The sequence below is a fragment of the Amblyomma mixtum genome, chromosome 5, assembly GCF_055824585.1.
Source record: "Amblyomma mixtum isolate Tamu chromosome 5, ASM5582458v1, whole genome shotgun sequence".
NCBI classification, from domain to species: Eukaryota; Metazoa; Arthropoda; class Arachnida; order Ixodida; family Ixodidae; genus Amblyomma; species Amblyomma mixtum.
Window position 1 is genome coordinate 80767402 of NC_143016.1, and position 59895 is coordinate 80827296.

General features: G+C 49.3%; 1 protein-coding gene and 1 non-coding gene across 2 annotated transcripts; one reads left to right on the forward strand and one right to left on the reverse strand.

Annotated features, from left to right (window-relative positions):
• Positions 1–2103: 2103 nt before the first annotated feature.
• LOC149342791 (high affinity cAMP-specific and IBMX-insensitive 3',5'-cyclic phosphodiesterase 8B-like) lies at positions 2104–47035 on the reverse strand. The gene is made up of 17 exons (XM_089545250.1): positions 46044–47035; positions 37688–37744; positions 32717–32907; positions 31652–31711; positions 30945–31002; positions 29430–29597; positions 28447–28679; positions 28314–28384; positions 26881–26948; positions 25329–25502; positions 10487–10710; positions 9223–9418; positions 7849–7979; positions 6956–7181; positions 4650–4811; positions 3540–3669; positions 2104–2515 (listed from the first exon to the last, which is right to left on the reverse strand). Exons 1-17 carry the CDS (start codon positions 46122–46124, stop codon positions 2433–2435), a joined length of 2313 nt encoding a protein of 770 aa, XP_089401376.1. The 5' UTR covers positions 46125–47035; the 3' UTR covers positions 2104–2432.
• TRNAD-GUC (transfer RNA aspartic acid (anticodon GUC)) lies at positions 34927–34998 on the forward strand. Its single transcript has one exon. It is a non-coding gene; the product is annotated as a tRNA-Asp (tRNA).
• Positions 47036–59895: the final 12860 nt, after the last annotated feature.

Sequence of the window (59895 nt, forward strand, 5' to 3'; positions counted from 1 at the left end):
CTGGACACTATTTTCAAGTTCACGTTCCCCACCATTCCCACATCACACCCTCTCCCTCACACCGGGCCTTTCTCAATAATGAACATTTTGCCCAGACGAAGACAAGTTGTCGAAACGTTGGCAAGCACACTGAGACTTTCCCCTCCCTTGTTTACTTTGTGTGTGTCAAAAAACCTGCCAGGGACTTCAATATAGTTTTTTTTTTTATACACGTAAATCATTTAACCTCTTCCCTGGGTGTGTATTACATTTTTGTAGCGAAAACTACACTGGCCAAGAACTTGCGATTTCGCTGTGGCGATGCTCCGAGGAGGCACAGACAGCGACCTTGAGCAGTTGCCTAGCAACCGCCGCAGCTGACGGACGCCGCGCCATCTGGCATGACGTCACACCGCGCGCCTCGCCGCCGATTGGTATGACGTCACACCGCTCGCCTCGTCGTTGTGCTCCCCTCCGCTCTCTTCGCCAGCTGTGTCGCATGCCTGATAGCATGTCGGAGGATTGACCAAACTATGCCTTAGCTGCCGCTACTTGTATCCTGGCATAGCCGAATTAAGCGTTAAGCCACTGCCATTTTTTTAGGTGGGATATCGAGATGCTCTGAGCCAAAACGACAGTCTGAAAAAAAAAAATGGCAGCCTGCTTGCACAGTTACACCCAAATACGAATATGTGCGCTAGCAGGGTGTGTTTCCCATTTTTTTCTTCATTAAACATTGCAAAGGTGCTTGTCGTGGTGTCTTTATAAAGGTTAGCCACCTGCCTCCTAGGTCAAGTGACCTAGGGAGTTCCCTAGCTGCCTGTATTTGTGGCCTGATATTGAGGAATGCACTGAGCAAGCGGAGTAGAGAAGTGCAGATTACGGCCCTCAGTTTGTGGCTGCATGCTTACATCATAAGTATTTTTCTGTGATTCCTGTGTTCCGAAAGAGCAGCGATGCTGCAGCGCTTGCTCGCGTAATTAACACTCTGCGTAGGTAAAATGTTCAGAAATAAATTGAAGCCGTAAAAAAAATAGAAAAAGCTGGCCGGTAGATTAAATACTTAATCCGCTAAGACAACACAAAACGCACTCTTAGCAAAGTTGCCGTGCTCGAGAGCATAGCTAACATGTTTATTTAAAACCTGCGTGGTTGATTCTCGTAGGGCAGCCTATATGCTGCCCTAAGAGCACATGTCTGTTGTGTATTGTTCTCTTGTTTTTGCGTTTAATTTACTCTAATGGAAAACACAACTTTCCCAACTTCATGTACTTACGAAGCACGACTAGAATTTGCTCTAGCACAACTCAAAACTTTCAGCACGAAGCCCAACCGCAACAAGTGCATAGTTTTCTGGTTCAAAAAAGGCAGCCTGCTATCTTTCGTTATCAACAGCAGACTACGCGCAAAAAACCAAAAGTGCGCTTAATAAGCGAAATGGAAAAATTTACTTTTTGAGAGCCAAAATTTTCGATGTGCTCATTATGCGAGCGCGTTCATTACTCTTTTAAATATGGTATTTTCTACGCGCTGCTCTATTTGTCGCGTTGAACATCGGCTTAGATTCCTACGAGCTCTAGCTTGCAGTTTAATTTACTGAAGAGCCCATTTTTCTCCACGCCAGTGAGTTACAGGGTTCGATTCCAAGTGTCACCAGGTAACCAATGCCTTTCATATGGGTACAAGCTTCCCCTTGGTCATCATTGGGCTTAACTGGGGTGATATGCTTGGAAAATATAATTGGGTATTTGAATCGCGTTTCGTGGAGACAAAAGCACGTGCGGCTTGGAGCTGTTAAAATCAAATCTTTCTCCGTGCTTAGATTCCATATATCCAGTAATCTAATGCGCAAAACGTGCACAGGTATATTATATAACGGCAGCGGTCAATAATCCGTGACGTCCTACCGGCGTGGTACTTGCACACCAAATTAAAACCTAGCATAGCCACCATTAATGACCTTCCACATTGAAGGCGCAAGCGACAGTGATGAAAACGCGATTATCACCACCAGGTACAATTTGCAAGGTTTCACGCTACCGGTGGGAAAAATGAAAGCTTCACTGACAATATAATGCGGGCATTACGCAAATAGACAAACAATCGAACGAAGAGAAAAACATTCATGGAACCAGCTCCGCTTTCTTTTGCAAGACGCGCTTCACGTGTCACGAGCGGTGTGTGTCACTTGCTCGGCGATTAGTTGTTCTTCACTGCCTCTGCTCGAAACCACCGTGGCTTGCTAGTGCCGGGTCCTGCTGACCACGTGACCTCTTCGCCGTGCTTCGTTCTGTCCGCACAGCTTCACGCGGGAGGATTGTCGACTGAGCACAAGCTACAAAGTTGCCGTTCGACAGATCGCAGCTAATAGTTTTCGTCGCGCCAAAGCATTTGGTCTTGATGTTTCCCCCTCTGAGACTCGAGCGAACAGGTCACGAATAGCGACTCCTTCGTTAGGCCGACACAGGCTCCTTGTCCTTCCAGTAAATGAAGTTCTTCTCGATGTAGTCGTTGAGCTCGGGGAACTCGCCGAAATCTGCGAGTGTGGAGCGAAAAGACGAAAGTGTGAGAAAACCATCCGCTCCGTAGAGTCTAGATTCAACGTTGAAGGAGTATAGACGCCAGTTTTTGCTTGCGTATTTTTTTCTTTCAGATGACGCATTAGACGACCTCTAAATAATGTATAACTGAATTTCTTCTTGATTCTATTTCGGTTTCGTTTTCATCAGCCGAACGATAGCTGTGATGTGTAATTGGCGTTTAAGTTACGTGAAGCATGAAAAAAAATTGCTGATAGGTCGTTTTATGTCATTCAAGGCATTGAAAGAGGCTGGCTGAAGTGTTGTAGTGAATTAAAAACTACGTATCATCGATTATAATTTAGTTTTTTCGTTGCTCAAGTGACCTAAACACCAACTACACTACACGGTCATCGTTCGGTTGATGAAATCTAAACCGAAAACAACACATAGAAGGAATTCCAATTATAAAATATGTAATGGTCATAGGCACTAACACGTGCTGAACCATGTATGTTAATGGCTAAAGCATCATTTGAAAAGATTGGTTTGGTTTATTGGGTTTTAACTTCTCAAAGCGACTCAGGCTACGAGGGTCGCCGTAGTGAAGGGCTCCAGAAATTTCGACCATGTGGGGTTATTTAACGTGCACTGACATCGCACAGTACACGGGCCTCTAGAATTTCGCCTCCATCGAAAGTCAGCCGCCGCGGCCGGGATCGAACCCGCGTCTTTCGGGTCAGCAGCCGAGCGCCGTAACCACTGAGCCACCGCGGCGGGGCCATTTCAAAAGAAGAAAACATGCAAGTAAAATTAGCGTTTATGGTCATTTAACAAAAGTTTTAGCCGGCACGAATATGAACAGGTATTAACGCATCTTATCGCGTGTCGGTACGAAAAATACATATACATTTTTAAACTGGGGTTATTTTAAGCTGCGCCCCATTATAATGGAAAAGGATGAACTAAGCAAAATATATTCTACAGTATAGCTGGCTGTAATCAAAACATTCGAAACGTTTCAACGGAAGTGATACTTGCCTGACCACGCCCTGAACATGTCCCGCACAAAGTAACCGATGAAGCCCGTCTGAGACTTGGCGATGTTGCAGATGGCGCGGTCGAATGCCGGCATCACCACGGGAAGGCAACGCCGTTTCTCTTCATCGGTCTACATATTTCGGGCGAAGAAAAATCAGAGTTAAGAGGAGATAAAGTGGCGGCCGCATTCCCAACATACACTCGTACTTGGTGGCAGCCATTATGGTAACGCCTCTTCACAGCCTACCGGTCAATATCGAACCTTTCAGATCATGCGATTCGAACCAATACCAATATCACCGCTACTACCACAAAACTGACGCTTGCAACGCTACAGAAGGCATTCCTGTGGCTTTATGTAAGAGGTCATGCTTATAAACACAGAAATATGCTCTTTCGATATACGTTGCAATGCGCGTAAAGGATAAATAATTTTGCGTGTTCTTTTGAGAGCACTCTTCGTGCGCGGAGCTCCGAACAAAATAGGGCGCATTGCAGCCTCCAAGTCGTCTTATATAGAACCAAGTGTGACTAAACGGTCATCCCTTGCGTGAAGGAAGTGCAAGTAATTATCAGAAAAGTTAATCTGAAAGACAAAAAAATGGTGCACAAATTTAAAAAAACTGCTAAGCAGCTTCTAAAACTCGTTTTTTTGTATCACACACACACACGCATCCCAACAACTGTTTTTCACAAAAATGAGCCTACAGGTTTGATTAGATTTTTTGACATTTCGTCTTGGTAGATGACACCTTTAGCATACAGTGTACTGTGTTACCGTTACCGGAGTACCAGGAGCCCGTCTACCGCAGGTGAGCACGCGTTGATTGGTCTCGATGCTGCATGCACGCGCGTAGCTGGCGGGTACGTGGCGCCACCTGGAGAGTCTAGGAGATTTGCGCATGCTCATTGGCTGCGCGCGGGCTCCCGGTATTCCGGTAACGGAAACACGGTACACGGTATGCTAAAGGTGTCTAATGTCTAACACTACTACCCTGCACTCACATTCAGCAAGGGCGCTCTCGTGCATAGAACACTCCACTATGACCACTATGTGCGTTATGTGCACTACAACCAAGACGTGTGTAGTATACACCAAGCGGGACGCACCTGGCCGCAGTACTCCTCGGCTATTCGCTGTGCCCACTGGCTGCACAGCTCAATGGGCCTCGCCGGGTTGGAGACGTCAGCACACTTGATGAGCATCCGCTTGATGAGCAGGATGCTCTCCTGTGAGCGCAGCGAGAAGGTCTCCCCGCGTTCGGGCGCCGGCTGCGTGTCCAAATAATGCGACCAGGTGAACAACGCTGCATCGAGGGCAGCTTTGAGCCGCTGTCAACGCGTTGAAAAAAAAAATCTACAGCTGGTGGTCGATATAGACTGAGAGAAGGGTCGAGAAAAGATGAGCGCTTGTGATGGTTGTACACCTATACAGTGGCCGAGGATTTAACACATTAGATAAACTGGGTGTAGCGCCGAAACAGTGGAGTATACTGTCAGCTCACAATAACTCTTTGCAAGAAACCAATCGTCTGCGTAAACTAATATGCAGGAGTACTGGAGCAACTACTCTGCCCTTGGGCATTCCTGCATACAGAAGCGATACTCCACATGGATCTCTGGGTTTTTTTTTTTCTTTTGCGCCAATAGACACTTTACCGCGTGCACTAAGTAGTACTGTGCTTCAGTTGGAGACAAGAAGCGTGTATACGAGTACCGCAGGTGGATGAAAACGTCAAACCTCGATATAACGAAACTGTTTATAACGAAATAATCAATATAACGAAGGAATTGCGATTCCCCTTGGAAGCTCGGCCAACACGGGTTGTAACTAAGCTACGGCTATAAAGAAGTAATCTCTGGGCCCCTTCAACTTCCTTATAACGTGGTTCGAATAATAGCTTCCTTGACTAAAATTTACTTAGTCTTGGGGGACTGTCCTGGATATATCGTGCGTTTCAAATTATTCAATACATTGTTTCTTTGAAAAGCCATGAGAGATACGACAATGCGATTTGTGCACGTGAATTCTGCGGCATGGCAGACATCATGTACTAACAGGGCTCTATCAATAAATAACCAGTTACCTAAATTTAATTTATCAACACTTTTATTTATTTTAGGGGGCAAGAAAGAAGTTCGAAATTAAAGGCCGCCAACATCGAAGGTGAGCCCAGTTACCAAACGTCAAAAATACGCATTTGAAGGCCCATTGAGTTGGCTCTCCCGCGTTGCGCATTTATAAAATGGCGTCGCTCACATTTTTAATGCAGCAAATACAGACGCCGTTGGTGTATCTTCTGACATAGAAGCAGTTAAAATGATTTCCACAAAGATACTACGCATAGTTAAACCGTTTTATACAGGTGCAATGGAAAAAAGCAAGCCTGCTCAACTACCTTTCAAAATTGGCGATTAAGAACGTTTAAAAACTTTGCAATTTACTTGCTCGTTTAATTATAGCTTATCAGGTATGTACATAATGTCCATCATGCTCTAGAACCCACACTCACAAACCGCATACCGTATCTCTCATGGCTTTAAAAAAAATCTGTACTGAATACTTTTAAAGGCCCGACGTATTGACATGACGTCGTTCCCTCCTCGAGTTGATTAATTCGGCTAGCTGCTAGCCGTCCTGTTTAGCTGAGTTGCTAGAGCGACTTCCCCTGAATGGTGGTAGTGCCGAGCCATGGACTAGGACACATTTTTTCACCGTGAACACTATCAGACAGCTCTTCTGGCGCGAAAGCACTCATAGAGCCGCACTCACCGGTTTTTAGCGGTGTGTGCCTGTGTATGTGTGTGAAGCCTCTGAGTAGCCAGTGTAACTGGCTAGCTCACTGGGTCAGTGGACACCTCAATCGCGCTGTGACTAAAGCGGTGGCGTCCACCTAAAATTGAGGTAGTTATGCACTTTTCTTTTTCTGAAAACCCAGTGGAAGGTTTGAATCCGTTAATTTTGAGAAAATGAAAGGCGCATAACTGGCGCCCTGGCTCAGTCGACAACACAATAGCGCTTGCAGATGCGTGGCGGTGGTTTCCGCCTGCAAAAAAAAAGTGCTTTCTCACAATATTTCATCCTTGGCAATGCTAAACCACCAGCCATATTTTTCTTTTTTTGTCCGTACGGCTGCGCTCAGATGGATGCAAATGACCAATCTTTCTTGAGCGAAGTCTACTTCACCTCTTTACAGCTTGGAAGACTGATCACGTGTAAACTATACTCTTCTCCTTGTATCCTTCCTTGTCCGTTTACCGTTGCTTCCATTCCTTCATTTTATACCGCTAAAAACGTGATTTGTTCGAACTTGTGCGTTGGTTAGATTTGCTTAGGGCGTGACGCTGGAAACTACAGTGCATTCAAGATGGCGTCAAGGATTCCGGTGAACTTCCGGTTATGCTTATTCACTCGCCTCCTGATCGTAGGCTTCAGCTTCCTGCATGGGCTTCTGGAAGGTATTGAGGAACTTGGAGAGGTGTTCGAAGTGCTTGGTCATCTCAGTGGCCAACACCATGTCGATGATGGACGTTCGCACCGACCGATACACGTCACGCTCCAAATTGGCGAAGATGTTGACCCTCTCGTCGGACAACGTCAGCTTGAAGCCCAGCGCCGCATGGTGGCTCTCCAGGACAGTACTGCGCGGAGAATAGTCACCGTTCGCGAGATCCTGCTCTATATACCCGCAGAATATCCACAACGCTCAAACAGTGAAGGTTAACGTACTTCGGTTGTCGGTTGTGTTCTCTATATGCACAGACTCGAGCATGTTTGTGCATGCACTGAAGAGGTGCACCGCGGAAGGCCAGGAAGGAAACGAAACCTAAAGGTAGCTGCTGAAGACACTGCTCGTGGTTAGGGGCAGACCAACAAATGCACACAGGACACACTGACATACATGCTTTCTAAGAGTGCACATGTCTTCCCTTGCGCACCACACCTCACAGGCGGTCGTGCCTGGTTAGGAAAGCACATGCGGAGCACAAACAAAAAATTTCTGAGTTACTGGGCCGTTAGTACGACAGAGCTACACGTATGAACAACGTGGCATCCGAGCCAGAGTTAAGGAGCTACAGATGAGCCCGCGAAACGATACATTGTAGGTAATCTTGAAGTAAGATCGCAGGCATGCGGCGACGGACGATGCTTCGTGCTGTAATTTGTTCCTTTATTTACGAGAATCCCTAGCTGTAGAGAAAAATTAGCGTCCCATGCACTGTCTCCCGATTTCGCCAACACGCAAAGAAAGTTCTATTTCACTGTACGATACTGCAGCAGAAATTGCAGAGGAAAACATGTACACACCGATCGTTGTAGAGTATGGCCAACTCGTGGTCAGAGTTGCAGAGGAACGGGCTCGACTTTCCGGGGTGGTCGACGTCGTGGATCACAGCCGATACGAGACAAATGGCCTCGTCCAATGGATCGAATATGTCCTGCGGCAAGGAGGAACACAAAGCATTAGAAAGTCATGGTTCTTTTGCTCAGAGCTACGCGGCAAAGCTTCGACGCTCAGAAACCATGCAGCTCGCTCATGCTAAACCGGGAGCGTCACAAGTACCGATACACTGTAAGCACCTACTCTAAACACGGAAGTAAAAATGAAGAAAGCTGTTCTCGGAGTACTAAATGCACGGAATGCTTACTCTTGGCAACGGAGGCATATTCTCACTGCAAAAGCACAGTAACATGATGCAGTTAGTGATTGGATGGGGCTTTTAAACGCGCCACAGGAGGTATTGAGGTTAGCGAATAGATGAGATTGAAACCGATCGGTTAAAATCGTCGTAATTGCCAAACTTCGCACGTTTTGAAGAGTGAATTTGTTTTTATTGCCAGCCGTAAGTATCCCGTATTTTTAGTGATGGATATCTACCCCAGGGCTTGGGCAGCACATTCTTCCCCTTAAGGGAGTGCTCCAGAGGCCAGCTTACTCCCTCTTTACTCCTATATAGGTTAATTCGTGTTTAGAGAGTCTACTTCCATGGCTATCAAAACAACACGCAACCCGCACCAATTCGCAGTCTCTAGAGGATATCAGTCAAAACCTTGGGGCACGCATATAAGCAATTCTGGATAAAAGCATTTTTCTACGGGCTAAAGAGTTTATGAACGCATTTTTTTTTTCATGTACTGTAAGATTTCACTATAACAATCAATATATCCGCATACCTCGCGTCGACAGGCTTACATTTTTTTTGCTATTAGTGCTGTCATCCAAAACGTTCCCTATTGGTTTTCTATGGTAGTCAACTGCTCGATGCGTGCAATGAAAAACATTTAGTAATGAAAAACTTAGAAGAAAGATTTCGCTGCGTATCGGAAAAGTGGTCCTTTACCTTCACTTTGCAAAATTTCAACATTAAAAATTTTTGTTCAAGAATGCCGGAGATGGTAGTCTCTGTCAAAAGTAACCAGGCTCCATGGCTTGCTTCTCATTCGTATAACGGAGCCCTCACGGCTTCTCTAAAGATCAAAACGTTTTTTGAAGCTGAGAACAGGGGTTCTTATCATACAGAGATTTAGAGCTTGATGTCTGGCATAATAGCTTTAATATACGACGCAGAAGAAAAACGTGCAGCCTGGTTACTTTTGACAAAGACTGTACATGCCAAGCTCGCTGGTGTTTCGTTCTGAGTGCCGCACCCTGCTTCGACATAAGCATATGCCTGCGCTCACCTTCTTCCTCAGCTTGAGCAGGAAGTAGGCGGTAGCCTGCATGACGTCGGCCGCGTGCGTCGAGTTGTGGTACGGGTTGTCCTGGTAGTTGGCCTCGATCAGCTGCAGCCAGTTGCGTATGGTGGCGTCGTCGCACTCCAGGCTGGTGTGCACGTTCAACTTGGCGAAGATCGACAGACCCAGCCAGATGAGAGGCCTGCACAGAAGGAGTGGATGCACAGTTGCAGGCGCCCTTCACTCCTCTTGCCATCGCGCTAGGGGAAGAGCATGCCATGCAAATTCGCATTGTTTCGCTGTATATTTGTCCCTTCTCACAGGGTGCTAATGACAACAGCAAACAGCGAGAAAAGAAGTCAACAAATCAAGGCCGTTAACAGGTTCCATCCTTAAGATATTTATATATATGAGCCAAAAACTCATGGGTGCAGATATCAAACGTAAACGCAGTTCTTACCCCTTGTTTTGCATATTTATGCTCAAAAGGTGTTCCCGTTGGACTGCAATGTTTAATTAGTACACCAAAGTATCGCGCTTCCTTTTGCCGATGTATTGTTTCCTGCCCTCCACCACTATTACCTGTGACGGCAGTGCAGACAACAAGCAAACAAAGTCAATCACCAGGCTCGGTACTGAAGGCAGTACCGACAGATTCCAGGCAGGCCACCACACAGCATGAAACTCGCCACAAATAATTTATTTGTATATAGTGTAAATTGCCGCCCTACCCCTATCCTTTCTATCCCTCTAGGGTGGAAATTAGGGCAAGTCGGTATTGATCCATAACATAACACAGGCGCTGTGTTGTTGGTGTGTGTTCTCTCCCCTTTTGTCCGTCTTCCTGGTTTTGCGCTACTCTTACGTTATGCTTTCTATCCCTCTCCCGGTTCTTTTATTCCGCTAGCCGCAGCTCAGGTGCTTCAGGTTTCGATGGCAGATGCCGCGGCTAGCGACATCTTTTCCTTCCTTTGTTAAGAGCCACTAAAATTAATAATGATACTACAGTCAGGATGCGGGTTACCGCCCTTATAAAAAAATTTTTAGACAGTCTATAGACTTCAGTCTATAAAGTCTATAGGCAATATAAATGCCATAGACAGTCTATAAGCAATGAATAAACAAAACTAAATATCGATAGGAAAGCAACAGAGCCTATAAGAAGTCTATAGACGGTCTATTAGACTATTTTTATGAGGGCGAACTCTTTCTACGGCCATAGCCGTTGGAGTTCTTGACCCGTTAGGTCGACGCCAGTGCCTCCACGCACCTGCGTCCCGTGAGGGTCTCCAGTTCGATGATGTCGAACTCCCACTTGACGTCGTTCTCGAGCAGGTCCTTGATCCTTGAGGGCGCCGCGGCCAGACTGGGCAGCGCGGGCGTGGTCACCACCGGCATCTTGACCGCGTTCACTGCGTCCGCCAGGCCGACCGCCCGCCACGCGCATAAGGACTTCGCCCGGCCGCGCGGACTTCGATGGACGGCGGACTCGTCCTATATGGGCGCAGCACAATACCTTTTATCAGCGCCGTCTCGTGAGACAGCCGCCGGACGCCCGTCGGTTTCTGGCATGTCTGCGAGCGAGAAGCAGCCAAGCGTCGTCGTGCTCTGCACGTGCTAGTGCGCACTCTCACAACCGACGCCGTGGCTCAGTCTAGGCTATGGAGTACCGCTCCTGAATGCGACATCGCAGAATAGGATATGCGTCCCAAGTATAAACGAGACAGTCGCTCGTCTATAATTCTGTGTGTTCATGTCGGAATACGGCGCTACGCGATGGCTACCCAACACGTGTTTGAGTGGGTCGCTAATGGTGTCTTCGACTGGTCGCTTTTCAAAAAGACCTCGCATTCGGCTGATAGGATTCGGGTGTGAGCTAGTTGGTTCATGCTTTAAGCCAGGGGTTCTCAAACTGGGTTCCGCGGGCTGTCTTCTTGTGTTCCGCGAGAACCCTCACCGGCCCTGACCCGGCAGCTGATATGAGACTGGCTGAGTGCTACTGAGCCACGCTTTGACTTGCTCTTAAAAGGGAAGCAGTACCACCCATCACATTAGTATTCGTATTAATCTGTGCAATAAACATTTAACCTTTGCAACTCTCTCTTTGCAAAAATGCACTCGACAACATTGCTGGTAAGTGAAAGGGGGGCGGGGGGGGGGGGGGGGGGGGGGGGGGGGGGGTTCCCTGGAACTTATTGAAGGCTTTTGGGGTTCCTCCAAGCAAAAAAGTTTGAGAATCCCTGCTTTAAGCAATAGATTCATACAGCGCAACGGGACAAGAAAGAACACAGCACAGGCGCTGACTGCCAACTCTTTATTGCTTCATAAAAACCAGCACAGATTTATACTGTTTTTCTGGACCGCATGATACAATGTCAGCCAGTGGACATAGCGAAGGAACGCCTCCCACGCTTGGCGAGTCATTACACAGCTCAATTGAACTCATGAACAGTGCATGCACTAACAAACACGTTTCATGTTCCTTCTTGTCCTTGTTCCGTGGCGCTGTATGAATCTGTTTTTTAAAGCAATCGATTGCATCGATATCATGGCGCTGTATTTGAAACGGGCTGGTTAATTCTTTCGAAGTATCGGATGTGTCCGAGAAAGAAGACTCCGGTCGCTCTAGGTCACGTGGGTACTGCCCTCCAATCTTAGCGCTGCGCCAGCTCACCAACCATGCACAATGGCGAGAAGTGGCTGTGTGGGACTGTTTTTAGTGCGATAGCACTTATAGTGGGACATTCCCCGCATTTAGCCATTTTGTGTCTGTATGTCTGAAGACTGCTTCGTGGCAGGCTGCCCTCCACTTATCTCTGCAGGGACAGCACACCATCTCGAGCTGGGAGGTCCTGCTCACGTCTGCAAACCCGACATCGCAGCTTGCTGCGGTGTCTCGGGCTGCCGACGTCATGTCGTGACATAACCAATCTGATTCTGTCTCCACTTATCTTTACACACCTTAAAAGGCTGTATTAAATCCCTCCGTATTGAAACCTCGCCGATTTATTGTTCATGTCAGCCAGTTCTGTGACATTTTCGCGCACACTTGTGCTTGCCTCGCTCGGAGGCAGACGATCAGGCTCGATCGCCCAGATAGCCTTGTACGCCAAGCCAGTCTTGATCGGTACCTGCGTTGGTGCGCCTGTAGTGCGCGCAAAGCCTGCACTAATCCTGCGTCATATGTATAGCGCTTCATTTTTTCATACAAATGGCGGAGCACCGGGGTCCCCATGTTGCACGACTGAAGCGAATGACCAAGTACAAACGCAGCAACTCCGCGCAGTTGCGCCCATTTATAATGAACACCGGCCTAGTACAAGAAAGGTCAACGCAGCATTTGAAATGCTCATTGCAACTATAGTACTAAGTACTGGATAAAACAAACGTTCGCGGGAGAGGCGCTGGCACCAAAAGCCAGCATGAGGGTTTCATTGCGAACGTACGTAAGTTGAAAAACTTTTCCGCGCACAGCGTGAAAATGATGGGCGTTACATGTGTGCAAAATGAAGGAAAAAATCCTCCACGTGACTCCAAAGCATGCCGAGTGAAGCGAGGCTAATGCATTGTCAACGCTTCCTCTCCTTCCCTTCCCCCCCCCCCCCCCCCCCCCCCTTCCAGAAGGATGTCCAGAGGTCGCACTGTGTGCGCGGCACTGAACGCAGGAACACACACACACTCTCAATTCGAGTGAAGTTTCCAGGAAGTCCATTGTCCGTGGCAGGTGGCGCCTGGGTCAACACACGTTTTCGTGACCTGAAAGATGCTTGCTTCGGTAAGGAAGGAGCTGTGTCAGACAAAGGAATTCGGACCCAGGAATGTGGGTGTGGTTGGACGGTCTAGTTGTCCGGAAGCGCTATGACTCATTACGAGGGGGCTGCTATCTAACCGGTCTACAAGCGTGGAGTAAGGTTGGGCCCTGTCGATGACGTCACCGCTAATTTTACCGAGAAATGGCGCGTTTGACATCTTTACTACAGGCATGTGTATGCCTGGCCAAAGGTGTGATGAGGGGTGGAGGAAAGAAACGAGGCAATGTGCCAGGTTGTAGTACCCTGCGCCTTTGTGCCCTCCGTTCTTAACCTCACTTCTTAACTGCTCAATCTCGTTCGCCCACCTAAACTGTCCAGAGAGAGAATCCAAAAGAAACGAAACTGTAAAAAGTAAAGAAGCAGTTAAGACTGTGAAATTACTTGCCAAAAAAATGCAATAAAAGAAAATAGAAATAAAAAACAGATTACTGTGTTGTGAAGCTGCTGTACTACAGCGGCTCATGACAAAGTAGCGGGAATAGCACGTTTTGTGTACTAAGTTATTATTTTATTTATTAATTTATTCTTTAGTAGGCAGCTGAGTTTCCTAATGTTCGCACTAAGTCCCAAGGCAGTTTCTTTGAATGTTAGATGAGATACGACTCTCGCACTTCTGTGTCGTGGTGTGTGCGGAAGTTTGATTCCAGGATGGCTATTCTCAGGTTACTGAATTCGTGACCAGCATGTTAACACGTCCCGATAAGGGGAGACTGGGAAGAGATTTAGCTTGTGCACGATGATTATTTAACCGTACTCAGAAGCGGATTTCTGTTTGGCCGACGTACTGGGGCTGACACGTTGAATTCTCAAGAAGGTATACCAAGTTCGAGCTATCACAATTGAAGTTTTTCTTTGATTTTGGTGGAAAAGTCGGAGGCTTTGCTGAAGGCGGTGGCTGATGCGGTCATTTGGGCGCAGTCCCGACAATGAGGCTTATTGCAGGCTGCGCAGCACGCGGTCAGAGGATTGCTATCTTTGGACGAAGTTAAAATATCGTGAAGATGTGTGTTTCGTCGGTACAAAGACCCGCGGTGGCTCCGTAAGCGCAGATATGCAGCGTTCACTTAGGGTGAATATGTTATTGCGTCTTGTTAGAATGCACGAGACATATGGAACAAAAGGAGTGTGTGTTAGAACTAGATTTGAGTGGCTAGATTTATTAGTAGTATTGGAGCTCCGGAGAATCTCTTCACGGTTCAGTCTAGCCGCTTCGTCTATTTTCGCGGGGTATATTGCTTTCGCAACAGTGCGCCTTTTAGTTTTGTACAGTCATCCTTCCTTCAAAAGAGGTGTGATTGGCTGTAAGGGGTGGCCGTTTTACAGTACCTCGTGTGCATGCTCTGAAAATGCAAACACAGCTGAGGATTCCTTGGTTTCCGGCACGACTTGGTAACGAGCCGGTTTTGAGAAATCGTGACTGCGACGCGAAATTCACTGTTGAGCGCGAGTAGTGGTGCGAAAATGTTATGAACGGGACAGCACTGTCAAATGCGCCAATAAAATTTGAACGGGCTGTTTCACCGTGTGGCCAAATTAAGCAAATATTGTGAATGAGACGTTTATAGTCAAGTGGTTTGTGATCAAAATCTGCAAGTAAGTCCTCTTCTAAGATAGCCACGAAAATATTGGCACAATTGGGGCCTACTCTTGTTCCCATAGATGTGGCGCTAACTTGAATGTAATGAACGTCGTCGAATTCGAAATTGCTAAGTGTTAGAATGAGTGAGTAAAGACAGTGTGCAGTTTTCAATCAATTTTTCCTGTAATGACTGGTTGTAAGCCTGAAGTACTGCCTGAACTCCGACATTACGTAGCATGTCTGTGTAGTTACAAGAAAGGATTCTTTAGATATAAGGAGATCTGAAATTCCTGAGAGGAAGTGGTTGGTGTCCTTGATATCTGACGAAAATTTAAGTGGTCAATTTTGCTTATGATGCTGTCCAGGTATTGAAAAAGGTTTCCAATGGCGGTTAGTACGCCGGAATCGATCGGGCGGCCCGGGGTTGCCTTTCTTGTGGATTTTAGGTACTAAATAGAACTTTCCGGCGACCGAATTGAGTGGAAAAAGGGAATGGACTGTGCGCTCATCGATTTTCTTCTTTGTGAATCCAGTCGAGGGTTTCTATGATCGGGTTGTCGTTCCCTCGTTTGTAGAATGCCTTTCCGGGCAACTGCCTTCGGCTTCCTCTATGCAATCGCTCCTATTCATGATGACAATAGCGCCGCCTTTATCAGTTTAATATGTCCTGGCGCCTAGATAAACCTTCTAGAGCTTTACTTTCGCTTAGCGAGAGTTTACACGTCCTCTAACACGTCCCAATATACAGTCATGGACAACAAGTTTGCGGGATTCAGATTCGCGGGAAAAAAAAATGGATTCGCGAAAAAAAAAGATGGACGGAACTTAAGAACCCAGCGTCTTTTCCCGGTCAAAGGACCCCCTCCCAGACAATGGCGTCGGCCGATTTTCATAGCTCTGCTAGTGTGACTAAGCAGGGAGTGGTAGATGTAAGGGGATAACCCCTTCCCTCTATGGTCTGGGATAGACTGCTCTCTCCATTGTGGCGCCGCTCCCTGCACTGCCACACTAGCAGGGTCAAGAGGAGACGTCAGAGGATCGGCTGACGCTACTGGCTAGAAGGGGGTCCTTAGCAGGAATCGAGATCTCTTTGTTCTCTTTGTTCGGCGGGACCAGCAGTTTCCTGGGATTTGGTACTTGTGTCCCCTCTCCCATCGCGCATCAGTGACGAACGCTGAGCCCGGATGTGCCAGCGGGATACCATTGGTCGAACCTGGGAGACACCGATCTCCGAACCCTATTTAAACAAACGAACTGTCTCTACTTTCCGACCACTTCTGAGCGCACGCTGACTTGGACGCTTCAGACGAGACGTGCTGTTGTAGAGTTTCTGCAAGGCCTATGCGTTGTTTGTGGCACACCTTTCGCTGACTTCTCATGACACCGCCTCTTAACCCTGTGGCATCGTCTTCCAAGTCTTTTTGCGCTGCCGACTGATCTCCACAGCTTCGTTGTGCATTCATGTTCTGTGAGCCGCTTTCAAGGTCTGGACTTCGTTCATAACTCTTGTCGGCCTATTGCGGCGTTTCGATACCGCCCCGGAGTTCGGCGACTGCATCGTAGTTTCTGTGTCTGCAGTCAAGTCGCCCATCGTCTTGTTCGAACGGGTTCATCATGCCTGCCAGAGTAGGGCAAGCCACGTGTCCGACCGCACTGAAGCGTACAGCAAGTTGTCGTGAAAGGCCAGCGGCTGGCAGCGCAGCAGATGTCAGCCGCATCCAGGCTGGTCCGCAAAACAAAACCCGTCGCAAGAAGACGTCAAAGGAAGAGTATCTGCCGGCTTCCAAGATCTGCGGCCGCAATCCGCAGAGCGACAGCACTTTGTCATCGCGTTCCTTGGGAAGCTCTTCTGGAAACGCAATCTCGGCTAACCAGGGAACCTGTCACAAGCAGACGTCACAGGTAGCATCCTTGCCTGCTTCCAAGATCTGTGGCCTCATTCCGCAGAGCGACAGCACTACTTCGTCATCGCCTTCCTGGGGGCGCCCCTCTGGAAGCGGAATCCAGTCTACCCGGCGAAAATCTCGTCGCAAGAAGACGTCAAAGGTAGCATCCCTGCCAGCTTCCAAGATCTGTGGCCGCAATCCGCAGAGCGACAGCACTTTGTCATCGCCTTCCTTGGGAAGCTCTTCTGGAAACGCAATCCCGGTTAACCAGGGAACCTGTCACAAGAAGACATCAAAGGTAGCATCCCTGCCTGCTTCCGTGATATGTGGCCGCATTCCGCAGAGCGACAGCACTTCGTCATCGCCTTCCTTGGAAAGCTCTTCTGGAAGCGAAATCCCGGCTAACCAGGAAACCTGTCGCAAGAAGACGCCAGCGGTAGGATCCCTGCCTGCCTCCAAGATCTGTGGCCGCATTCCGCAGAGCGACAGCACTTCGTCATCGCGATCCTGGGAGTGCTCCTCTAGAAGCGGAATCCAGCCTACACGGCAAAAATCTCGTCGCAAGAAGACGTCAAAGGTAGCATCCCTGCCTGCTTCCATGATATGTGGCCCCATTCCGCAGAGCGACAGCACTTCGTCATCGCCTTCCTTGGGAAGCTCTTCTGGAAGCGAAATCCCGGCTAACCAGGGAACCTGTCCCAAGAAGACCTCAAAGGGGGCATCCCTGCCTGCTTCCATGATATGTGGCCGCATTTTGCAGAGCGACAGCACTTCGTCCTCGCCCTCTTTGGGACGCTCCTGTGAAAGCAGAATCCAGGCTACCCCGCAAAAAGAAGCGCGTCGCAAGACGGCAAAGGTAGCGTCCCTGCCGGCTTCCAAGATCTGCGGCCGCAGTTTGCAGAGCGACAGCACTTCGTCATCGCGCTGCTTGGGACGCTTCTCTGGAAGCGGAATCCAGGCTACCCAGCAAAACAAAGCCCGTCACAAGAAGACTCCAAAGGTAGCATCCCTGCCTGCTTTCGTGATGAGTGGCCGCATTTTGCAGAGCGACAGCACTTTGTCATCGCCGCCTTTGGGACGTCCCTCTGTAAACGGCAAATACGCTGGGGCAAAGTTCTGCGAGTCCCCATTGCCAAGCGCTCTGCCCCAGCCACCAGCCCATTGGTTGTGTCCCGGCGTCCAGCAAGCCGTCCCGTCTGAGGTGTGCCTCGAAATCGTCAACAAGCCCGAGCTGTTAATCAAAGTGAACGCTTGAGATGGAAGACTCGGCTGCCGCGACAGCGGGAACTTTTTGGAGTGCTGGCAGATTGTCAGTTAAGAGCCTTGGCGCTGCCACCTTTTGTGTTTCAGTGTGTGGTTCTCCAGTAACTGGCGCATATATTCCTGCGCAAACTCGCCGGTGGACTTTGCTGGCAGGTCGTATTACTAAGCATGGGTCAAGAGGAGCGTAGTGCTTCACAGAATGAGCATATGCTTGCGTCCGACAAGGTTATTTTTGTTTACGCTCGCCTGTCATGCGCATAATTTACCGGGTGATGTGATATTTTTTGTTCTTGCCACTTGGTCACTCGGAGAAGTTCGAATGCCAAATTGTACAGGTGGATGGAGTGAATAAATGTTTATTGACAGAAATTTTATGCTGACCTTGTTTCTTCTGCATGCCCAGCGGAATGGAGTAAGCGTTCACTTCGCACGTGTTCTACGAACGGCATTCTCGCTGTCAACGACGCGAAGGTCTGCAGGGGAATATGTAGCGCGCAGATGCACACGTGGTCTCCGTACGCACCGGCCTCAGGAGAGAACACGCGGACTGGTTCTCGAGCGTCCTTGAGCTGACGATTAAGTGCCAAGCTTCAGGACGAAATTTAACAGCCCCTCATGCTTCCTTAAGCAGTAAGTCGGGTTCATAGTAATTGCCAAAAAATTGGCGGGGGCTTAGCTTTGGTTCAGCCTGGTAGGTTGCAAAAGCGCAGCGCCTCTAACTGAAGGAACGCAGTGCGCCGCGTCTACAGGTCACGCGTGGCGACCGGCCGCGGCTGCGCGACGACTCAAAGCGTCTTCGGTAATTTTTTTAATATTTTTTTTAGAGGCGAAAGCCTTTAATGCCTCATCGTTGTAAGCAGCAGTTGTCGACAGAAAATGTCACGCTTTTCAATTGGTCGAAACGGCCGTGACGTCACAGTGCGCGAATTTCAAACGGGCCCAATTGTACTTAGCCTAGTACTTCTGAAGGAACCAGCGCACAAAACACAACGGACAAGAAAAAGGTGGAACACGACGGACAGGAGCGCTGAACTTACAACTTTATTTCGGAAGTAAAGATGCAACGTATATATACAGCCATGTCAGGGAGGCGTGTAAAGTTGTAAGTTCAGCGCTCCTGTCCGTCGTGTTCCACCTTTTTCTTGTCCGTTGTGTTTTGTGCGCTGGTTCCTTCAGAAGTATGTATTACCAACTAGCCCAACAACAAGTGTTAGCCTAGTAACCATGCAACCAATTGAAGGGATCGTATAGTGATGCTCTAAGTAAGTGGGACTGAGCTTAGTTAATTGCTTAATTACCCAAATAGCCTAATTAACTTTTCTAGTCATGCCATATAAATAAATAAAACCGAGTAGGAAATTGGTCGAGCTCGGGAATCGAACCCCGGTCTTCGGCGTGCGAGACGAGCATGCTATCCACTCCGCCATGCCAGCTCGATGGTTTGGAATGAACAAGGCGCGTCTAGTGAATACGGTGTCTTCGCTCACTCCCATCCTCCTCCCTTTCCTTCCGGAGAGGTTTAGGTGTCCACCGAGATATGAGAGACAGATACATTTCCTTTCCTCAAAAACCAACTTGCCGACGAGCGAGGCGTATAACCGAATGGGAAATGGCGTTCTATGGACTCACTGGCAGCGTTGCAAGGTGCTGTCGCGTTCCACTCTTAGAGGCGAAGCTTAACATCTTAACCACACATCAGTGACCACACTTTAGGTAAAAAAAGTGCCCCCCTGAATTTTGACGGGTGTTCACCGAGATATGTGAGACAGTTACTGCGTAATTTCCTTTCCTCAAATACAATTTTCATTTCCTTCATTACGGGCCCTCTTTGTCTTCTTTCACTCCCACTTCCTCCCTTCCTGTACGGTGCGGTTCAGGTGTCCACCGAGATGACAGAGAATTACTGCGCCATTTCCTTTCCTCAAAAAGCGTAGCGCTACAACACGCTCTCGCGTTCCACTCCTAAACGCGAAGCTTAAGCGTCATTAATTAGCAGTTAATTAGTATTCAGGCATTAATCTGTAATAAAACCATTAATTAGTGATTTGTCATCACTTAGTAATTAGTACTCAATTATATATGACGCCACCAGTGCCACCGAAGCAGCGAAAGTGGTTCGGAAAACGCTTTCTCCTCTACGCACTTTAGACAGTCAAAGTGTCCCCTGAATTTTTTTGATGTTGTTGCGACTGAAAGAAAGAAAACAATCTACAGCTGGTATGACGTCACAGCGACAGTAGCGCCACAGGTGCGCAGCGCAGCAAACACACCGTAACTGCAGCAGGGCTCTCTGAAGGAGCGAGTTGGTCGCCCATAATCTACAGCTGGTATGACGTCACAGCGGTTGTGGCGCCACAGGTGCGCGGCGTAACTGCAGCCGGGCCACTGTAGCCGGGCTATCTGAAGGAGCGAGTTAGTCACCCACTCCGCTAAAGGTCAAACGAAGTCGAGTCGTCACGCAGCGGCGGCCAGTAGCCACGCGTGACCTGTAGACGCGGCGCACTGCGTTCCTTCTTTGGACGCGGCGCGCCACATTCCTTCCGTTAGAGGCGCTGCGCTCGCTTTCGCAACCTACCAGGCTTAACCAAAGCTAAGCCCCCGCCAATTTTTTATGCGAAGCATATTACTAGAGGTACACTACAGCCCTTCGCCGTGGTTACGCGCCGTGCACACCACGTGGTACAGTGACGTCACACCACGTGACATACCACGTGACACATGACGTCACGACAGATCGCCGTCACGCGCTGGGAGAGGGAGAACGATGCCATCGCACAGACACCGGAATGTCCTCGAGCGGCATTCCCGCGCATTTCGAACGCGCGTTCACACTCGGTGTAGGTGAAACGCTCGCTCCACCGGGCAGGCGGACGCGGCTTCCGTGGCAATCCAGGCGCCCACCCAACGCGCGTCTCGGGGTTAGTCGGCGTTCCGCTGTAGCCATGCCATTGTCTTCCCCCACGACGAAGGCTTCTAGTGGTTGTATTAAAATGACCAAGTATTCAACCAAGGAAAGCCATGTATTACCAAGCCTAGCCATCAATATGCTTCGCATCTGACCAGGGTTAACCAAGTTAAGCCTCAGCCAATTTTTTATTGTCTTTGATGACTACGGTCTATTTTGATTGCAATGTTTTAGAGCGAGCTCTGTGACGTCCGTTTCACGGCGTCGCCGTTGTCCGTTCGGCGTTCATTGGCGTTGACGTTTTACACTCCGATCATTTGAAGGAAATGAAGCGCTCATAACTGGCTCCCTGGGTCAGTGGACGCCTGAATCACGCTTTTGTGTTGTTGTTCCGGCTGCAAGAGCCGTTGCCTAGCAACCATCGCGGTGGACACCCGAACCGCCCCTGACAGGAAGGGAGGCAGTGGGAGTGAAAGAAGGAACAGAAAGAGGGCTTGTAGTGAAGAAAATGAATTAGAGGAAAGGAAAATACGGAGGAGGTTGCGCCGCTGCGCGGAGGAGAGGCTACAGTTGGCACGATTCCAGCGCAAGGACGGACACCGCGAGCATGGACGGACGCCGCGAGCATGAGCCATTAAAGGCTTTCGCCTTAAAACGACGGGACAAGAAAATGAACAAAGACGCACACACAAAGCGCAGATGCAAGGAAGCTTTAAAGGGTCAGTCTACTCACCGAGATGAGTGTATAAATAATGGCATATTCTGGTAGTTGGCACCCTATAACATCAATAACGAGGGGTCCGCGCCCGGTTTAGGCAAGGAATTTATATTTTATTTCGGCGTTAAAAGTCGCGTAAAAAAGCATGGTGGCGACCCCAAACGTTCATTTTGTTCAAGAAAGTGGTAGTCTTTTTTTTTTGTAGAAGCATAAGTGAATATACTACGTACCATTTGTATGCCCCAATGTCAGAGAAACGCACGTTTTGTTCTAGTAAACTGTAGAAGGCGTACCGCTCGCTTTTTCTGTAAATCACATGAATATTTATAGTTACACGTATGCAAAACGCAGGCACATTCCCACTCAGCGTATGCTAGCAGAGACGCAAAAATAAACTCAGCCTATAGTGGCGCCATCTGGTCGTCAGGACGGGAACCATTGCTGTAAACAAACCGACCCTCCACTTAAGCCTAGGAGCGGCAGAATCGCCACTCTAATTATTCAAATAAAGCAAATTTATCTCATATGTTTTCTTATAGGCGAGATGAGACGAAGCGAAAGACAGGCGCCCCATTTATGGCCAGTGAACGCACTGAAAAAGGCAGCAACAACGAGAATTCAGTCCGAAGCGAGAGGTCCGGCTTCGACGGGCGCCGCCATGTTTGTCGCCGCGCGGCGGAAATCCAGATGGTTGCCAGATGAGACTACCATCTCATACAGATGTGTTTCCACATTAATAAATTCTATTTTAAAATGTTCTACCGCACCCCTTGGCACCACAGCTGGCGAAACGGTAATTTGAGTAAAGAGCTATCGGTTGCCGCAAAGAAAATATGGTCGATAAAATTCAGTAGACTGACCCTTTACCGTATTTTGGAACCGACCTTAGCTATTCATGAGTAAGGAGGCACTCAAAAGCGACAAGGAGCCGCTTGTAGAAATGTGTGTCTAAACTGAAAAAAAAAAGCAAATACACATCTATAGATGACGCCACCGATGCCGCCGGAGATGCCCTGCAGCTCAAGCGCAGAGCAAGTTGTGTGCAGTGAAGCTGCGCTGACAACATATATCGATGACTGAAACCATTTATTCTTCAGAGGTCGTACTCTGTGGTCGACGCCGGTAGCGTGCACAAAGGCTGCGGATAATGTACTGGGCTCGTGTCTCCAGATTGCTCACGCAAACCGGGTCTGGCTAGACGAAGCCACGACTGCTCCTAACTATTCCTTAAAAATATTTGGAGGACGCTTAAGCTTAAAGAATGGGACGCTAAGCTTAAAGAATGGGACGCGTTGCAGCGTTGCCAAGGGTTCCACAGAACGCCATCGCCCGTTCGGCGCGACGCCTTGCCCGAAGGGAAGGAAACGAAGCCTGCCTCTCATATCTCGGTGGACACCCGAACGGCGCCGTAAGGGGAGGAAAATGAAACGAAAATTGGTTTTAAGGAAAGGAAACGACGCCTGTCTCTCTCATATCTCGGTGGACACCCGAACCGCGCCGTAAGGGGAGGAAAATAAAAGGAAAATTGGTTTTAAGAAAAGGAAATACGCCTGTCTCTCATATGTTGGTGTACACCCGGAAGGAATGGACACCACAGTACATCTCTCTCAAGCACCCTTCTAAGACAACACCCGTATTCACTAGACGCGCCTTTGATCATTTCAAACCATCGAGCTGGAGTGTCGGAGCCCCCTCCAAAGAGCGTTTAAAAAATGCAGGTGCCGCCAGGAGCAAAAACCTTTAGCTGCACACCGAAACTTTACCGGTTAAAAAATTTTTAGGAGGAAATGAATTATTTTTACCCTTGGGATCTCACTGTTTAATTTGCAGAAAGCCGTAACAATAGACCACGTTTTTTTTTTACACTATTGGGAAGGGGGTTATTTTTGGAATGTATTGCAGCGAACTTTCGACAAAGAATTACCCCGAGACCCGTATGGCCCCGGTACTTTTGTGTAGAAAATGAGGATAAGGTACCGTTTGACTTAATAATGCTGATAAGAGCCAGAATGGCAGGCTACCACTGTGACAAAGACGCAAGACTTGCCGGAACGTACTTCCGGGAAAGCATGGACTGGTTTCTGGCCATCCAGAAAGCCGCTGCGGAGCCTCCGGAGTGGCTCTCGAGACTAGGGCCGCTGTACAATTTGCGTGAATTTTAATCTGACGAAGCCAGATTCATGCTGGCTGACCACGACCGTGCCGTATGTACTATCAGCGTCAAATGAAATGCGAACAAAACACCTTAAACGCGAGCACAAAAAATCAAGCATAAGAGGCTGGAGGTGAAATACAGGCGTGGGCTATTAAGGCGAAAGCCTTTAATGTCTCATCGTTGTAAGCAGCAGTTGTCGACAGAGAATGTCACGCTTTTCAGTTGGTCGAAACGATCGTGACGTCACAGTGCGCCAATTTCAAACGGGGCCAATTGTACTTTGGCTAGTAACCATGCAACCAATTGAAGGGACCATATAGTGATGCTCCAAGTAAGTGGGACTGAGCTTAGTTAATTGCTTAATTACCCAATTAGCCTAATTAACTTCTCTAGTCAGGCCATATAAATAAATAAAACCTAGTAAGAAATTGGTCGAGCTCGGGAATCGAACCCGGGTCTTCGGAGTGCGAGACGAGCATGCTATCCACTCCGCAATGCCAGCTCGATGGTTTGGAATCAACAAAGGCACGTCTAGTGAATACGGTGTCTTCGCTCACTGCCATCCTCCTCCCTTCCCTTCCGGCGAGGTTTAGGTGTCCACCGACAAATGAGAGACAGATACATTTCCTTTCCTCAAAAACCAATTTACTGACGAGCGAGGCGTAGCACCAAATGGGCGATGGCGTTCTATAGACTTCTTGGCAGCGTTGCAAGACGCTGTCGCGTTCCACTCTTCGGGGCATCAGTGACCACACTTTAGGTCAAAAAAGTGCCCCCCTGAATTTTGTGAGACAGTTACTGCGTAATTTCCTTTCCTCAAATACAATTTTCATTTTCTTCATTACGGCTCCTCTTTACCTATCTTCTTTCACTCCCACTTCCTCCCTTCCTCTACGGTGCGGTTCAGGTGTCCACCGAGATGACAGAGATTTACTGCGCTATTTCCTTTCCTCAAAAACCGTTGCGTTGAAACGGCAAGGCATCGCGCTGAACGGGTGGTGGCGTTCCGTGGACTCCCTGGCAGCGCTACAACACGCTGTCGCGTTCCACTCCTAAAGGCGAAGCTTAAGCTTAATTAGCAGTTAATTAGTATTCAGGCATTAATCAGTAATTAATCATTAATTAGTGATTTGTCATCACTTAGTAATTAGTACACAATTACATGTGACGCCACCAGTGCCACAGAAGCACTGAAAGTGGTGCGGAAAACGCTTTCGCCTCTACGCACTTTAGACAGTCAAAGTGCCCCCTGAATTTTTAACATTTCAGAAGAGCGGTCTTTTCGGCTTCGATGGGAAAATCAACTGCTCATGTATTTTGCCTCCCTAGTATAAAAATTCAGGGGGCACTTTGACTGTCTGAATCCGCGTTTTAGGCCTAGTGGAACCAAGTAAATCGGAAACCGCATCTTCCCGACATTCCTGCTCTTCTCCATGGTGAATCGCACTGCCACTTTTCCCCTATATTCGGATACAACTCAAGAAATAAGCGGCAGATGCCCCTCAAAGAAGGCCCTCTATCCGTGTCGACCTATCTTCATGACGCCGCGGTTAATCCCCCTGCGATTTCACGCTGACAGGCCCAAGGGGGTCGGTCAAACGGGAAGGGAGAATCGGTCAACGCCATTGGCTTGAGGGGTTACTCTGAGGGGTATTTGGCGCTTCATTCTTGAGTTGTACCCGACTATAAGCAATATTGAGAAACTATGCCGCAAACCCTGGAGAACCTTTTCAACGCAGACGCCGCAGGAAAAGCCGGACGAGAGTGAGAAAGAGGAACGGGAAAAGGACATACGCCGGTGAGTCCTGCAACGAGGTCCGAGGTCATCTGGTCCTCGGCCTTGTCCTGTCCGGCGCCAAGCTGCGGGTTGTAGAGTTCGGTGCAGCGTAGGATGTCGAGGACTGTGTCCAGGGACTGCGACACTGCTTGCGAGCAGTTCTCTTGCGTCGCGAGCAGCATGTTGACGACCTGCGCGCGGTAAGGGCACATGCGGGGGAGGAAGAGCCGCGCTTACGTCTTCGTAACGTGCGCGCTTGGACGCGGTAGGAAGAAAAGAGAAATCTAACCGCGGTGCACTACGATTATTTTTATAACTCAAGTTTGGTTGTAACCCAACTTAGTTAACTGTAGCCAAATACTCAATAATAACATCGTCGAAAAACAGCATTCAAGGAAAATTAGCAACGTATTTTATTATAATGCATATTTTGGCATAAAAATATCACGATTTTACGGACAGATTCTCTGCTCCCCCCCCCCCCCCCCCCCCTCCGTGTGTGTGTACGCGCCGACGTATGCAAGCTATGCGGTGGAACTCGTGCTAAACAGTATAAACAAGGAGGAGGAGTCAGGTGCGTTAACTTCAAAATATTCTGATAATTTTAATATCTCGCCAACGCTTACAGATACTCCAACCTTATTTTTCAAAGACGATCGCGTAGCTATCAACAACTAAAAATTGCCCCTCACCTGCTTTCTGTGATGCTGCGATTGCATTGCCACCCGCGATTCGTGAGGCCAAACAAATGCAACCGGCTGACAGCTGCCACCTATCAGCAGTGACGTGGCAGCAGGGGATATGGCGTCATAACAGACATAGAAAAGGGCCACGATTTGAAAAGGGGCAGTAAATGGAAATGCTTTCGGAGCAAATTGTAGGTCTTCCACTGTGCCCTGAGCGGCTGTATGTTGCTCAGCTGTCCATCATCAAAGTGGACACCATTTCAGAGGATCTACAAAACGTGTCCGAAAAGTTTGAGGGCACTTAAGATTTTGTCGAATCAAATATTTGATTCTACAAAATCTTAAGTGAACCTGGTATAACGCTATAACGTTAAGTTGAACCTCGTTATAACGAAGTTGAAGGGGTCCGGCGATTACTTCGTTATAGCCGTAGCTTCGTTATTGGCCGTATTGACAGAGATTCCAAGAGGAATCGTCATAACTTCACTACATCCATTCTTTCGTTATAAACCGTTTCTTTATAACGAGGTTCGACTATTATGTTCCAAATGGTCGTCATAAGGCATGTGCTAAAATTCAACACGTGAACATGCTTTTTAACAATCCAATGGTGCACCTTGATGCAGAAACATGGCAGGAAAGAACGTTCCTTTGAAAACGGAGTGCTCACGTATACGTATTTGTAAGCACGCGTACGTGCTTTCTTCACATATAAATCGTGCCACACACCGCTTACCCGAGCCAACATGATGACCAGCCAGCCATTGTTGGATCTTTAAGAACATTAGTACCGAGCTTGCTTTTTAGTATATCTTGCCAGTATGTCAGGGTGCACAGCACGCGAGCAATTCTTTCGCCGTCATCGGAAGCTTCGTCGACTCACCTTCGTGATGGGGGCTTCAAGCGCCATAGCGTGGTACTTCGTGAACGCCTGTTTTCTGCTCATCACCACTGCAAGCAAAAGAGAAGAGTTTCAGTGCACCCTGATGTGTCGTCCTTTTCCCCAGCGATGCTTCTATATGCAGGGACTGTGTGCGAATGCTGTCCAAATGTTGGCGGTTCCGCTCATGCTTTCAGAGACCTATAGTAATTAACGTAAGGCCACAAATCGAGAAATTAACCGACGAATGATAAGGCAACAAATTGGGCTAGATGGTTCTAAGTCATTTTTCACTACTGCTCCATATTCAACCAGACGATCTGAATAATGTGCAGGACACGGACGAAGCGCCACTGTCGGAGTCCTGTGTGTTGTCTTCGCGAACAAAACTGAAAATTTACCTACGCATAATTCGTTAGCTGCTTGTAGCGGGTGTTAATTATTTAGCAGTCTACGCAAAATACCCAAAAATGATTGGCAACCATCTACAATATTTTCGCTACTTTCCAAGACACTCGGTTGTTAATAGACGTTTCAGAACTCGATTTTATGCTCATGAATATAGGCCCACTAGCAGCAAGCTCGTGTTAGAGGCTGGCTACCAGTCTTCCTCCATCTCCATCGACCACCTTTATGTATAATGAACGTTTTCTTCCCCAAACCACCGTAATTTATTTTATTAGGCGATTCCCGCTCTCTGACCCCTCTCTCTATACAACGGGGGTGAGAAAAGGAGTGCGTTTATTGAACTTTTTTAGTCGGAATAGATGGGCACGAACAAGCCAATTTACTGCGCTCTCTGCCCCGTCTAAAGACACCTCCCCTGCACAAATACGGTGAATCTCGTAACTTTAGTCCCGCTAGGATCAGAAACATGTGAGTGAAAGACTGCATCTGCCCCTTCCAGAATGGTCATATAAGCCAGCAATAGCGTGAATACAAGGGAGCCCCATTAAACTTCACTTAATCGAAGAAATCGATTGCTTTGCCTACTATACAGTGTCTTTGACGCCGCCCCTGCAACTGAGGAACACTGGAAGACATTTCAGATGACGCGTATGCTACTTCAAGAAGAATTGGCAGTGGTTTAGCTCTGGTTAAACCTGGAGGATTGCGAAAGCAACGAGGAGAGAGAGAGAGAGAGGCGATGGAGAGCGCGCGGCAGCGGCGGCGGCCCCGGCACGCTAGCTATGCGCCGCTACTGCGCATGCGCAACTGGCGAGCCCGGCGGTGGCACCTCTGAGTCGCCCGCGCAGCGACAGCGGCGGCGCGCCAGCTGTGCGCCGTGTGACGTCACTGCTCCTCGCGCATGCGCAGTTTGACCTTTCGTCGGCTCCGCGAAATGGCTCGGCGAATCGCGTAATGTTGCTTTCGAAACAAAAAGTGACACATGAGAGCTTCGCCGCAGAGCAAACCTGTCTAGAACGCAAGCTCACCGGCATCGGGAGAGAAGGGCTTTTCCAGGAGGAAGGGGCTCTCTTTGATGTACACCACGTAGTCCAGCTTCCTGCGAGCACACACGCCGCACAATAAAGCGAGCAGTTCAGCCAAGGAACGCGTGCACCATACCCTGGGCCAGCCATGTCGACGGGCGCCACCTTGCTCCAGACGGGCACGCACTCTCCGGTCTTGCGCCGGTGGAAGAGGGTGCCCACCCACTCGTGGCTGTTCTCCAGCTGCGTCTTGATGCAGCGCGCAACGTCCGGCTTCAGAAATTCCGTGCGGTGCAGCTCCTGGGCGTTCTCGCCGAGCATCTCCTCCGCCGAGAAGCCGGCCAGTTTCTCCGCGGCACGGTTCATGAACTGGACGAGCATGGTTCGGGTGCAAAAATAAAAAAAAGTTTGGTTGCGCCCGCAATTCCCCGAACTTGGTCGACGAACACGCACTCAGTGCGGAAGTCAAGTCACGATTGAAATATCTCGCATTCTCGCGAGCGCAAATACAAGAGAAATATGCGCAGTACGCTCTTGGTTAAGTTGAAAATCAAGGAAGCCTGGCGTTGCAATTCGCTATAGCTTCCTGATCAGACCAGCCGGTGTAGCGACTTCTGCAGATGGCGGGAAGGTAGTGCACGCACACTGTAAGCACGAATACACCCTTATGGGAGTGAAAAGGGAGTATTGTCTCCTAGCTCACTCCCTTTAGAGGACCGCTTACTCTCTTTTCCCCCCTCCGTTTACCCTTTTCGATAGAGTGCACAAGCCATAAAAATTACCACCTCTATTTGAAGCACGGACTGTCACGCCCAGGAGCAGAAAGCGAACTGTTATCCATGAGAACGCTATAATAACATGTATCTGACGCAAAGCAAACTAGAACATTAACTTCTGGGAAACCCTATACAGGCATTCCAATACTCCGGCAGCTTCCAGACTAACGAGCTGAGCTGCTGTCCTCGATGATGCCAAACATGGCAAGAATGTTAAAAAAGTGAAGTTCCACGTTCCTGCAGAAATATGCAAACAGTCGCTGGCCAATTCACCGCACCCTTTCTCCCGCGACCATTCTCGACCATGCAGTGATCCCGTCCAGGAAATGCAGAGGGGAATTACCTGTATTTCGTGTGATGGTCCGGTGACGATGACGCCGTCCCGAGCGTAGTGCAGCGCCGAGAAGAGTGCTTCGGAGGCCATCAGCTTGCTCAGATGGATGAGGTCGTTGTGCTCAATCTGGACCATCTCGTTCAGGCACACCATGGGGGAGCTCGTCTCCAGAAGCCACTGCATACATCCGGCGACCGCAGCAACCGGCATAAACACCACTGCGCCCTTGTCGTCACAACGTTCGGATTTTAAAAGCCACTGGTCGTTACACAGTTCAGCAAGCGCATGCTCACTGAGATCCTATTGATCTAAGGAAAACGCCGAGGGCCACTACGGTGGACTTTAAAGCCGCGCTGTGGTGAAATAGGCTGGCGAATATGAGTTGCAAGCTTTCTACGAGACTAGAAACTCGACAGAAATTCGTATAAAGCTTTTCGCGCAGTCAGTGGGACCGAGGCAGAAGATAACTACAACGACTGTGGCTTTGGTCATGACGGTTTCAGCTGGCGCACATCGTAGTGCGGGCGCCGCCGTGCGCACATGGTCGTGCGACCCAGCTGTTCTCGAAACAGCTGCCTGAGCAAGTTAGGTCAGTCTTGTTACCTCTTTCCGTGGTTACCAGTGGCCGGCGAGCTATCGCGGATATTTTTCTACTATGTTAGTTCCCTGGGGATCATCGCTCGACGTTCCAAGGCGAGCTTGCTGGGGTACATTGAGCCGACGGTTTGGTCGACGTCCGCCCTCGCGCTGAGTACATAGTCGCCTGCCCCTCCAACCCCGCTATTCCCCCCATCCCCAACCCAACCCGGGAGGACTGGGAGGCGACCCTGCTCGGCTGCCACGACTTACAGGCCCAACAAGCCTTAGTCGGGCGCGCCCGGGCGGCGGCAACCGCCACTGGGGTCCCATACTAGGGACCTCCACCTAGTGTTTGTGAGGATCGGTCCCTTACGGGCTGATCCAAACATACCTCCTGTTCATTCGTAATAAATGTTTTCACCACCACCACCACCACCATCGTTTATTGATACATTCACGAGCGTACGCGGATTTTGGTGATGTTCGTGCGGCAAATGCACGCGCCGTCTTAGATATAGGCCCGCTTTGGAGTATTTTTGTAATCTGTTTATTGGGGTTTAACGTCCCGAAGCGACTCAGGCTATGAGGGATTTTGTAATCTGTCATTTCAACATTACAGCCCGGGAGAAAAACTGGAATGTGGGTTATTCGGCAATTTTTCCCCCCTTTTTTTCCCCACACACCAGATCAACCTGTATATTGAATACATGTTCACCCGGTCAACGATAGCCCAAGATTCGTCAGTTGTTTTTATTTTTTCTTTCAAGACTTGAGGTGTCACTATGTTTGATGATTCCGTCATTAGAGTTAAGCACTGAAACCGTTATGCAGAGGGGCAAAAATATGCCCAATACATTTGCTATGGTACAACGCGACATGAATGACATTCGTTGGCTGCTATACAAAAAACTGCAAAAAGTAGGTTGCAGCAAACGCGAGAATTACCCTGTTGTAGCCAGCTCTGAGCAGCGGGATGATGGCCGATTCCTCTCGCTCAGCCAGGCTGCAACGGAAAAAAGAAAAGAAGGGAGAGAAATCACCCGCGAAATGTTCTTCGCAAACGCCACCACACCACTCACACGACCGGAGAAACAAATCAAGAAACTGTTTCACGCACAACGCAGACAGTCACACGCGGCGAGCGAGCGTGAGAAAGTTTCACATCAAACGCAGAGAGTTGTATGGTGAGCGAGGCATGTATTTTAATTGGGGACAACACCTGGAGCTGAAAATTACATCATATTTTACTGACGTCATTGCCAAGCAGATAAACACTGCCAAAAATGGTTTTTGCGTCAAGTGTACTTTTTATATCACACATATGTTCTTCAAAATAAGCTATGGCCGCTGGGCAGGACTTCCCTTTCATTTTTGCAGTTGAATCATACGGTTATACTATTGAGTTGCAATCGCAAGGCTGATATTATATGCAAGAACAGTTTCCACGGAGGCAGGAGAAGCAAACAAATCAACGAAATTATTTTAAATTTGAGGCCCTTCTATAAAAGTTAACTTTGAAAACTTGCCGGCAGTCATTTATCGCCTCAAATTTATTTAGTACACATCTGCAACCGAACAGACATGCGAAATCGTGGAACAAAAAGTACTGCAATGGCCGCTAAAGTAGTCTGCCATATCGCTCCCTTACTCACCCTTTCTTCACAACAGCGACGATGCAAGAATACTGGCTCCATTTGTACCCTCCAAGCGTCCTGCGAAGGCGAAAAGAAAGCCATTCAGGATGCTCTTAGTCGAAACCTAAAATATCAGCCTGCCTTCGCCTCATGCGCACTCATTGAACTCATTTCTTGCTTGACTGAGGTGAATTGCCGAGTTCCAGCTGCATCAAACAATTTGTACAAGAATTTTCGTGGTTTTTGAAACGCGCAGCTTTATGAAATAATTTGAATAAGCACTTCCAAGGTTCTTGAAAACTCGAAGTCAAAATAAAACCAAGGGTTTGTGTGTTCTCTGTCGTTTGCAGCCAGTTCGATATTGTCAATTAATTACGTATTGCCAACTTCGTGTCTTTTTACTGCTACTCTGCGTTACACATTCTCAATTGGGCAGCTTTTCAGAAATCGCGCAACCATTCCAAGCGTTTCACCCGGGGGTGAGCGCTGGCTTGAAAGACAGTCCTGGAGTGTCGACGTGGTATGCAAGTCCTTTGCAGTGGAAGCGGATCGATCAACGACGTGTAGAAGTTCATGCTCGAGACGCGGCGCGCAAGCGAGAGGCATGAGCGCGGAAACGTCAGCAAGCCGAGAATGGTGGTGGCACCTTCGCAATTAACACATTACGCGTTAGCAACGGAAAATCACAAAAAGTAAACAGCTGCGCTGACCATCCACATTCATCATCATCATCATCATCATCAGCCTGACTACGCCCACTGCAGGGCAAAGGCCTCTCCCATGTCTCTCCAATTAGCCCTGTCCTTCGCCAGTTGCGGCCACCGTATTCCCGCATCATAATCTCATCCGCCCACCTAACTTTCTCCCGCCCCCTGATACATTTGCCTTCTCTTTGAATCCAATCCGTTACCCTTAAGGACCACCGGTTATCTTGCCTTTGCATTACCATCCACATTACCACGCGTGTAACAAGTCCTGTTAAGTTCGTTTCCATAGCAGTGTTCAGCAACGCAAGCGATGTTATCGCAGAGTTCGCAACTTGTGGATGGGACGAAGCCCAGCCGGGGCAAGCTGGGCGGTCACCTGCACAGGACGATGGGGTCGACGGTATTCTTGCTCCGGGCGTCGATGAAGACCACGTGCGGCCGCGCGTCCAGGAAGTTCTCGAGGGCCGCCTCGGCGGTCGAGCTCAGCGAGCACTCGTAGTGCATCTTCTCGGCGGCCCACTTGAGCGCGCTGTACTGCGCGTCCTCTTTGGTGAACACGAACATCACCTGCGGAGGGAAAAAAGGAAGGAAGCTATTGTAAACTTCACTGCGGCTGCGAAGCAGTGAGCGCAACCGTGAGCTTGCGCAGTTTCATCGAGCAGTGTGGCGTTATGCGCTTATGTTCCCCGTCAGGTAGTCACGTCGACCGTGAAAGGACACTTCCGCGTGTGCAACCTATTAACAGCTGAGCAACCGCGCATTCCACCACGGCTGCTCCAAAACAATGGTCCACCGTACGTGCGATTTGCGACAGGACACGACACGCACGTGGCTTGCGCTTGTGAACTTCTACGTGCAAAAATATTGCTTACAGTGAGCTCCCGAGTGTTGACCCCTTCCTACCCGCTTTTGTTTGTTTCTTTGTTTCTTTCTTTACTGCGAAAGCATGGTGTCACCACGCGAATAAGCCGATGTCCACCTGTAGCCTTGTAGAGTGAAGCCTCCACCCTTCAGAAGCAACACCACCGCCATGCGGCCACCTCCCCACCTCACCATCCTTCCGACGCGGAGACGCGGATTCGCATTGTGCGGCGGTCGCATTTCGATGGAGGCAAAGCACCACAGGCCCGTGTACTATGCGGTGTCAGTGCACGAGAACCCCAGGAAGTATCCGGAGCCCTCGACTACGGCGTCCCTCATAGCCTGAGTCGCATAGGACGTTAAACCCAACATAACCGAATGAAACGTTCTACGGAGCAATAGCTGGGGGCGCCACGAAAGTGATGCCACTAACTGGCCAACATACATCGGGACCAGTATCCCCTCCCCAGAATAATTCATAGTAAATCATAGCAAAATAACCACCACCACCACTACGGCTTTGCGTGAAACCCTCTAAAAGTATAGGCACAGTCCGTACGATGTGCAAGCGCTCAGCCCGACAAGTTATATCGGGCTAATCGAACCCTACTACACCGGTGCGTATGTGAACTGCACAGAATTACACGAAACGCTTGTACTGTTGTGAGCGAGTGTTTTCACAACGGCATTGGTAGGAAATCAGCCAACAGACAGTTCGCCTTTAACTGTCGCCTCTCCATGTGCGCACGATCTGTGCGGCTGAGCTGCGTTGCGCGGTAGCATGCAAGGAGGTTATGATAGCACATTTACGGCCTCCTTGGTATCATGTGGCAAACCCGAGGATATGATTTGCACCCTAGTTTCAACTAGAGTTACTGTATATGCTACCAAAGGTAGCATATGCTCCCTGCGGGAGTTTCAACTAACCGCTAGCGCCACCTGCCACTTACAGCGGCTTCTCGGGGACAAGCCTTGTTGCAGTTCACTTCTGGTTTCGTTCTTTGCGCAAGTTTAGCGCAGTTTCGCACGATGTGTTGTGCTTCAGTAACAGTTTTCTATATATTATCTCGTCTTTCGTAATCAACGCTGAACGCATCGGTCAGCCTTCACCAAGCCTTCGCAAAGCCCTCAGCCCTCGCAACGACCTCACAATAGAATGCCGCGCGCTTTAGCGTCCGTCGATCGGCACATTTCGTGCTCAGTAAAATGAAATTCGTGTGAGCGCGCATATGACGAGAAGTGGCAATACTTGCAGCTTTTCATGTTTAGCACATTTAAAATGTATCGCGCTCCCATGATTAAATTATATCCCACGTTCTACAGCATCGAAACATGCAAGCGAACTTAGGATGTCATTAGCGCCTTGTTAGATTTGCCGAAGAAATCACGATTTTATTCTCCACGAATTATCAAAAGTGTTTACAAGAGGCGGCTCAGTCATTCTTGTGATAACTAGCTATAAAAAAAAAGTACACTGTACAACCACGAATGGCCGGACAAGAATCATGCAAGGACGTGAGCCGCGCTATCTGACAGACATCCCGCCAGCCGAAAAGACTTTCAAGTGCGGCAGCTGACTGTTATCCTAACTCTACGTACGTAAAATTACGCGCGCAGTTGCTTGTTAAACGGCGTTTCTAAAGCAAAAGAAATCAGAACGACGAGCAAATCAAAAATAGGCAGGAATAACGTTATGTATCCTTATTGCAGCATCATGAACACCGCTCCTCGTTAGTATAGTGGTCAGTATCCCCGCCTGTCACGCGGGAGACCGGGGTTCGATTCCCCGACGGGGAGTAATTTTTTGTAACCTTTTCTCATTTGACATTTTTAGTTCTTCTGCGTTTCCTCATTGTTTTCTTCCGGGTACAGTTTTTTTTTTTTCTTCTAGTACTCGTTGCTAACGTCGCTTCAGCTGATATGCCAGAACTTTGCCATAAAAGCCTGGGGATGCATAAAAAAATGAAATCTCTATAATCATTTCTTTTCAACGTCGCCTTCTCTCCTCCTACCCAATGAAGCTAATGTTAAACGTACTCCAGTAGCAAATGAGCCGTCAGGTACAAAGGCCGCTAAATACTTTGAGGAGCATTTTGGAAACAATGGACAACGATCTGCTGCTCCAGATTCACCTCATTTAGCGAGAGTAATTCCAGACTTGTGTGCCGCGTGGGAACGGCACAATTTTGTTACACAAAAATAGAAGCAATCGAGTTAGACGGTCAACGACAACCGCAACAGCAAAAAAAGGATCCGGCTAAAAATGCTGTAAATTCACAACCCATACGTGATGGCGTAATTAGGCGTCAAATGCCTTCTGTTATTTCTTTCGCGATCTGCCCACCCCACTTACGTAATCGAATGTGCACACCTAGCTAGAAGTAGCGCACTCTCTGTAAGGCGAGAGCGATGTCTTCGTGAAAATAGACCTCACCACATTCTTCACCACTCTACCCGTACACTGGATTCTTCTTTCTCCTCCGCTTTCTGTTCCTGTACCCACGGGGCGGTCCAAATGTCCGCGCTGTGCAAGTCGGTCAAAGAGCCTTTTTTTTTCTTCACAAGCTTCCCTTTCCACTCATCTCTCTCCCCCCCCCCCCCCCCCCTTTGACTCCGCTGCTACCGCAGAGAAAGCTGGCAGCTGAGTAGTTGGAACTTTTGCTAAAGTTGACTTTACTAAACTCAAGTTGACAACTGAAGACTTTTTCACTAAGCGAGTAAAATTATGTGATGTTCGCTGCCTTTATATTTTTGCAGCGCAAATTGTTCAGGACGTGCGTGTTATGATGTGCGTGCTTTGAAAATACCACCAAGATAGGAGTAAACTGCAGTCCAGTTAAATATATACATTTGTCACCACGTCCACCGTTGTTACACTTCATATTGTGACGAAGACTAAGCTGGCAGTGGCGCGGGACGGAGCGCCCGCGCTAAGCCAGCGGCCATTAAATCATCTCATAGCCATGGTTCACCACGTCTCATTCTTCGGCTGGCCGCCGCGTAACAATATCATAGTGGTGATGAGGTTAACGATACGATAAATTTCCGATATGTGAGAAATTTTACGTGTTGCTATGGGCTTACCACGCGCACATGCGCCTTTCTCTGTTGTCAAAATTTGTTGCACAGTTTGCGACGAGCTTTCGTCGTAATCAATCTTTCAGTCCGCATGCGTCGATTTGCGGCTGCCTTGCATATATGAGGGCGGAAAATCCAACAGTCGCCTCATGTTCACTGGCGTCACTGTACAGTATGCATATATGGGCAGTCAAGAGCGCAAGGTTCACCAAAGAAAGTCTGAGTTTAGCACTGGGTTCTGACATTGAGCTGTTGTTACTGACAACTTGCTATGTAAGCTTTCTCGTACTTACAAGATAAGCTATAAGGAAGTAATTACTCATTGACATCCACTGCTACTGTTCCGGTGAAGCGGTGGTCCCGGGTTCGAACCCCAAACCAGGACGAATTTTTCTTTAACTACGAACTTTCTGAGAAAGCTGTATAGCTTTCCTTTGTAGCCGTATGGCTGCGCTCGGGTGGATGGCAATGAGTAATTACTCCCTTATTACAAATCTACTCCGCCTTGGGGGATTCCCTTAAATATTTGACCAACAAGATACGCACTTAACCTCATTACGCTGACGTGCTCAAAGTTTCATAAAATTTCTAAAATTGATTATTGTCACGGCTTTACGGCTTTGGCAACGTTTTAGATGTGCAGAAAATGGGCGTGAGTTGCCGAGTGCATAGTAACATGTGTTTAGCGCAACCGTCCTTAGCCAAGTTATGTCCGGAGGTGTGGCCATTTAAGGAATTGCTCATTACAAGGAATTCGGAACAAGTGCTTCTAGTTCCCTTAGCTGGCACCACGTGGGGTAAGGCTTTGAACATTAAAAAAATAGCTCGCTGAAATCGTCCGTGACGTAGAAAGAAAGAGAATAAGAGTGGCTGCAGAACAGAGCGTGACATGCAGGCCGCTAGGTTTAGCGTCACTGTCTGGAGCTGTCCCGAATTCCTGGTAATGTTGCGGGACCGGGGCACCAAGACTGAGTACCCAAAAGGTGACCAGTCGTAGTCATTAAGGTGTATGATGCCACTCATCGACCACGCCATGACGCGGTTGAGGAAAGCCTTAAAAAGCCGACAGGGCACTTGCAGTCGTGTCCACATCCGAGCCAGAATGAATCAATAGAATGTTGGTCAATACCGTATCGGTGTCCCGCAAATCGGCACCGGCCACCTTCATTCAGCTCTCACAGCATCCCACCACTTATCCGTTTTTATATATGCTGTGGACATATACCAACTTGATCGTTCGGGAAGAAAAAAAGAAAAAGCACCCAGAGTTCTCGCTTAGGGGCAAAGCGATAGTGACAGTGACACAGCACTATGAGATCGCCCATAACATTATCACTGGCCTAAATGTAAACGTGCGAGTATCCTGTCCCGACATGCCACGAAATGAAGAGACAAGCAATGCACTTACCCTTACGGTCGGTACCGCGAGGTACATAGAGCCGAACTTGAGCGCGACGGTTGCTTCCTGCGAGGCAAAAGTGTAGTACTAGTTAGCCAGCCCGTGCCGGAAGAGATGTGTTCTAGTTTCGGACTATATTGGCCTTGGATTGACTTGCTCTTTTTGTGCGTTCTTGCTATCGTCTTGTTCTTAGTACCATTAGGCACTATAGTACCATGTTGGTGTCACGTGATGCAAACATAAATATCAGTGATGACGATTTGGTTTTTAAAGCGAAAGCTGACCAAAGCTGCAAAAGGCATATGTCATGGCTGAAGTCTGACATAAATAAATAAATAAAGTAAACATTGCCGCGACCCGGTTCGCTGGCCACTGCACGAGAGCTCTATGCCATCGCCGCAGCCGAACACGCCTCGTGTCAAACTGCAACACACTGTCTCGCCGCGTGCATTGCACATCGTCGTATTCATCAACTTCCATCCGCGGGCGCGAACAGATGAGATCAGCTTAATCTCGATCAGAGCTTAACTTGAGTCTAATATCGTCACCAGACATGCCGACGATACAGCAAAGCAAAACCATGAGCCAGACTTCTGTGCCTGGGAGAACGAGAGGCGAACAATGGGAGCCCGCCGTCGGGGCTAGTACGGCCTTTCGCCGCCACGCGCCGCCACCGGAGTAGGATCACTGCCGCACCGTCGCTCATGGAAACGCAGACCGTTCGCAGTTATTCTGTCGTTGAGTTTTCGGCTGCATTCATGCTGTTTCAAGTACAATCAAAACTTTTTTTAAAAGGGAGCTCAGAAGCACTTGTCGCTAAGGGTAACCGGACCATTTTAGTCGTGTCTTTCGCGGCTACTGCTGCGCAATGCGCTCGCGCGTCGTCTGCTGCGCTGATATGACAGCGCGCGCCTGCTTAAATCCACCGCGTGGAAAATTGTTCTGTCACCTTTAAGTTCGCTTGTCTGAGAGTCTCTATTTGAAAGCAGTGCTTGGCAGCAGCTAATACTGAAAGCTTGGGCTCTGAAAGAGCTCCGTCGCGTGCTGTTGTTTACTCATGTAAGTAGCACGTAAAGCCGTTAGACTGCTTCCAAAGCGGTACCTGATCCCGCGTTTCCTTCGTAAAGTTTTTGAGAGTTACCATTGTCGCCACCGAAGCCAGAGTTGGCGCCAGAAAATGTGGAGCTTTGCCAACTGGTTTCATCATTTGATCTGCCCCACACTTCCTGGAAGACTGCATGGTGTCTCGAGTCGCATCGTTGACGCTCAACTTTATCGTGTATGGTACACGCGAAAAATGCGCCCTGCTGTCAGTGCTACCAGCTATGTAACGTGCGACGCTGCATCATCTGCCTGCACATAACGCTGCGCAGATATAGAGGTTCATATATTCAATATCAGTGCGTTGTGAGTCAACACTTACTCAAACTCGAAAAAAGAGTATTTATTGTGGAGGCTAACTTCTACACGGCAGTAAAACGTACGCCATCCTCAGCATCCTCAGAGCCTCGCGTACTTTCGCGAAAGGGGCTTTTTTGTGAAATGTTTAACTACGTCATGCTTGTCACTGACATTGAATGCGTAGTTGCAAAGAAGCGGCCTCAGGAAACAAACCGATATAAGGTTCATGAGCTCGTTGATGCCATCGCTCTTGCACTCAGCAACTTTGAATCACAAAGGGCTGGGACAGCGTGCTCTACTAATGTAGTGATAGGCTTTTTCAAGGTCTGATCGTCCTGCAGGGCGCGGTCAGCAAAAGCTCTTAATGTGTCGAGAACGAAGAGAAGTTGATATGACGGGTAGAGCAGCCCACCTCGGTCTTGGCTGCGGGTGAACTGAAGGAATGGCTGGTTGCTAACCGGCTTCGTACACAAAGTAAGGCAGTTCTCGCAATCCATATGCTCGCCAACAACTCGTGCAATGTAACCGCCCACATAAGCGGTAGCCGAGATCTGAAGCGACGGCAGGTGCTGTGGCAAAATTGTGGTAGTAAGCCTCAGAAGCACCAATCTTGCTCTCGACAGCTTCGGCGCTGCTTGCACAGTCGACGTCAGGGGAGGCTTTGGAGCTGAAGTAGAAGTTGGTTGCGCAGAAGAAAGGACGTCAGCGGTTAGGAGTCTTGGCATCGAAGCACATTCTTCGTGGGCAATATTGGATACTGAATTAGACGCAGCGATCCCGGTCTTCAGTAGCTTTTCGAGACCTGACAGTGCAGCCCGAACATCCAACATGTCGTTACACCCGGATGACATTCGCAAACTACCAAACAAGGATTCAGTAGGATCGCTGCAGAATTTTCGGGTGGGGACGAAAAAGAACTCTTTAGTCAGCATGCTGACTGAAGAGTTCTTTTTCGTCCCCACCTGAAAATTCAGCAGCGATCCTATTGCAGATATTTGACACACGCCACTGTAGAATAGGTAGTGATCAGAATTGCCTGATAGGTTTAGTCTGTGAGAAATTCAGGGGTATGCCCAGATTTTTTTTTTTGACCTTCTAAATACATAGGGAAAGTGACTTCAAGCCATTCAAGCCGCGGATCAGCACTGTCGTCGAACTGGCGAGCATCCGGAAAATGTTGGTGTATGTGCTGCGTCGTGTTGCTGATGTCGTGAAGCACGAACCACCAATAAACGTTCTTCACGAACGTAATGGTTGGCCCTGCAGCTGAAAATGACACGGCAGAAGTGCGCCCAGCTTGAAAAAGAAACAAGAATCGTACTTCGCGCGGCCGATCAGCAGTAGCCAAGCTTCTCGTATCCTCGATGAGCGCGGGCATCGAGGCACCCGCCGCGCGCGACGTATTCTACTCACACAGCGCCTCCTTGCGGCAGCCGCGAGCGGCGGCGGAGCCGGCGCCCGACGGCCTGAGGAGAGCGTTCGCCCAGGCACAGAAAGTATAGAGGAGGCGCTGGCCAGACAGGCTAAACACATGCTTTCGTACGTCTGCTCGGTTTAAATACGTTAAAACCCTACCAATTTTTTTTTTTTAATGGCGCAAGGATATGTTGGTCTACTCGAGGTGTGGAGAGACCCATTTTCTAAAGCATTTAGACCCTAGAGAAGTCGAGCAACACTCCAGGGAAAGCTTTATTACGGGTAGGCAAACGGAGGCACCGCGGATCGAACCCTGCACCTTGTCGCCACCTACATACGAGGCGGATACTCAGACGACTAGGCCACCGCTGAGATACATAATGCTGTTCAAGATACAACACGCTGTTCAATAAACGCAATAAGCAAGCAATTGCTCATTAACATCGAACCATGCTCATCAGCCATACCGGCTACAAAGAAAGGCTGCTTCCACAGAAACTTCGCAGTTGAAAAAAATTAGTTCAGGCCCGGGGTTCGAACCCGCGACCATCGCCTGTCCAGGGCAGTTGCTCTACCAACTAAAGCTAATCAGGACGGATAGAAGATCAGATGGCGGGGCGAGAGTGAAGTGGTCAACGAAATGGGAATGGTGCTGGCCCAATGTTGGTCAGTAAACGCACTTTGTCGAACCTCCAACGAGCCAGCTTCGGCTCCCTTTACTCGGCCCTTCTCGGGCTTTTACAGAAAAGCTACGTTAAAGGGGTGGAGACACCAAATTTTGAAGCTATAAAAAGCCTGCTATGGGATTCCTATGTATGCAAGGGCAGTCACAGCCAGGTGTTGGACGCAACAAACGTTTAAAAAATATTTTAATTCGGTTCCAAAGATTACCTAAATGCTCACTCTCACGACCTAGACCCATTCGCTAGCGCCATCAACCATGACGTCACAAGGGGTGTAGAAAAATAAAGTTTTAGTGACGTCATACCAAAACACGGGCGGCCTGCGCCAGTCTTCGTGCCGAACGCCGGCATCTGAAGAACGCGATAGTATTGTTTGTTCACGTTCATAGCAAACCCTGGGATATATGAATATCAAAAATGCATCGTTTGTGACGATCGTTGGCAAATACCGAGTTCCTGGTAGAAGTGATGACTGCGATGCAAGCAAATTTCATCCCATAGCCGGTTTTGTGCTGCTGCTACCTGGTGCGGTTCGCCTGCCGTCTGCTAGCTCTGTTGCTGAAGACGTCGTGGAAATCGAGCATATCTTTTATTATGGGACGAATTCACAGTAAATGGGTGCCGAGCGGAGCACGTTTCTGAGCGCTGGCCAGTCCCGAAGCGCCCTCAGCTGCGGAGTCGATATGCGAAAGCAGCTAGGCCTAGCGACGACTAGGGCAGTCGGACCAGCGCGCAGGTCGTCGGCCGGCGTTGCCGCAGGCAGTGTCGCTGCCGAAAGATCCACTTTTAGCACAGTCATGCTGTCGTATCTCGAATCTAGAAAGCATCCTTTCTGGTAACATGGCTGTTTTGTATTTTCTTGTGCGGACGTGAAGTACGCCGAGTCTGCCGGCCGGTAGGTCAGCCTGGATACCGTCTGCCGACGTCATAAAAGCGAGCTAAAGAGTGTTCTTGACGTAAATAATAAACCATGGGACAAGAAATGTGAAAAAAGTGTCATTTTTGAGGATCGCTGACCAATACTGAGCTGCTAGTAGAGGTAACAACTGTGATATGAGCAAATTTCTCACAACCGCGCCTAGCAGCTGCCGCTGGCGCGACGTCGGGGTCCGGCTCGCCTGGCGCCCGCTAGCTCCGCTGCCGAAGGCGTCGAGGAGATTGACCATACTATTATTTTATTGTGAGATGATTCTGTTAACACTACAGCTATTTGTGAAAAGTAGGCCTTTTATTATAGCGCAGGCGACTTCCGAAGCGCCGGCCGCTCGCTAAACAGGCTATAGGCCTAGCGACGACCACGGCAGCCAGGCAGCAGCAGAGCTCGTCGCCCGGAGCGCCCGCGAGCGGTGCCGTTGCCGAAAGCTCCCAACATAAGCAGACATGCTTTGTCGCTGCTCGAGTATAGCTGGCAGTTCTGATAACAAGGCGATCTTGTCTTTTCTTGTGATATTTGTACTCCATCCCAAGCAGCGCTCAGGTACTGCTGCACGGCAGCGAAGTGTGACACCGGTTGTGGGCGCAGCTTGGGTAGAGCTGCGCAGCGATGCTTACTGGCATTTTGCAAAGTGTTTCGCATCCTCACGCGAACCCGCGAAGGCGATATTAGCGTGCGAACAAAAAAAAAAGTCGATGTCCTCACTCGTTGGAATCAGATCTGTCAGAATCCGAGCTGCTGGGACTAGACGTGCAGTTGTTTGTTTTCATATGCGCTGGTCAGCACGTGTGTGGGAAAGCAGACGATGCAGCAGTAGGTGCGGCACAACTTTTGTGGGCCCACGTGACCAAGCGAAGCAGTTGATCTTCCCCCTCTGTGACGTCACTGTACAACTCGGCGTTCCGAAACCGAAACCGAAAACTGTTCACCTAAAAATGCTATAATAAATTATTCACTGTGAATATATGAATCTTTGAGTGTGTATCGTGCTTCCTGGAGCCATAAGAAACGTTTGAAACTAAGAACGCGCGAACCACAAATTTGGTGTCTCCACCCCTTTAAAGGTGCACTGAAGAGGAATCTGAACTTGTCTTTTTGCCGCGGGAAATCAATCTACACGTTCCGAGCTTTCTTAGAAACTTCGATTTATTGCCCTGTGTGGCCGATTTCCGTAATTAAATCGAATTAACGTCCGGCTCCCGCCTTTTTTTTTTAATTCTCCCGCGTACGGTGGGCGGAGTCGACCAACGCGTGGAGCGCCTTTCACCCAGTCCCGCCATGGCGGCTTGCAGGCAACGGGCAGTCGTCAGGAGCCGCCACGATCGCTGAACAACCAGCGCCATCTAGCGGGCAGGCGGGGAACATATCGCAGGATTGCTCCGCCGTAGCAGATGGCATGGCAGCCTTGCGCGAGGCTGGTAGAATGGCGGTGGAAAGCGTGCCGATAGTTATATCAGCGGCATTTCGCGATTTGAATTCCTTCTTCCGAGGAGCGAACTTGAAAAAGGGCAAGCTTTTGCTTGAAGCCGGTCACGTGCACAACGGGAAAGAGCTCGTGCTTTCAAGCGGCTCCGAAATAAGGGGGAAATGCATGGCGGACCCCTGCTACACGGGCGTTTCGAATGCCTTACAACCGAATGTCATTCGACTCCACTGCCGAACTAACGCTGCTGCACGAAGTTTTTCAACGGCATTCGGTTCAGATGACATTCGAGTCGACGGAGCTCCGCGGAGACATTCCAGATCTTGGAATGCCTTCGAAACGCGAACACAGCCCGAAGCGACGAGTAGCCGTCGCTGCCGCCGTCGCTTCGCCCCGCCCACAGCCGCGCGACTGCTTTCGGCTCTGTGGGTGTTCATTTCGATACACGCTACTCGCTTTTTTCTGCTGTTTGTTTAGCAAATAGTTCATGTTCCGTCTAAGTGAGTGCTTGCAGATAATAGTACACCAACGAACATTTACCGCATGTGCATGAAATTTCCCCACGAGTGCGCCGATGAGGACGACTGTACTCATGCTGCTACATGTTTACATCGCTGCGTATGAACAGCTGGTACTGGTTTGCAAGACATAAAACGAAATATGCGCTTTAATTAGTTCTATTAAATAACATCTTCTCTTCTGTACCGGTTGTACCCGTGCCTGTTTACGCAGTGCGACAATCTGTGGGAAGTGCCGACACGATCGCTCGCCTGAGAAACACTTGACAGCCGGGTTGTTGACATCGCGTAGGACCGGCGCTTATCGCTAATTTTCCCGGCTTCCTCCGACATGCCCCGTACTTTATTTTAAACTACTTTATCCAGAAGTATGTTTGGTGACCGTTCGCGTTAACTGAAATGCCTTAACTTGATACCCACAAGCTAGCGACGGCGACGACTGCTGCTGGCCGTAAAGCACTGCTCTGCAGCCCGAGTCACACCACCGCTTCCCGTTCATCGTATGCGCGTCCTGCGATGTAAGCAATAGTTGATTTCATGTCACTCTTGTCAAAACTACACTCGTTGACCATTTGCATTCGCTAAAACTTGTGAATTCGTTCTTCACAATCACCGATCCAACCCTGCGGGCTCGCTAGGCCCAGTCGTCGATGAAGGGAACGGAGTCGTCGTCGACTGAAATTAATTTGGCAAGTGGTTATCGCTAGTGAGTGTCCATGTGTGCACATGTGAAATATAGGCGCTCGTTTCGATTATTTCCAATCCGCATAATGTATATCGCGCATGTATTCGCACCGTCACCTCATCAGCTAGCGCGTTTTCGCTCAGCCGCCGAACTCCCGAGGGCATGAAAGCTGACCGTCCGCTGATCGGACTCGTCGGTGTCGTTTAGCCAAAAAACGTGTGCCACTACAATAATATTATAATAAACTAGATAGTTCACTATAATCATATGCTGCTGTTCACCGTGATAGTGCCGTTGTCGGACTAGCGTGACCGTAGTCGTCGTTGTACACTGAAAACGAGCTGAGAATTTCGAATGCGTTTGGAAAGTGCCGTGTAGCACCGCGGGAGTCCGTCGAGTTCGAATGCCATTCCAAGTCTCGACTGCCATTCGACTCAGATGTCATTCGAAAGTACCCGTGTAGCACAGGTATAATCAACGCGCCGCCGAAGAGCGTGGAGATCGAGGTAAGCTACGTCTGTTCATCGCTTGTATTTTTCTGGCTCGCATCTCTCATTGTTATTTCAGATTGACAACAGCAGGAGAATCATTCGTATTTGACCCCGGCATTCTTCGCAAAAAGAGTACGCAGCCCAGCCGCAGCGATCAGATTGCATGCGGAGCTGACTGTGTGCGACGGCGAGCGTATCCTGTCTCCGGTGCGCTGCTCGCCGCGAGAGGCGCCTCCGTCGGCGCCGGAGTTACGTTCGCCCGTAGTAGCAAATAGTCCGCGCGTATTTTTATTTCTGCGGGCTTATTTTGCGGCTATATTATCTGCGAATTAAACTATTTGTTCATGGAAACCTAAAAAACAAAATAGAGCGAAAGCAAAGCCTCCACGGAGCTGGCTGAAAGGCACTTCACGCGTTGGTCGACTCCGCCCACCGTACGCGGAGAATTCAAAAAATAAAGGCGGGAGCCGGACGTTAATTCGATTTAATTAGGGAAATCGGCCACAGAGGGCAATAAGTCACAGTTTCTAAGAATGCTAGGAACGTGTAGATCGAGTTCCCGCGGCAGAAAGACAAGTTCAGAATCCTCTTCAGTGCACCTTTAAGCATCTGAACCCCTTATCCGGCTCTTTTTTTCTCTCCAGCAGCGTGTAATATAGGCTAGTCTCATACTGCTGCTTCGTCGTCAGCGCAGCAAGAAAGCGAGACTGACATCACTCTGCTTCTCTACGGTGCACTGCAATACACAAGAACAGGCTTGAGGACCAGCCACCCATCAAGCGGCATAAGAAACTGCAGCCCTCGAAGCACGCACCTTTAAGACGGGGCGCTGGCGGGCGGCTTTGTACTTCTCGTCGGCATCCTGGACCGTAAGCGCGACGTGCGGAGGCGCCATGCCAGCTGTGGGACAAAGAGTTTAGGGTCGCCGTTCACTGCATGGTGCCGTGCGCAATGGCCAAGCACGGAGTGGCAATAATTGAGCCCGCGGGAGGAGGGCGCGTCACTGCTGGTTAGGCTTAGCTGTAGTCGGCTAGCCCACACGCTCACCTGGATGGGCAACCGGCGACCGTTACGGATCTCTGTTCTTCTTCTTCTGTTTCTTTTTTTTTTCTCGCGCTCCACGGGGTCACGAGAGCTCGAGCTGCTGCTGCTTCTTCCTCGTTGTCGTCCTCCGTTGAAATGGCACGTACCCAACAGCTTTTGCTGTCGGCGTAGTGCCAAGCTCTCTTCGAAGACCATCTGCTGAACTCTCGTTAGAGCGAACTTGTTGAAACTTCATTGAACTCTAGAAACTCCGTTGAGCTTGTCAACTCTCAACTCGCGGCAATGGAAAGCTCCTATCCCAAGTCAATGTATTTCCGGCTGTCGAACGAACTAACGTGAAAGAACATTACAAAACGGTCGGCGTTTTTTTTGTTTTGTTTTTTTGTTTTCGCTAGGCGACGTCTGCAACTAAGAAGCGGGATACAGCAGCGATTGCTTGCTGCTAAGACCTTTAGGACCATAGCATAGCGAGTTTACCGAAACAAACTGACAGCCCTTTTATCTGTCTAAAGCATCTCAAGCGCTATAAACACAGCAGAGGCTAGACAGCACGTTTCGACGTGAAGAGGCTGAGCAACTCCGCGATGATATCAGCTTGTTCGCTTTGGCTTAGCAAACTTTTCGATGTGTCGGCTTCGTCAAACACGCAAGAGCTTTGTGGTAAAGCTTGCTTAACATGCACACTTAGGCGATTTCTAACGCACTGATGAATTTCTGCTTTAAGCTTTCAATACGCGCTCGCAATCCCGATTCAGCGCCTTTTCGGCGCCTTTTTCGAATCTTTATTATGACGGCAAACTTTTAGAAAGCTTGTTTCTATTTCCAGGCTTGCTATGCAATACTTAATTATTAACAAAGCACTCAAGAGTCAGGGTTGCCTTCTCCGTAGTTTAACTGAACGCCGTAGATATTACTAAGTTACTCCTATTAGGTTTGGTTTGGTTCATTGGGGTTTAACGTCCCAAAGCAACTCAGACTATGAGGGACGCCGTAGTGAAGGGCTCCGGAAATTTCGACCACCTGGGGTTCTTTAACGTGCACTGACATCACACAGCACACGGGCCTCTAGAATTTCGCATTCATCGAATTCAGCCGCCGCGGCCGGGATCGAACCCGCGTCTTTCGGGTCAGTAGATGAGCGCCGTAACCACTGAGCCACCGCGGCGGGGGTTGCTCCTATTAGTACTGATCATTATTTGAATGCGGGTTGCCAGATTTGGAACCTCTACAAACAATATGAAGTGAAAAAAATAAATGAAAGTATTCGAAACAAAAAAAAAAGCTGATTGTTTCCACAGTAGCCTACACGACTCCAATGTCTCATTTCACCCAGAATTTGTTTATCTGAAATCAGAAACTCCTTGTATCACTCACTGTATCACGGGTACGAAAGCGTTTATTTTTTTCTACAGCACAACAGGAAATTGGAGTTCTTTATTTATAGTTCACTTTAGTCATCTGCAGCACACAGTTCCATTAGGCCCCAGAAGGTCCCATTGCTGTTTTGAGTTCAAGACCTCCACATGTGTATCAGTGCATTGAATGGTTTTAACATGGCAATTATTATGACTTTTTATTCCGGTGGTAAATTATGCAGCCACGCACCCCAGTCGTATCACACAATGGCAGGCATGAACAAAAAATGCCTGCCATTGTGTGATACGACTGGGGTGCGTGGCTGCATAATTTGAACTGCGTTGAACTTGTGATCGCGTGTGCTTCTTGCTTGATAACCGTCAAAGCATTGGAACTCATTGTCACTGCGCATTGTGTCCTATACCCGCTGGTGATAAGGGAGCACCTACGTAACACGCTTTTCGAAGTCATCAGCGCCTAAACTGAGTGCGGCTGGTTAAGATGGCGCAGAGCACAAATCTATGAGGGTCAGGCCGTCCGCAGAACTTTTTCCAGTGGGGTAGGGAGGGGGCGGAGGGGGGGGGAACCGCCCCCCCCCCTTGCCCCCCGCTTCCGGACGCCCATGTATGACGGCGACGTGCATCGTCTCTAGACACCTGACGAGATGCAGCCTGCTCCCGTTCAGCGGCAAAGTCGGCGTGTAGGTTGCTGTGTCGATAAAATGCTGATTGGTGGAAAGTGTCGTGACGACAAAATCACATGACCTCGCGCGGGAAATTCAAACACCCCAGCAATAATCACTCAGTTCAACAATGATGATGACACCATACAATTCCTTATTGGTCTACAGGGTCGTGACGTCATTCCATCACTATTACATAGTGTCTCTGTATAAAGAAGAGCACTTACACTGAAAAGAAAAAAGGTCGGGCCGGGACTGGAACTCTGCCCCTTGAGTAAGGCGCGCAAACCCACGACCACTGACGAACGTTCGTTTTACGAATTGAAAGGTATGCCTTATGGTAAATAAATAAATAATGGACAGAATAAAAGTAAAAATAAAAAAAATGGCTGAGGCTTAGCTTAGGTCAAGCCTAGTCAGATGCGAAGCATATTGTCGCCGAGTTGCATATCGAGCACGCCGCTTGGCTAGACGTTCTTCACGCCCTTCATCAGTCTCTGTAGCACGCCCCAACGAGCAGCCCTGCCTCCAGGAGGCATCTCTATCCCGTGTACGCCTAGCAGAGGCAGGCGCACCCCCTTGTATACCGCCGCTCCAGCATCACGAGTTCACTACAGCGCACCTAGCGGCAGAAGCAGGAAACACATTGGTCGCGACGCCTCGCGCGACGGCGCGAGCTGGGGCCCCGTTTCTCCTATGTCGTTACGTCACGCATCACGTGGTCCTCCTTGGTTGCGACGCCTCGCGCGACGGCGCGAGCTGGGCCCCCGTTTCTCATCTGCTGTGACGTCACGCACCACGTGGTCATCCTTGGTCACGACGCCTCGCGCGACGGCGCGAGTTGGGCCCCCGTTTTTCATCTGCTGTGACGTCACGTATCACGTGGTATGACATGGAGGTCACGAAAGGTCAATGGTAACGACACCGCCGCGCTCGAGGAGCTGGGTTGGGCTATTTTAGTATGCTTCGCATAAAAGCAATCTAAACTAAAATAAGAAAAGAACTGTCCGCATCTGCGAAGTGATAAGAAAAAAGCACTCCAGGTCACTGAAGGGACCCATTAACGCTAACGCGTCATACCCTTAAAGGGCAACTCCGGTGATTTTTCAGCCATTTTAAGTTAATGGCTGTTTTGTGTTCTTAAGAACCTCCTGTAATGTGTACGATACACGGTTTTCAAAAGCAACCCCAAAATAATTTTTAAACAGCAAAAAACGCAAAACTCGAAACCGAAACCGCAAAACCGAAACCGGAAAGGCGCCTTCGTGCGGTATTGACTGTGACGTCATTAGCGGGTTCGCCGCGCTGCGAAGTTCGGAGCCGCGCTGTCGACATGGCTGAAGCGCAGAGAGCTTTTCCTAGACCAGCGAGTCTTTAGAAGACGACTCATTCGACGATTTCGGACTGGACGAGTCGCCTTTCAGCTATGATCCACCGCCGCGCGAGCTAGCCGAGTCACACCACAGGCCGCGTAACCTGCAGCATGGAGAGGGTCTGAACTCGGAGAAGTAAGTATTTGAGTCATTTCTCGTGCATGCATTTCTGACACAGTAGTCAAAACAAAAGTTAACGTGATGCTCCCGCTGACAGCTGTTCGTGTGGCGAGTGCCGGCCGACCCAGCCTGATGAAAGAATCTGCTGCCGAAACGTTGCCGCGGTGCACAACGTCCTTACAGGGGAATGCATAACCAAAAGTCCTCTCTTTGCGAAGCTTTGTCTCGACGGCGAGCTTTTGGAAGTGAATTCACGCCAGCTACAGTCCTACGATCCAACATACTTTAAGCGCGCTCTCCGTGGTCCGCTTCCTCTTGACGGCCGCGCTTCGTGCAGCTGGCCGCTGCGATGGGCGTTTGTACTCGAATAACGTTGGCACAGAATCTGCCTTCAAGCCCCGGTTGAACGAAGCCTTAGCGAGTCCAAAGCTCCCTCTGAGGTACACGCTGTCTTCATAGCAATCTGGCGCGAAGCATTCCCGAGGCGCGAAGCATTCCCGAGGCGCGAAGCATTCCGAAGCATTCCCGAGCACAAGCGGGAATGCTTCCTCGGAGACCAGTTGACACGCCGGACAGCTCTCACCCAATTGTCGCGAAGGTTCTTATCGCTAGGAAACCTATGGTAGATCACGCCCGTTGTCACAGATGAAGAATTTGTGCAGCCCACAGCACATCAGAAGTTGCCGTGACCCATCACTCTGGTGTACACATCCCATCAGGCAAGTTGAGATGTCATGATACAGCTCAAACATGACATATTAGACACTAAGTCGCTGGATGCGAAAGTAATAGTGGGACTTGATCTCACTAAAGCTTTCGATAATGTAAAACACGAGGCGATATTAGAAAACCTGGCTCTTTTAAACGTCGGGGAGCGCACATACAACTGCATTGCCAATTTCCTTTCGGACAGGATAGCGCGCATCCACTTTGGTGAAAGTCAGTCTCAAAACATACATTTGGGCAGCATAGGCACCCCTCAGAGTTTGGTACTTTCCCCTCTTCTCTTCAACGTGGCCATGATACGGCTACCGAAGAGACTGGAGGGGATAGATGGCTTGAATTTCTGCATGCATGCGGACGATATCACCATGTGGATGACCCGTGGACACGACGCGCACATCGAAAGTACGCTACAGAAGGCCATAAATGAGGTCGAAAACTATGTCAGCCGTAGGGGCTTGCAATGCTCGCCGCAGAAGTCTGAACTTCTTTTTTATCGACCTCTACATCAAAGACAAACTAGAACCATCCCTAACATCAAATTACATACTCAAGGGGCGGAGATTCCTCATGTTGAAAAAATCAGAATTTTAGGAATGATTATACAAAGCAACGGGTATAACGGTGATGCAATAACTAAGATGGAAAACTGCGCGCAACAAACTATGCGGCTCATACAGCGGATTGCCAATAGAAGACACGGCATGAAAGAGCAGAATCTCCTACGGCTGGTACAGGCATTCGTATCTCGTATGCTGCCCCCTTCCTTGATCTTAAAGTTTCAGAAAAGGAAAAGATAAATGGAATTATCAGGCGATGCACGAAACAAGCTCTAGGATTGCCCATCCGTACATCCACTCACCGCCTCCTAGAGCTAGGAATGCATAATACCCTGGAAGAAATTACGGAAGCAGTGAGAACGTCCCAAATCGAACGCTTAGCCGGGACCACAACCGGCAGGGCCATTCTAGAAAAACTCAATCTGAGCCGAGATAACAGAACAACCGCCAAAGTTGACATGCTCGGAAAAATTCGAGACAATATAGTTGTACCCCCATTACCCAGGAATATGCATCCTATTCATCACTCAGTGCGCCGGGCCAAGCGGGCAGAGGCGCTAGAGAAACGCTTCTGCTCCTACAAAGACGAGGACGTGGTCTACGTGGATGCCGCCGAGTATGGTAAGAACACGATGACCGTCGCGGTCGTCAATAATAAACAACTCCTCAAAATAAGTGCCTCCATACTCTCGGGTAACCCAGAGACTGCAGAGGAAGCTGCCATAGCACTGGCCTGTGTAGGCACAAAAGCGAGATACATCATCAGTGACTCCAAAGTCGCCATACTAAATTTCAGCAGGGGCCGGGTCTCCCCTCTAACAAATACAATTCTAAGCCGTCATGTAATAGACCGGAAAATTACACTAGTCTGGACACCAGCACATGCATCCCTGCCTGGTAATGAGACGGCTCACGAGTTCGCCCGAGGCTTTTCTTTCCGGGCGGACCCGAGCGAGGTGGTCTTTACAGACAGGGATCGCATGGTGACCTACAGAGAAATTACACAACACTATCGTTTGCAACGAGCTAGACTTCCTCCAGCGGAAAGATCCTTGTCCAGACACCAAGCCATCAACTGGCGCCGGTTACAAACTTACACCTTTCCAAACCCGGCCCTCTGGAGTCTTATGTACCCAGGGCAATTTTCAGAAACATGCGCAAACTGCGAACTTAGGGCCACCTTGGACCACATACTATGAGAATGTCCTCATGCTCCCCGGGAGGGACGAGGTATAAACACAAAAGATCAATGGGAGACCTTGCTACTGAGCTCCGACCCGGCGACTCAGTTACAACTCGTCCGACTGGCCGAAGCCGCCGCCGAGAGTCAAGACCTTTCGGCCGCCGTCTAGGCGGGTAGCCCTCTGGCTACCCTCTTTCTGTTGGACAATAAAAGTTTTCCTATCCTATCCTATTGAGATGGCGCGAAATTGCACAGGTGGTCGAAATAATTCCGGAGACCTCCACTACAGCACCTCTTTCTTCCTTTCTTCTTTCACTCCTCCATTACGTTTGTTCGGGTTACTGCGTTACTGCGTCATTTATTTTCCTCAAAATCAATTTTCAGTTTTCCCCTGCACTGCCAACGCCAGCGCGCGCCCGACCAGCTTTACACGCCGCCCCGCCAGTGACGTCACAGTACAGGGTGGCCTGTAGAAGTTGCTCGATCAATGGGTGCCGCTCGTCGGGAGCGCCACTTGTCTTCAAAACTCGCTTGCGAAAAAACTACGCCGCTTTCAGATGCGAAACTTTACATGAGACATCAGACTACCATAAAGAATAAAGTCTTAAAATTTGATTTCGATCGATGAACATCGAAAAATCGCCGGAGTTGCCCTTTAGGGTGGAGCTTAAAATTTTACCTTTGCGAAATTCTCAGATGAAAATAAGTCGAACCTCGTTATAAAGAAGCGGTTTACAACGAAGTATTGGATATAACGAAGTAATGACGATTCCCCTTGGAAGCTCGGTCAACACGGGCTGTAACGATGCTACGGCTATAACGAAGTAATCGCCGGACCCCTTCATCTTCGTTATAACGAAGTTCAACTGTACTAATGTGCAGCGGACAGATAGCACACAGGTCAGTCCATGTTCCTCCGTTTCTAGTTCGGTGGCCTGACTGATTTGACTACACCAAAAGAAGCGTTACTAGTGCAGTTAAATCGCTAACAGGACCCAAGTTTCGCCTTTTCCATATATAGAAGAGGCTAATTAGGCGGAACTTATTAACAACGTTGACGTTAACGACTGCGGCTGACGTTAACGACTGCAAACCGATTTCGGCGATCGTGTTTCGTCTCGGCTGAGTCTGGCCGTCTTCTCTCGCCGCTCCCTATTATTTAGGCTCTTCTAACAGGGCGATAGTTGTATTCACCTTTTGCCGAAATCCTGCATTCTTCATCAATGCCGCTACGGACGAGCATAGCACCGACCTGATGGTAAGTTGAGAGCTTCAATGCTGACGATTTTTGCGCTGCCAAGGAACACACTATACGTGCACCTTACTTCCGGCTTGCTTCCTGCAGTCGCGTCTGTCATTCGCGTACGTCTGTCTTTTCTTTCCCTTTCAGATTCTCTCTTTGTCTTTCCTCATTGCGGCAAGGTGATGCCTGGGCATGCTGGTGTGTCATCGTTACAGCGCAAAAGATGACGACGAGACGAGTATACAGTGAATCTGGGAATGCCCAGATGTTCAGCACCGTGTCCTCGACTTTTTGCGCTGTAGCGATAATAAACCCTTTCCTGGTTAACACCCCCGTCATTGCTTTTCTCTCTCTGTATTTCTATCTGCTCGTTCCATTGTTAGTCAACGTTACTGAATGTATGCGAAGCGGAGGGATAAATAAAATTTTATAAATGAAATAAGTTGATCTCTGTGTCTGCCGTCACAGTTAGTGATATTACGCAACCCCGCACTGTGCGGTAAAGTTAGTCGACGCACCAAGTTGTAACAGAATGACGACCCGTCCAAGGTCACGGGTTCGATCGCAGCCGTGCGCTGTGTAATGCCAGCGGACTTTAAATAATCCCAGGTGGTTTAATTTTATCCGGGGCCCTCCATTGCGGCGTCCTGCGTAGCCCACGTGTCCCTTCGTGACGTTAAATCTCACAATATATTTGTAACGGAACAATGAAATCAAAAAATGCACCAAAAGCCTGGCTGCGCCTCCTGACGTTCCTTAACGTGCAACGCACAGCACACGGGCGTTTTTGCATTTCACCTCCGTCTGATTTATTGTTATCTGTTAAGCGCCTGGTTTATTGTTATCATTCTGCATGAACTAGCTCTTACCCCAGTAATCTTTTCCAGTGGCGGAGAACAGTACGAAAGGCGCATGGAGGTAGAGACACCATTCTATGAGATCCCCACGGAGTCCCTGTGGATGGCTCACAGCACGTGCACCCTCTGCCAAAAGTAAATAGCCCAAAGGGCTTGCTTATAAGCCGTATAGTTGAGATTTTGAAGCATTCGCGGAAGTCGTGATTTTCACGGGGATGAGAACAAGAGTTCTCCTCAAGTTAGAGAGATTTGGAACGCTGGTAGTGCTTATAACCAGCCACACAACATGGACTACAAGCAAATTCCTTGGAACCCGCCTCGGTGGCCTAGTGGTTATGGCGCTCGGCTGCTGACCCGGAAGACGCGGGTTCGATGCCGGCCGCGGCGGTCGAACTTCGAGCTGCAGGTGAAATTCTAGATGTCCGTATACTATGCGATGTCAATGCACGTTAAATAACTCAAGGTGGTCGCAATTTCCGGAGCCATTCACTGCGGCGTCCCTCATAGCCTGAGTCGCTTTGGGACGTTAAACACCCATAAACCAAAAAACAAATTAAACTTCTTGGGCTCTTCACTTTAGACAAAGGCTGAAGAACTACATAAACGTAAGCCACGAAACCTCTTAAGCTCAACACTTTATCTATTCCACGACACTGCGTTGTACAAGGGCACGCGCAACCACGTGACTGCACTCTCTCTCAAAACTTGTTTGCACTGAAAAGAAAACCATACAGTGCCTGCCATGCTACTGTTATGCCATGCGCGTTACAAACGTGCGAAACTATCTGGCATTCTTGCTGTCGTACGCTGGGCCATTGTGGTTGCCGACGTATAAAGTGACCGAGTCTGCCCGGGTCCGTTCATAGCTGTGTGGCATGATTCGACATTCCGGCCTTATTTAGTTTGTTGGCGCAATCTGCAATAGACGGCTCACAAGTTTTGAGAATGAAACTCTTTAGCCGCAAGTTGCTGTGGCTGCCAAAGCAATCGTACTAAGAAAGAGCCGTAATTTCGTTATCTTCTTATTGATCCAATGTAGTTGGCCTCTGTGCACACTGGTAATCCCTGCCTTTGGCCGACACCTTCTTGAGCTGAGTTAGTATAGGTGGTGGTGAGTTGATACAGGAGCCAGTAAACAACACTGCTAGCATAGTACCAGCCGTGATTTCGCGGGCAACAGCCGTACCAATGATAAAAGAGCGGAAGAATAATTCGAGAAAGGAATGTTTATCGAATACGGCCGCAGATCTTCTGCAGCGCCAAGTTACCGCCGGTAAATCGTGAGGGAAACGAGAGCTGCCGATCGTCAAGACATAGTGCGCGCCAGATCGAAAGCAGTAGTTCTGGAAGGCACTAGGCGACTGATGCACGTTCGGGAATTTCGGCTTCCGCGAAGGCGAGAAGGGCCCCGTGCGACGTGACCAGACGATAATGAAAACAAACCGAAGTTTCCTCGCCTTTCTTGGTGCAGTCGCCGGATTCGCCTTACACTCTCTTCCTGTGCAGATACACTTTCCGTTCAACCTGTAGACTAACATGTACAGTGCTGCAGGGCAAGCGCTTTGACTAGCTCGTAACTCGAAAAAGCGCATTTCCAGCAGATGCAGTAATTTTTTAGCATTATAAAGAGAGGCCACTTTCCGTGGCACTGTAATGGAAGCTATACGAGTGAGTGAGTGTGTGAGTGAGTGAGTGAGTGAGTGAGTGAGTGAGAGTGAGTGAGTGAGAGTGAGTGAGTGAGAGTGAGTGAGTGAGTGAGAGTGAGTGAGTGAGTGAGTGAGAGTGAGTGAGAGTGAGAGTGAGTGAGTGAGAGTGAGTGAGTGAGTGAGTGAGTGAGTGAGTGAGTGAGTGTGAGTGAGTGAGAAAGTTTACTGGGAAAATAAATGGTTGTTGTATGTCGATGGGTGCGGCCCTCAGTACAGGGTCTCAGCGTCTTGTGCTGTCCGCTCCGCCCCGTCGATCATCCGGAGCTGGTCTTCAAGGTTCATGCTGGTCAGAGCGGCTCCCCACTGCTCAGAAATAGGGTTGTGTGGTTAATCGATGCAGCACTCGCTTTGGGGCATGCCCGTGCTGTGCAGTACAGCGAGGGGTAGTCGCCGCATAGTGGGCGTTTATTACTTCGCACAGCTGGGTGGATTTTGTGTAGGAGGCTGAGGTGTGGGTAGGTATCGGTCTACAACTGTCTCCATGTTACCGACTGTTCAGCAGCGCTTGTTTGTGTTACTCTTTCGTCTTTCGTTTTTCCCGTTCTTGTTGCGCTGTGAACAATATCATGTTCATTGGTAAGCTTCTTGTGGTGGCGGGTAGGCTCATTTAGCCTCTCTGTATAGTGTTCGACGATTGCTCCACATTGCATCGGAACCGCTTGCTGTTTGCACCCTTTCGTTCGAGACTCGACCTGCTCAATTGACGTGCGCTCGAGAATTGTCGTTTGCCTTCAAGTTTCTCTGAACCGACTCATGTCCTGATGTCCACACAAGAGTGGAGTTCCCGAGGCTCTTCCCACTTTTTTTTAGGATTTGACATGCGTTGGTTCAGATTCTGCTCTTGGTGCATCTTCTGTTGCACCCAGCTTTCCGTTTTCAAGTTTATGGCTAGGCCCATTGCCGTCTCCTCTGCCTCGAGACTGACCGACGCACTGTTGATTTCTCTACCCGTGCTGTCTTCTATGTTAGCGACTGCATTTGCGTAATCTTGATACATTGCTGCGTCTGTGTACAGCACGCTTGATGTCTCAGCCCGCGCCCTGTTCCTTCCTCCTCCGGCGCCAACTCACCCCTGCCTAGAACATCCGGTCTGCCCAGTTTGTGCGTAATGGAGTAGCCGGGGCCTTCTTTTGGAGGTGTCAAACTCTCCGTCTGTCCCTCTCACCCTTTTAAAAATAAATCTAATATCTCCCTAAGCCGGCTTATAGTTTATCGCGGGAGACTTTCCGAAAACGCGTTTGCGCCTCTCTCCATCTGAATCAACTGGAACGACCTATCTGCCTTAAAACGCATCCTTCCTGTCACACACTGTAAAAGAAAACAAAACAAAAAGCGAGGAAAAAAAAGCAAGATAGGGGGGGTTGAATGAATGACCAGCTGCGTCGAAGCACGGGCGTCCGCAATACACCCTCTGCCCCTCACAAGCCACCGAAATGTAACGTTGACCCACAAACAGCCACCGCCGCGCATGGCGAAGATAAGGAAACTGGTTTCCTCCGGAAAACACAAGAAAACCGCCCGCCCCACAACGACGCCGATCCGCGCTGAGAAGCAAGAAAGACACCTCGAGAAAGAACACAAGGAGGGGGAGAAAGGAGGAGGGGGAGGGGGGGGGGGGGTGAGGCCGCGGTGCGGCGCGTGATATCGAACGCCATCATCGACGCCGGTCGTCCGTGCGGAGCATCTCTCTTGGACACTCTCCTCCTCACTGCTTCCTCGCCGTCGGTGTCAAGAAGCGCGCGCGGGAACTCTCGGCGAGCCGCTCTCCCGCGCGCCGCGGCGCACATGCACGACGTTGCACCGCGCTGTTTCCGCACTGGACTCCCGTGCGGCGCATAATACACGAAGAAGAAGGGGTCGAAGCACCTGCCGGATGCGTGAGACGCCGTGCCGGCGGCCGCGGTGCGCACGGGGCCAAGTTCGCATTTGCTTGTTATTCGCGCGTGCGTTACTGCAGTCAGCCGGGGAAGAAGATGCGCCGATCGCCGCCGGTGTGGAGTCGTGTCTGTCCGTCTCCTCGCCGTCGTTGCTGGCCCGTATACGCTGCAACGAACAACCATATGCGGGTCTAGGAGGGTAACCGGAAAAGCCGAACATGCGGCTTGTACCGGCTTCGAATCGAGACGTGGGTTCGGCCAAGTATAAATGCACACTTGCTAGTTCTTCTGGTAAGTGTGTACGAGGTTGCAGGTTCGATACATGGGCTGCCGCACCCAAGCCGTGCTGAGGTTTCGGTGTTGAATTTAAGACCCCACCTTGAGTGGCATGCAAACCGGCAGTGCTTGCGAGCTCAGCCAGTGCTCCCTCAATACTTTCCAGTGCCTCCTTGCTGAACCAGTGCACTCAACAAAGCCGGTTGGTTTGGTTTCTGAGGAAAGGAAATGGCGCAGTAACTGTCTCACATATCTCGGCGGACACCTGAACCGAGCCGTAAGGGAAGGGAGGAAGGTGGAAGTGAAAGAAGAGGTGCCGTAGTGGAGGGCTCCGGAATAATTTCGACCACCTGGGAATCTTTAACGTGCACTGACATCGCACAGCACATGGGCGCCTTTTGCGTTTCGCCTCCATCGGAACGCGGCCGCCGCAGCTGGGTTCGAACTCAGGAATTCCGGCTCGATTGCCGAGTGCCCTAACCACTGAGCAACTGCGGCGTTTTCAACAGAGCCGGAGCCGACGCTTTCCACATAGTATGGCTGAGTGCGCGTGTGTTTATCCAAGCAGTCGTGGTATGCGTGCGGCATCAAGTGGTGCTGGCATCTGGCGCCGCGCACGTGATCGTGTCGAGAGGCCAGCGCGACTACACGTGCGCGACTCGCTGCCGCTGCTCTTATAAGCCGCTTCCCTTGATGTTCTTTCTCAACTCCCGCCCGGCGCCGACGCGTTTTGTCCCGCTTCTCGTAACCTTGCAAGTACGTCTCGCAGACAACGAGTATATGACACTCTCTGCCAAATGGTCGAACAGTCCGAAGCTTTTCACAGTAAGCCTTCTTCGTAGCCTTCCTAGGACGTTAATTCGGTATAACTGTCGCTGCCGCACTGTAGCCGTCGCACGTCCTACGCGAGAGCATGGCTTTATATTTTCTTTTAAGCTGGTCTCCACATTCTCTAGCAGGCCAGCGCAGGAGCTCCGCCTCCACGGTGAGATATATTCAGGCTGACTTGTCCTGCCTTCAGCCCGATGCATCACGACTTCCTTGCATTTTAGCCAGTGTTTGTTTTTGTTGCTTTTAGAGCGTGTCCCTTTAAGCTATGCCTTCAATTTAATGCGCGTGAATGTTGCAGCGCTGTGGGTGATCCAGAGGTCGCAGCTAGAAAATTGGCTTTGAGGAAGGAAAGTAAAGGGCAAAGTATTCATCTCACACCTCGGTGCGCACCTCAACCGCTTCGTCAGGAAACAGGAAAGTTAGGGAGTGGAAGAAGAAAGAGGTGCCATAGTGGAGGGCTCCAGAGTCGGGTGTAATTTTGACCAACCAGGGACCTTTAACCTACACTGACATTTTACAGCACACGAGCGCCTTTCTGTATGCTGTGCGATGTCAGTGCACGTCACAGACCCACCAGACACACCACCTCTGGTGAAGAGAGAGGGAGGGTCTCATAAGAGGGAAGGCGGAAAGGCGAGGCAGACTGCATATAGCCTGTTACTGTACTCACCATAGGCGTGCGCGGGGCTCTCTATTAGGGGGAACCAAGTTTCACCGCAGCGACTACCCACCCCCCACCCCCTCCGGCCCTCTCCGAGGCCCCTACGGTCAAAACGCAGCGCAAATATGCGGAACGGTTATAAAACAATAATTTCAGTACGGTGGAATTGCAAGG

What these genes read in the sequence shown, in the direction of transcription:
- LOC149342791 (XM_089545250.1), bottom strand. Translation starts at nt 46,124, where the DNA reads ATGGCGCCTCCGCACGTCGCGCTTACGGTCCAGGATGCCGACGAGAAG. An exon ending in GCCCTTCTCTCCCGATGCCG is followed by an intron (nt 26,949 to 28,313) that starts GTGAGCTTGCGT and finishes TTTTGCTTGCAG; the next exon opens with TGGTGATGAGCAGAAAACAG. An exon ending in CCGAGGAGTACTGCGGCCAG is followed by an intron (nt 3,670 to 4,649) that starts GTGCGTCCCGCT and finishes CGAAATATGTAG; the next exon opens with ACCGATGAAGAGAAACGGCG.